Here is a 71,442-nt window from a genome sequence, read left to right on the forward strand (position 1 = left end):
TAAATACCATCCCAACCCACCATCCCAACACAACCCAACCCAACCCATCCCAAACACCACAACCCAACCCCCCAACCCCAACCTCACCCAACCCAGACCCTACCCAACCCCAACCACCCCACCCCCCCCCCCCCCCCCACCCCACCCCACCCCCCCCCCCCCCCCCCCCCCCCCCCCCACCCCCCCCCACCCCCCCACCCCCACCCCACCACCCCCCCACCCACCCCCCCCACCCACCCCCCACCCCCCCCCCACCCCCCCCCACCCCACCCCCCCCCACCCCACCCCCCCCCCACCCCACCCCCCCCCACCCCAACCCAACCCAACCCAACCCACCCCAACCCAACCCAACCCAACCCAACCCAACCCAACCCAACCCCCCACCCCACCCAACCCAACCCAACCCACCCAACCCAACCCACCCCAACCCAACCCACCCAACCCAACCCACCCACCCAACCCAACCCAACCCACACCCAACCCAACCCACCCAACCCAACCCAACCCAACCCAACCCAACCCCAACCCAACCCAACCCAACCCAACCCAACCCAACCCAACCCAACCCAACCACCCAACCCACCCCACCCAACCCACCACCCAACCCACCCCAACCTACCCACCCCAACCCAACCCAACCAACCCAACCCAACCCCAACCCAACCCAACCCAACCCAACCCAACCCAACCCAACCCACCCCAACCCAACCCAAACCCCAACCCAACCCAACCCACCCAACCCAACCCAACCCAACCCAACCCCCAACCCAACCCAACCCAACCCAACCCAACCCAACCCAACCACCCAACCCAACCCAACCCCAACCCAACCCAACCCAACCCAACCCAACCCAACCCAACCACCCAACCAACCCAACCCAACCCAACCCAACCCAACCCAACCCAACCCAACCCAACCCAACCAACCCAACCCAACCCAACCCAACCCAACCCAACCCAACCCAACCCAACCCAACCCAACCCAACCCAACCCTTTTTTTTTTTTTTTTTTTTTTTTTTTTTTTTTTTTTTTTTATGGGGTGTAAAATACCTTTACGTAGACTTGTTATCAAGTACTGTGGGACTCAGAGTCTTTGATGGTTAAGATCTCCACTACCCACTAACATCACCCCGTCCTGCACCTCCTCGCTCCGGCACTGTTTCCTAGGAAATATTCCTCAGAGTGAGGGTGCTTTTGTCTTTTTTCTCTCTGTTTAACCTATTTCTTCCCGTTCTTCCTTCTCTTTTATTTCTACCATTTTTTCCATCATCTTCTTTATATAATTCCAGTTTTCTCTATTTTTTAACATCGTCTCTATTAAGTTATCCTTTCTTAGGATTGTGTCTGTTTCTATTTCCGTACTCGTTCTTAGCCTTGAAAATCTTTCGCAATGAAACAGCATATGTTCAGCGTCATCCATTTGTGCGTCTCCATACATGCAAGTTGGTGTTTGTCTTTTTTTGTATTTGAATAAATAGCTCCCAAAACAGCCGTGCCCCGTCAGGAACTGTGTCATACCATAAACCACCTGTCCGTGTTTCCTATTCGCCCACACCCTGATATCCGGCATCAATTGTCTTGTCCATTTGCTTTTTTCATTCGGTTGTTCCGTTGCCGCTGACCAGTTTCTTTGCCATCTCTCTAGCGTTAGTAATCTTTCCTCTGAAGCTATTCTGGATTTTTCTACTTCTGTTGGATTCTCTGCCTTATTTCTTGCATAGATATTAGCTCGCTCTTCTGCTAAGAGGGTAATTGGTACTAAGCCTGCAATAGCTAGAGCTGCGTCTACGCTGACTGTGTGGTATGCGCTTATGCACCTCAATGCAAATTTTCTTTGACACGACAGGAGTTTATTTTTATTTCTAGCAATTTTCGTGGCTTCGTGCCATGCGGGGGCCGCGTATAGAGCAATGGACTGCATGGACATAGCCATGACTTTCCTTTTGAAGCTGGATGGGCCTCCTATGTTTGGAAGGAGCGCGTTTAATGCCTTTGTTGTTTTCTCAACCTTTTCAGTGACTGTATTAATATGTGAGCTGAAGGTCAGGCAGTAATCCAGTGTGACTCCTAGATATTTTACGGTCTTCTGGGGAATTATGTCATGGTCGTCCATCTTAAATCTGATATCTCTTCGGTGTACGTAGCTCCAAGAGAATACGACAGCCGATGTTTTTTCAGGTGCTACGCTTAGTCCGTTTTTTGTCATCCAGCGGCTAATTTTTTGTAGTGCCCTGTTCCCTGCCTCAATGGTTTGTTTAACCGTTGCCGCTCTAATCAGCACCGCTAAATCGTCTGCGTAGCATACGGTTTCTACAGGGATATCGACACATTCCTGCATGACGCTGTCGTACATTATATTCCAAAGGGTGGGTCCTAGTACGGATCCCTGAGGAACTCCGGCCCCTACGTCACTGATGCTTTCCCTGGTTATTTGAATTTTGCGATTTTCAAAGTAGGATATAATCATGTTTACTAAATAATTGTCGATACCTCGTCTTTTTAATTTTGTAACAATAATGTCCCATTTAGCCGTATTGAACGCGTTCTTAACGTCAATACAAATTAAGCTCACAATCTCTCTGGGGACCCTCTTGACCTGCTCTATAATTTTTTTTATAGGATCTACTGTGGATTTTCCTTTTGTGAATCCAAATTGGTTCGGGTTTAGTCCGCCGTTTCTCTCGATTTGAGTCTTTAGTCTCTCATTGAGGATGGTTTCGAATGTTTTTCCCATAATGTCCAGGAGGCAAATGGGTCGATAAGTTTTTTCGTTTTGTTCTTCTTTTTTTGGTTTTTCCAATAGAATTAGTTTTGCTTTTTTCCATTTGTTCGGGAAATAGCTCGCCTTTATACATTTTGTGTATAGGGAACAGAAAAAATCTTTATTTTCATTAATTAGGGTCCTGACGTGCTCTGGTAGCATCGTGTCCGGCCCTGGGGCTTTTCTTATTCTTATTCTTCCTGCAGCGTACGTCAGTTCTTCTGCTGTAACTGCAGGTGGAGTGATAGACGTTTCGCAATTTAATTTTGCGATTTCCTCCGGGGGACTGGTGACGAATAAATTATCAAATATCTGTTTTTTGTTTTCTTCAGTTAATGCTATTTTTGGTGGTTGTCGCTTCATTTGCCCTTTTATTATTTGATAAGCTTGTCCAAATATGTCGTTTTCTAATTTGTTGCAGAGTTCTTTCCATTTGTTTTTTTTTGCCTTTTTTATTTTTTTTGTTAATTCGCGCCTGGCTTCTTTGTATATAGTTCTGAGAAGTTCTCTATTTTCGTCATCTCTTGTTTCTCTCAGGAGACTTCTTCTCGCTTCTCTGGTTTCTTGGATACTGCGACTAATTTCTTCGTTCCACCAATATGGGAGTTGATAATTTTCATTTGTTCTTAAACGTTTTCCTGCTTTTCCGTATATTTTGTGTATTTTTTCTATTTGTTGGTCTATGTCCATTCCAGAGTTGTTCCTTTTTAGTTCTTCGAAGCCTTTTTTTAGCATGTCTGTGTCTGTGTAGTTTATGTATGTGTGCTTTCTTTCTTTATTTCCGATTTGAATGAATATATAGCGATGGTCACTAAGGCTTTCTTCGTCCAGTACTTTCCAAGTAACCCCTGCTTTGAATATGTTTTCTGAGACAAGGGTTAGGTCTATATACGAGGATCCGTTTTTGCGGGACAGAGTTGGGAGTTTTCCGTCATTTAGGATAATTAGACCTTGGGACATTATTGTTGTATGTAGTAACTCTCCCCTCGCGTCGGTTTTGTTGCCTCCCCATGCCGTATTTTTTGAATTGAAGTCTCCACACACAATGACTCCCTTTGATCTTTGGGACAGCTTTTGCCTTACATCAAGAAAGAGTGTGTTAAGGAATTCTTCGAAGGTCTGGATGGAACTGGCTGGTGATATGTATACAGAGTAGACAAAATTGTTGCCTGTCTGGATGCAGGTAAAGTTGTCAAAACTCTCCATCCTTGAAATAAGCGTTTGGTTTCTGCTTGTTTTTGTGATTCTTATCAGCGTATTTATATCGGGTTCATTTGATTTGTAGGTATAAGGTCCACTTATTTTTGATTTCTTCTTGTTCGGTTCCTGTATACATAAAATGTCGCAGTCCAATCTTTGAGCTATCGCTTCTGCCAGATTCTCTGCAACAACTTTTCTTTGCGTATTTGCTTGTAGTATTTTGATTTGTAGTGGGGACATTTCTTAGTATTGGCAGAAATTTTCACAGGTATGTTTTCTAGCACCAAACAGAAGTTATATCGCACAGGTAAGTTTTCTACTAGGAAGTAGGTATACGTTTTCACAGGAAAGTTTTAGAGATTTATCGCAGGTAAGTTTCTTTAAATATTACAGGTAGGTTCAAATAAGTAAAAGTTTTATACAGGTAAGTTCTAAAGTTTTAAAGTTTTTTAGGTTCTAGAGTTTATATCACAGGTAGGTCCGAAAGACTAGTATCACAGTCGCTAGTCCCCGGGTTATTGCAGGTTCTATCACAGTCGGTTGTTCTATCACAGGTGTTTTTAACAGTATTATCGGTTTGATTACTGTCATGTATCGTGGAATTATCATAGTCGTTTATCCGAGTCTTTTCATTCTCACTGCTGTATATTCTTTGGTTCTTAGCGTATGATGATCTTCTTATGGTAGCGAGGGCCCTTTTGAAGGCTGTACATTTCCCTGTTCCATACTTGTGTCCCTTTGTATCGCACAGGGGACAAAATTCATCCTTAACGCATGCTCCTGACTGATGACCTTCTTCTCCACACCTGTAACACAAGTTACTCCTGTTTGGCCCATCGCAGTCCCTCACGTGATGTTCGTAGGACCAGCACTTCGAGCATTTTGTAACTTGCAGCCTTTTTTCTATATTGCAGTTCGCCATGCTTATTCTTATGTATCGATGCTGTGCTAGTATTGACGCCTTCTCCTTACTTATGTTAATAGTTGCTGCAAGGGTGTTATCACGATTTGGCCTGAAATCGCTTATTTTTATTTCGTCTTCATTTAGATCCCCAACTTTTCCCTCTATTGCTGTCCTAATCTCGTTTTTTGTTGTGGTAATCTCCATGCCTCTTACGTGAAAGGTCTCATTTAAGTTTGTCTCCCTCACTCCACTAACACGAATTTTAGCATTTGTAAACTTTTTATTTACGGCTTCTTTGATGTATTTCACTGCCTCCTTATTTTGTTCAGTAACGATTATTAGTTTCCCTTCCTTTGTAGTTCGTAGGGATTTTATTGATTTGCTTGCAGCTGTATTTATTAAATTTGTTTTAATACCCGTCACCAATGTCTTTATGTCTTCTTTATCTTCAATTATTAGCGCGCACGTTGAGCGCTCTTTATTTTTAGTTATTTCAGCCTCTTTTACATTTGCGCTTGTCGTGTATATCGTCAGATTTGTATCCGTATCGTAGAAAATCATTTCACACATTTTTCTGAGAGTCTCCAGGTTACATTTCTTGATATGATGTAGAGCTACGTGTTCATCGTCTGCGGTATCCTCTTTAAGCCTGATAAGTTTTTCGAAAAGGTCCTCTTCAGTGCCCTTTAGTGATATTTTTACAATTTTCTGGCATGATGTGTCCACCCGGTTTGTGTACTTCACCTTCGTGATTCGCTTTACCACTTCATATTCTTCCCCGATTTCACGTAGTTCGGGGAATCGGTTTCTGTATAGTCTCTGTATATATTTGTCCATAGGAATATCATCATTTTCCACAAGCACTACTTTTACCGTGGTGTCTTTTGTGTCTAGCGGGTTTCCTATCTTAGTTTCTGTTCTGTTGTAGCATTTATTTGACCATTTTAAATTTTTATATTGCCTCCATGAGTTTAAGTTCCTTTCTTCCGGCATTTGGGTAAGTATATTCTCCTTTCCCGTCATCCACGCTCCTGTTTGTGTGCCTATGTTTCTTGTTTGTGTTCCTCCCCCTAGGTCTTGTGTATTTGTTTGTGTGTCTGCGTCTAATATCAAAACTTCTGGTTTGCTGTACCTATGTGCCTGTAGCCATTTCTGGACTGCGGCTCCTTGTAGTACAGCTACCTGACGTTTTAGTTTGATCGTTAATTCTTTTATTTCTTTTTTTGTGTTTTGTTCAATGTAGTTTTCCATTTTCTTGGAGATTTGTGTAATTGCTTCTAGTGCATCATTCACTACAAATGCCTCCGGGCTTTCCCTTTGTTTGTATGGGCTTTTTTCTTCTTCCATTGAGAGCTCTAGCCTCTTTCTTTTTGCCTGCTCACAGCCTTCACTAATTGAGTTTCTTCTTTGCAAGAATACAGCTGTCAGAAATTTATTTTTCATTTCTGCTGTCTGTCCTTTGTCTGTGTTTATTCCAGTATCTTTGCTAAGTATCCGAGCCTGGTCTCCTACCCCTGATACTTGACGGTTATTGGCTGACGGTCGGGGAGGGCCCGCCCTAGCACCCCCATCACCGACCGGAACTGGGGATCCGACCCCCTGCTCCGTAACTTGGATTCCTTTGTTTGTATCTGTCATATTTTTGTTTTTTTTTTTTTTTCCATTTCCAGCCGGGTCAATATAGGATAGGTCCATTTTTTTTTTTTTTTTTTTTTTTTTTTTTTTTTTTTTTTTTTTTTTTTTTTCTCTTTTTAGGTGTGGAAGGATGGGGAAGAAGAAGGAACCTCCTAGCCCTCGTTTCCTAATAGCGTCGGAGGGGAGAAGTGGTTGCTGCCAGGCAGCGGACCGTGGGAGAAGGATTACCTTAGAGGGTAAGTAGGGAGAATTTAGGGAAGCATGTTTTGGAGACGCCTCAGTGAAGCGCCCGAGCCGTCCTTAGCAGACAGACGTCCATCCTTGCGCTTTTGTGCTCAAGGCTGGACGGCCGTCTGAGCCCCCTCCACCAGCGTCAAGGTCCAGCGGCTCCTCAAGGGGGAACCCAACCCAACCCAACCCAACCCAACCCAACCCAACCCAACCCAACCCAACCCAACCCAACCCAACCCAACCCAACCCAACCCAACCCAACCCAACCCAACCCAACCCAACCCAACCCAACCCAACCCAACCCAACCCAACCCAACCCAACCCAACCCAACCCAACCCAACCCAACCCAACCCAACCCAACCCAACCCAACCCAACCCAACCCAACCCAACCCAACCCAACCCAACCCAACCCAACCCAACCCAACCCAACCCAACCCAACCCAACCCAACCCAACCCAACCCAACCCAACCCAACCCAACCCAACCCAACCCAACCCAACCCAACCCAACCCAACCCAACCCAACCCAACCCAACCCAACCCAACCCAACCCAACCCAACCCAACCCAACCCAACCCAACCCAACCCAACCCAACCCAACCCAACCCAACCCAACCCAACCCAACCCAACCCAACCCAACCCAACCCAACCCTTTTTTTTTTTTTTTTTTTTTTTTTTTTTATAGAGGTTAAGGAAAATCTGCGAGCAGACCCCCCAGGCATTGTTGTTCGGGCGCCTGAGGGAGTGTGGGGATGGGGGGCCTGTCTTGGCATGTACCCGACCCACTAAAAACCCTTTCCTCTCTTCGCATTTTGCGTTTTTCTTCTGGGACCGCCCTGAGGCATTACTTCAGAAGAGATGCGGTATGTCATAATCTGTAGTCCGTTGTTTTACATTTTGTTAAAATTTTTGTCTTATTTTGTTTTGAAAATGTTCCTATACTTCCGAATTTTCATTCATTTTTTCGATTTTTTCCTTTTGCTTCATTATTTTCTCTAGCATTTCTGTTACAGCCGTCCAATCATTTTCACTTTTTAAAAGTAGGTTTGCTATTGTCTCCATAGTAATATCACTGTTACATTTCCTCCTTGCCTCCTCTCTTATCTCTTCAAACGCATTGCAAGAAAAGAGCGTGTGTTCAGGATTGTCCTGCATTTTGCAGATCCAGCAGAGGTCATCTTCCTGTTTTTTTATTTTGTTTAAATAGGTTTTAAATACACCGTGTCCTGTAATTGCCTGAGTCAGGAAAAAATTAATGTTTCCCGTCCACTCAGTTTCTGTCCACCTTTTTACATCCTTGATAAAAACCTTTGCCCATCCCCTATATTCCATCCATCTGTTTTGCCACTTTCTTAGTAAAATTTGATAAGCTTCCGTTTTGTATGTAGGTCCGTTTTCATAGACGTTCACCCTTTCCTCTACCCTTAAATCCATGGGTGGCAGTTTTGAAAGAACCTCGGCGGCCTCTGTTGACACCGTTCTATAGGCCGAAGTTATCATAATTGCCAGATTTCTGTTTATTCTTGTTAAAATGTTGTTGTAATGCTTGTATTTTAAAACTCTATGCCATGTTGGGGCCGCATACAGAATAGCCGAGGTTACTGTGCTAGCGATTGTCCTTCTAATGCAAGCTTTGGGTCCCTTTGTTTTCGGCATTAGCCTGTACAGTAGATTTATCATTTTAAAAGCTTTTTCCGAGATTTGTTTAATATGTGCCTTTGATTTTATATCCCGGTCTAGAGTGACCCCAAGATACTTTACTGTGTTAGTCGTTTCAATTTTGTTTCCCTGTATGTATAAGTCAATATTTCTTATGTTTCTTTTGCCGTTTATTATAATTGTTTCTGTCTTTTGTGTGGCCGTCCTAATTCCCATGCTTTCAAGAGTCTCTATTATTCTATGTATTGAATAATAGGCTTTATCTTCTACTATTTCAGTACTTTTACCCCTGACAATAATTGCCAGGTCGTCTGCGTAAGCGATCAACTCAACACCCTGTTCCTGCGTAAGATTGACAACCTTATTGTAAAAAATGTTCCATAGGGTCGGTCCAAGTACCGACCCCTGTGGAACTCCACATGTCATATCTATTATATCTCCATAGGGGGTGATAATTTTGCGCTCAGACAAATAGGATTTAACAATTTTCGTCAGATACGACGCAACTTTTCCTGTTTCCATGGCCTCAATTATCTTGTCCCAGGGTGCTGAGTTAAAAGCATTTTCTATGTCAAGGAGAATCATAAGGCAGATTTCCCTATTTTTGTGTGCTTTTGTTCTATTTTTTTCAGATATTTCTTTAATTTTTTGTATTGCATTTATGGTAGATCTGCCTTTCGTAAAACCATATTGATTTTGACTTACTAAATTTTTTTCCTCAATTTCTTGGCATAAACGGTTTTTAATAACACGTTCAAATAATTTTCCCGCCATGTCATTTAGGCAGAGTGGCCTATACGCAGTATTACCTAGACTATCTTTTTTGGGCTTTTCTATTAAAACAAGCTTAGCAGTTTTCCATATATTTGGAAAAACGCCCTTCTTGAGGCATTGGTTAAATGTTTTTGTAACTGGTCCAATGTTGTGCGAGACCCACGTTACTAGGATTTCCGGGGTTATAAGGTCAGGCCCTGGTGCCTTTTTTAACTTTGTCTCTTTTATCGCCCTCAGAATTTCCGACGAGTCAATAGGTGGAAAATCTTCCTCTATATCTTGAGTCGCATGCTGCCATTTAATTTTGTTTTTTTGTGGAAATAGTTTTTTTATTTGTTCGTTTACTGTTTTTTCATCTGGTGTTTGTTTTTGTCTTAAATTTAATTTGCACGTAACAATTTTATAAGCTTTTCCCCAAGGATCCTCGTCAAGTTCTCTACACAGGTTATTCCATTTTTCAACTTTACTTTGCCTTATTTCTCGTTTAAGATTATTTTTAGCGATTTTTTGTTGGTCTTGGATATTCTGGATTTCTTCGGTGGAAATAGTTCTGGCTCTAGCTCGTATGAGTTTTCTTCTCCACTTGATGCACTCTTTTCTACTTTCGGCAATTTTATCATTCCACCAGTAAACTGGTTGGTGTTTATTGAAGTTTGACTTTTTTTTAAAGTAAGTATTGCAATCCCTTCTTAAGATTTCCATCATTTTTTCTGGAGTTAGATCAGAAGTAAAGTTATGTTTGCATCCCTGGCTAAATTTTTGTAGGTTTTCTGTAGTTACCTTCCATCTGTATGTTTTGGGGAGATTCCATTTTGTTTTTGTTTCAGAATTTACTTTTATTTCGAACTGTATGTTGTTGTGATCGCTATAGTTCTCTGTAGTTTCGTCCACTCTCCAGTTGTCTATATCGTTAATAATATGCATCGAGGCAGCGGTAAAATCTATGATCGAAGTGCCAGAGGTGTTTGAGAAGGTAGGAGTGTTTCCGTGGTTGAGAATTACTAATCCATTGGCTGTCATTAATTCCTCTAGTATCCTTCCTCTCTCGTTAGAGTCTCTTGAACCAATCAATGGCGTTTTTGCGTTTAGGTCACCACAAATTATCAGCTTATTTTTGTATTTTCTTACTTTTGTTTCGATATTTTGTATAAGTGTCAGGTAATCTTCCAGGGTCCCGTTTGGCGAAAAATAACATGACATTATTGCAAAGAATGATATGTCAATACATACATATCCCTTTCCTTTTTCAAAGCAGTTTATTTTTATCCCATTTTTAACGTAAATAAAACAATCGCTATCATTATCACAATAGAATGCTTGTGACCTCATTTTATTGGGTTCCTGTCCAATGACAAAATCTAAGTCTTCATCCGCGATTTCCTTCATCAGTAAATCATGTGCGTTTTTGCATCTATTTAAATTTATTTGTAGGACTTTAAATGTATTTAGTGGATTGAATTTTGTGGATTTACACTAGCTGATTTACTAATTGTGCTTGCCTGGACTCTTCTTGCCGGGCTTTTGCCAGATGTTTCCTAAACACACCGCACTTTATGGTTCCCGCTCTGTGCCCTTTCATTTCGCATAATGGGCAAAAGGATTCATTTTCGCACTGGTTAGCAGAGTGCCCTTTTTTCCCACAATTAAAGCAAAGTCCCGTCTTATCACTTCCTGTGCAGTTTTGGGAGATATGGTTATACTCCCAGCATTTATTACATCTGATGATCCTCACTCTTCGTTCGATTCTGCATCTGACAAGGCCTATTTTTATAAACCCCGTTTTGATAAGATTGTCAGCCTCGTCTCTATTTAGTGTTACTGTTACTACCTGTGTGTTTCCGCTGGCAGGCCTAAGTTCACTAATTTTGTAGTCCATGTCATCAATATTGGGTATTTTTTCTTTCAGTGCAGATAAGACTTCTTCCAAGCCAGTTACAGCATCAATGTCTCTAATGTGAATACATTCTTTTTTCTTTTTTTCTTCGAGTCTCCAAATTTTATTTCCTTCGTTTTTGTCTTCCAGTGTTTTTTGTATATTTCTTAGTACCTTTTGGTCTTTGTCTACGGTTATAATAAGTTTTCCATCTCTAGTACTTCTCATTGTCTGAATGTTCTCCCTATTTTGACTCTCCAAGAGTGCATTTTTAACATTTTTTATTGTGTCTTGAAAGTTTGTGTTTTTTCCCTCAACGATAAGTGCATATGTTTTCCTTTCTTTTATTTTTATTTCGTTGTTTTGTTCTTTAGTTAAGATGAGTATTTTTGTATTTGACCCATGAAAAACAGCTTCTGCCATTTTCCTAAGTTTAAGATGTTCAATTTTGTCTAATGCGTGCATCAGAATCGTTTCGTCGTCCCTGCACTCCTCCCTCAGTTTTAATAAGTGTAGGAAGATATTTTCCTCACTTTCGTTATGTGTTATTTTAATGATTTTTGTAATTGTCTGTCCACAATTGTTTGTGTTATTTGTTTTAGTTCGGATCCGACTTCTTTGTTCCAATACACCAAAGTCTTCAGTTATCTCTTGGAGCTGCGGATATTTTTCAATAAAGATTCTTTGAATCCCCTTTTCCATGTTTTGATCAGTGTTACTAACCCACACCGTTTTGACATGAATATCACTGTTTGTTATAGGACTTCCTATTTCGATGGCTGTATTGGTAAATATTTCTTCGTGCCATATTTCCTTCGCTATCTTTGTATACTCTTCGTAGCTATTGCATATTTCAATATGTTTTATTTTGGTTGGTTCTTCCTTCTGTTCCGTCTGTACATCTGCATCTTTCGTTACTTTTTTGATATTTTCGAATTTATTGTCTGCAATCCAGTTTTTAATTTGATCTCCTTCCAATTTGTTTATTTGTCTTCTTAGTTTAATGATATGTTCTTTTATTTGTTTTTTTGTGTTTTGTTCCACATTTTTTTCTAATTCTGTAGTGATTTTGGCAAGGTTTTGAATCACTTCATTTAAAAGAGAAGCGCCCTCGCATTCTTTTTTCTTATTTACCTTTGTTAATTCTTCTTGGTCTGGTGACGTATTTATTCTTTTTCTTTTTTTGTGTTCTTCTTCGGTTATTTGGGTCTTGTTTTCTTGTTCAGTTAATTTCTTTTCATAAGAGAGCTCCTCATATCTTGGCGGTGACCTTGCCAAGCTTTTTCTTCTTCCAAAGTTGTTCAGGAGCTCTTTTTCATAGGCGATTCTATCGGCATCAAATGGGTGATTGTCCCCCCCAGAATCCTCGGGACGGTCCTTTTGATAAAAGGAGTGGGATTCCCCGGCATCGCCGGAACCCACCTGGGGTACTATATCCTTTGTTTTGTCTCCCATTTTAGTGCAGTGTATACCTCCTGCCAGGTACGTCCGTTTTCTTTGCCAGGTCATCATAGTTTAAATCCATTTTTTTTTTTTTTTTTTTTTTTTTTTTTTTTTTTTTTCTAGGTAGGATGGTGGACAGAAAGGGAGCCTCCTAGCCCTCGTTACCTAATAGCTTCGGAGGGGAGAAGTGGTTGCTGCCAGGCAGCGAAAAAACCGTGGGAGAAAGGATGGCGTTTAAAGGGTAAGTAGGGTGAGAGTTTTGGAAAACATTTTTTTTTGGAGGCGCTTCGATGAGGCGCCTGAGCCGTCCTTTGCAGACAGACGTCCAACCCTGCGCGTTTGTTGTTCAGGGCGGGACGGCTGTCTGAGCCCCCTAACTAACTATAACATCGTCTTGCTCTTATCACCCACATCACGAAAACACCGGGTTATAATGGTATTAGAGCAGATGAATTTTTCCGACACTGCCCATAGAAGCCGAGAAATAATTTAAAATGTAACTTGAGGTAAATTTAGTATCTAAAATAACGCGTAAAGACATACAATTTTAATAACTGGAAATAAGTCTCATAAATGTCTGTTTATTTGAAATTCGATATTTGTTATTCCGTATCGGAAAGTAAAATTCCCCACACTCAATAATAATGAAAACAAAAAAAAAGCCTGACCAGACAAAGACAGGAAAATTTCTTGACGCATGAACCAATTATAAAATCGCGTTCGTTCGTTCTTCGCCAAATACTTGTTTCGTTAGTCAATACATAAAACCAAATTAACTGCAAGTTGGTGTACTCAATCGAGTTTTAATGCTTGACCACAAACGACACAGTTGGCATTGATATATTTGGTATACATTTTTAATGCGTGTAAGTCGGTAATTTAAATTCTTTGCGTTAACCAGAAATCAGCAACATGCATCAGTTTTTTAAGATTATCGTGGTAAGTACTTATTTTTTATGGTATACATTTAAATATTATATACTTTATTTAGCTTAACAATTTAAATTAGGCTAGGATATCATACTGATAATATTTATCATGTAACTATAATTAGGTATTATTGTATCCTTGGGCAACGTTCTGTCTGAATGATTTTCACTATATTAATCGTTCAATTGTATAAATAAGAAACTATATAGACAAAATAATACCAGAAATATAAGATGCGGTAATTCAATTTATCTATGTTTCATATTCATTTGGACTTATTGGTTTTAATTTCAGAAGTTGGGTTACTTCCGCGAGTACTTGTTGAGCCTAGATCAATAATTATTTAATAATATTTTATTAATTGTTGTTTTTAATCCTAATTATATTGTTTTTCTTTTAGATCTGCATCGTAAGCGTTTTTTCTCTGTTTGTTCTTTCATCTGCTCAACGGCCGACATATGCCGGTATATCACCGAAAGGTTACCCAGAAGTGGCTTCGAGGTTTCGTGACCCTGCAGAAGAAAACAATGTAAATTCTACCGATATGACAATAATTAATAACAGATTCGGTGAAAGCAGTGATGATGCTGCACAAAATATTCCAACAGATGCCAGAGGAGACGTTCAGCTAGTGAACAGGTTAAATACGTGGCCGAGAGAAAACAGACCGTTTTGGTTACTTAATGCTCAACAGTTGGAAAAACATCGAAACCCTGAAAGGAAAAGGATTGTTGAGCAACAGAATTCAACGCAAAATTTAATTACTTCAAAATAGGGAGATCCCCTAAGAATTTTTATATTAAAAGATACAGTTGAATGTGACTTATGAATAACATTTGTAATACATATAAGTTCTCTTAAATTAAATGTTCTGTTTTATTCATCTTTTAGCATGAAACTCACTGCTGTCAAAAAAATTCTAATACACAACAATTATATTTTCTTGAATGATTAAGCAAGTTTGCTTTAAAGCGTGAATAAATTTGAAAAAAATAGATTATAACAATAGCCTTGAGTGGTCTTAAGGTAAGAACATCAGGCCACAAGAAAAGAAGACCGCAAATTTTATTATAGATATTCCACTTCACTAATCATAACGTCATCTACAATTGAGTTATGAAGTATTTTATATTACTCGTTTGAATAAAATTAAGTATAAACACTATCCGACCGATTATTAGTCAGTCCCACCAAATGCCACAACATAGTCAAACATAACCTCACTTCTTTGTTGATTTTTTCGACTGTGACGTGTTTTTTTTCTATGATGTTTTCAAAGGTGCAAATTTTTCATACTCTGAATTAGGAACTTTGATAAAAATCTTATTAGACCTAATCTATGAGTTTTATACAGTTTATTAATCTAGTAATTATTAATATAATAAAGGACACGAAATGGATTTACACAAACCAGTTGATCTAGGAAATAGGGTAGGTATTAAAAATTTTTTAATTTCTTCTTCTAAACTGATAAGATAATATCTTTAGTCCATAGAACAGCTCACTTCAGAGGAAAAAGCTAGGTAAGTTAAGTAATTGTTATATAAAATTGCACCATTTCACCAAATTGATTTTATTAGCACCATTATAAAAGCATTGGTCAAGGGACAAATAGTGGTTATAGTATTTATTGATTTAAAAAAGGCTTTTGATTTGATTAGTTGGGATTTGTTATTGAAAAAATTAGGATTGTCATAATATTAATTAGTCTCTACTGTTTTCTACATAATCTTTTAACTTACAGATATGAACACCAGCGTATGCATGAAAAACATAAAGGACATGAAGCGATGCATATGGAAATGATCCTCATTCTCATAGGATCTCTTGTAGTGGCCCAATTTTTACTAATAGAATGGAAAAGGCGACATTATAGAAGTTATTCAGTAGGTTCATTGTCACATTTAATAACTTCATAATATTTTTACAAATATCTCTTTATGTAGATTGTCACCCTTTTGGGCATGTGGCTAGTTCCTATTGCAATTTGCTTAAAAAGTCAGTGGTGGAGATTTATATTTATATGGTTGCTTTTTTCCTGTATAACCGGTCTTATCTTTAGACAAGCAGTTCGAAAACCTTTGAACGGTACCACTCCAAGGTAAATTCGAAGCTGAGACAAAAAAAAATGAAAAATGATTGAAATATTTCAGGTTGGTCTATAAATGGTTCCTACTTTTGTACAAACTGAGTTACATCCTTGGAATCATTGGTTATGTAATCATGATGGCCACATTTTTTGGACTTAATTTACTTTTTAATGCTAAAGCGGATAAGTGGATGGACACAGCGATTTTATTTATTTTTTATGGGCTTTACTATGGCGTTTTAGGGAGGGATATATCTGAGATATGTGCTGACAAAATGGCATCACATATTGGGGTAAGTTAGTATTTATTTCTACCAGTTAATATATATGGTAAAATTATATTTTTCTTATAGTATTATACACCTCAAGGTATGCCAACTAAGAACCTAGATCCTAATGTTTGTGCGATATGTGGAAATCGATTGCTTGTCGCTGCAGATGAGGAGGGAGTAATAGAAAACACATATCAGCTAAGTTGTGAACATGTGTAGGTGCTTCCCTATTTCTCTGCATTGTTGCTAATTCTATAAAATTTATTGTTTTTCTTTATAGGTTCCACGAATTTTGCATACGAGGCTGGTGCATTGTGGGCAAAAAACAAACTTGCCCCTATTGTAAAGAAAAAGTAGACCTAAAAAAAATATTCTCCAACCCTTGGGAGAAGCCTCACATGCTCTTTGGGCAATTGTTGGACTGGATCAGGTGGTTGGTGGCGTGGCAACCTTTAGTATTATTCTTAGTACAAGGAATTAATTATTTACTGGGTCTTGAATGAGACTGATACTTTATACGTATATAAAATTCGTTCCGAGGATCGTTTTTTTTCTTTGTTACATTTTTTATCAAGGTTTTTGTGATACGTATTAATTAAGAAGTTGAAAGAGAAAACCAAAAAATGTAGTTATTATTATTCTTGTTGTCAGCTAATATAAATCACGTAATTTTACGTGTTTAGTGTAAATTAATATAGTATAAACAAAATAAAAAGGGACGTGAAAAGAAACTTTATTCCATATTTATTGCAGCACTTCACAGTTTGTTTCGGTTTTTATAAACAATTGAGTGTGACAAATATTAATAATTTTCCTTTTGAATTCAATTTTTTCTTTTTTATCTGAATTAATGTAGTACATAATTATATTTGCCACGTAGTCATTTCAAGGAGGCATTACACGTCAAGGTATTACTGTGGAACGGTTATAATCGAGTCGCACTCCTATTTGCCTCCTTTATTGAATTAAATTATGTTGAATATTATAATTTTTTTGGCAAATACATGTGTTTTCTTTCTTCTTTTCAAAATAAAACAAAAGACAATTTATTTGCAAATGCTACACACTCTATTGTTTCTTTCAAAACAAAACATGTGGAACTTATGCGAACATGTTTTGAGACTTTTGCACTCATAAAAAAAGTCATTTTTTAGTGGTAAATTGCAGGCGGAACATACTCCTTCGGTCTCGATGGTATAATGAAAACTGAAGTTTCTATTCTCCGAGTGTTTCCTTTTAAAATATTTGATCATGAGGTCATTTAGCTAAAAAAAAAGTACCTACATAAAGACAATACTTAATAGAATTATAATTATAAATTAAACAGATATTTCTTATTCTCAAATTAGTATATGTATGTAAACCTAAAAAATCCTTACCTTCCTACATCCAGACTCGGTCTCATTATTACTGTTCAAAAATTTAAACATTGCCTCAGCATCGACTTTGGTCTCATGCTGCCTGTTCATAAAACTATGAGCAAATATACAACTATAATAAAAATCAACATTTAAGGCTCCCTTTGGTATAACACTGTCATATTTTTGAAGAATCCTTATGGCATTCTTCGCTCCCAATGACCATACAATGACTTTTGCCAGGTCTGACCAATTAATAAGCCCTTGTAGGTCTATTCGTTCGCCGCAGTTTAAACATAATCCCTCGTTCAGCTTTATGAAGTATCCTAGATATTTGAAAATAAAAACATTTGATTTTATTTATTTTAATTTTATTAAGCTTCATTTAAAGTGGCGAATTTTGAAGTAGGTCAAACAACTGCAAATTTAGGATAAACAACTGCCAAGATTTACAAGAGAAATTTTCAAAAGTTTTATTGATTTATTCAGGCAATTTCAGCAGTTTTTAAAAAATGTTCTAAACGGTTTATTTAAGTTTTTTTATTTCTTCTAGACAGTAAAATATAAAATCCTTACACACCTTATGTATAATAGAAGAACTAAAAGAATAATTATATTTTTTCTGAAATATCCTTGGCCTACTGAAATACAAACTAATCCAAGTGAGAGTATATAAATATATTTTTATTAAATTCTTGGAAAAGAATAATAAATAAGAAACAAAAACAAGTATTTTCTTTAAATTTATATCCTTCTTTATAGCATTGGAATAGCTTCAAACATATGCGTTACTCTTTATAAAATAAAGCAAGACCTGCTACTGCTAATTAAATGTATATTAATATACCTACCTATAATATCATGCCAACTATCATAGGACAACTCTAAAGTATGTTCCTTTAAAAGTTCCAAATCACTAAATTGAATTAAACCTGGAATATTTAAAGTAGGTTCAGTTTTGATTTTATGTTTCCATAAATAAGGAATAAATTTCTGCAGCTGAAACAAAAATATGGTATGCAAAACTAGTTTTATTTTTGTGTTTATTCTTACCTTGTCCTTATGACCACAATAATTATTGAAAATATCTATAATAATATTATAATAATTTGGTAAATGTTTGTGACATTTCGGCAAAGGATAGCCACACCGGCAAGAAAGATTATTCTGAGATTCATTACTTTTTATCACAGCTTCAGTTAACATATTTACACTTTCCAAATTTAAATCTTTAACCGTAATATTCCTGTCAAATATTTGTTTTAAAAACTGATTTTGGCACCACTCTTTAGAATCTTCTTTTAATTCGGTAGTTACATAATCAAGAAATCCGTTCAAAATTAAATAGATTTCGTTAGGAGTAACGGATTTGAGTAAATCTGCAACTTCTGGAATATCAATTTGACTAAAAAGTTCCGGATATTTAGTGTGTCTTGTGTTCTAAAAAAATACTTACCTGTGAGTTTTATTTAGCTGATATTGTTTCATTAAGAGTTTCAGATATTTATTAGTATCTTTATTAGTTTTTCTATGTGTTTCTTCATAGCCATTTGTATATAAATTGTCTACTGTCACGATCTGTTTCCTCGTAAACACTATTGCATTCATACTATTAACTTTATCCAATACAGGTTGAATTTTTTTCACAACCTCTTGATTAAGTATTTTATTCTTAAGTACGGAAAGAAGGTACAACTTTTTTGAGTCTTCCAACATCAATAATAATTCTTTGGTAAATGCTATACAAAGGTCAGCACAAAGCAAATATTGCTTGTTGTATAGGGTAGTTAATAGCAAATTTTCCAAGTCCATAACTAAAAAAATATTACCTTCTTGTGGAATGACTTAATTTAAAGTGATGTGCTCACCTGAAAATACGCCGATCTCCAAATCGTTCTTCCAAACGTAAAAGGTGTTATTTATGACGGCAACGTTTCTAATGCTACTTAAAAAATTTGTCCAGAATATCAGTTTGCTAGATATGGGATCAAAAATGTACACTCTTTCAGAATCATAGGTTAAAATAAACTTATCACAGAGCGGGTATATTTTTTGAAAATTAAAATTGTCATGCACCTAAAATACTTTATTATTACTACCTTTTTGCAGCTTTAGTTCTCAATGTACCTTTTCAGTTTTGGAATATTGTTTTTTTTGCATTGTAGATTCCTCCTTAGAGTCTATTATGAGATAATTGGTTGGTGCTACATCTAAAGAACTTTTAAACTGGTAAGTTACAAGTACTTTAGCATCATAACCTGCTTCCCAAATTCTAGCACCTGGCCTGGCACAGTATATTTTTGTATTTAGGCTCTTACAAGATTCATTTTCTATTACTGATTGACACGGATTGTGAGAAGTTTCTTTAATAATACTTTCTTCTGAAAAATGTATCTTTAACACAGCATACTGTTATTAAAATGATTAAAGATGAAGAAATTACCCAAAGAATCACCATTATGATGACAAAAACAGGCACCAAAACTACCATCTCTTAACTTTTTCCCAACTTGCATATAAGTTTCCTTTTCTGTATCACACAAAAATGTTTTTGTCTTAGTTGAAATGAGCACATAAGATTCAAAAGTGTCAATCTGAATTATTTCTGAGTCTAATGTCATTAGAGATGCGGCTGGTATTTGTAACATGGCCTTTGTTTGAAACTAAAATTATCAAGTTTAGAATATGATGCACATAGACAATCAGAATTGAATTAACCCCAGATGAATATGTAGCTGTGACCACAGAGACTTTTCCTGCTTCATCTCCTACATAAAGTTCATTCCTGCGCCACTTAATGTATGTAACATTATTCCCTTCATGTTCACTAAATACTTGGTATTGATTGCTGGAATCTTCAAGAAATTGGTCAAGAATAAAAATTAGACCTTTAGAAGTTGCTACACCAATATACTGCCCACCCTCGCTTATGGCAACTAGCATTGCAGATCCTTCCTAAAAATTTCAAAGGTTCTTGTTGATTGTAAAGTATTAAGGTTATAAATTTACCTTGCTAGGAATTAATTTTAAGAAAACACATGGGTCTTTCTTAAAAATATAAATGCCTCCACTTGTTGCACCAAATACCAGTAAATGTGGAGATGAATCGAAACAAGTCAGCTGAAAACCAAACAATTTCTTTTATAATACTAGGAATCCAAAAAAAAATTTAAAATTTAGAGTCACTGATTAAGTATTTTTCTTTTTAATAAATATCAAATTCAAACCTATTATAATTTTTCATGACAAGAGTATCTAAGAATTATTTAGTTGGTTATTTGTTTCTTTTTCAAAAGTAAATTTAATGGATGGCAAAGAGTGATTGAGTTGTTTGACAAAATGATCAATCAACCCTAGGTCCATTTTAGTTATAATTTTTTATTTTCTTTTCAAGAATATTATAATAATTGAATGCAGGTTATTTTTAAAATATTAATACTAATAGTTACTACTGTATAAAATGTTTTTTATAAATATATAAATACAAATAACAAAATAATAACTTTACTTTGCATTTAGTATTTACCTTTATCCTTTGCATAGGTTGAAAAGTATTTTTAATGACATTATTAATATCGCTCAAATGCTCTACTAAAAGCAATTTTTCATTCATATTCTCTCGATTATAAAATTCACGAATAGATAAAAAAATAGGACTAAAAATCAAAAGAAAAAAAACGAATCAACTAGAAGAGTAAAAGTTAGGTTATGTTATTAAATTATTCGTCATCTGACAGGTTTGTCGCCAACCTAACCAAAAAAAAACTTGTGTGGCAGCCCTGACGTTTGACTTTGACGTTTCGTTCAATTTGTTTCCTCTCGTGTTTTCGGCCTTTGCCCCAATCGCCTTATACTCCTCATTGAATGACATTTTAATATTCTTTTATCGTCCCACAGTAACATTTTTGAATATTTCCATAAATAAACGGTGTCATATTTGAATAAACAGTATAGTCATCACTCGATTAAAACAAGAACAGCAGAAAAATGGCCGAGGACGCCGAGAAAATGGTCGAATCCACCGGATTTTTCAAAAGTATTTTTAGTGAAATCTTGGAGAGTCCTCTGAATATCGGTCTGGTTGCCGCTTGTATATTTTTAATTTATCGAATAATTAAGAGCCGCCAGGAAGAACAACGGAGCGAACCGGAAGAAAAACCGATACCGAAAATGAAGAAGAGAGACTTTACAATTTTGGAATTGAAACAGTACACAGGACAACAGGAAGACGGAAGAGTCCTTATTGCCGTTAATGGAAAAGTTTATGATGTCACCAAAGGAAAAAGATTCTACGGACCAGGTAATTAGTTAATTATGTCATCCTTATCAATGATTGCATTATCATGTCAATACTATAACCTTACACAATAATTAAAACACTTGTGCCTTACAACTATCCTTTTACAATGGGATTCTTGCTTGTATTTTATAATTCTTATGATGCTATTTTATTAGCTAATAATATTCTTTGCAAATAAATGAATTAATTATAATTACATAATTCAACTATAAAATTGAAACAGGCGGACCATATGCGGCATTTGCTGGAACTGATGCTTCCAGAGGTTTGGCCACATTCAATGTGGCTCCTGGTGGTGATCAGTATGATGATCTAAGTGATTTATCCCCTATGGAAATGGAGTCAGTTAAAGAGTGGGAGTTACAGTTCAATGGTAAGATTTGTAATTGTTATTAAATTAACTGAATTAAATATTAATGTCCAAGGTATTGTTTCTCAATGTTCAGTTTGGCCTGGAGCTTTGACTCAACTTTTAATTTGGAAGTAAAAATGGGCTGTTTGTTTAGTATAATATTGTCTTTTTCCTAGAAAAATACGAGTATGTGGGTCGCTTACTAAAACCGGGTGAGCAACCAAACAATTATTCAGATGAGGAAGATGAGTCGAATACAGAAAAGTCCAAGGATGAGTAATCCCACTTTCTTTTACTTTTTTTTTTACACAAAGGCTGATCAGATATGTTATGTGCAGCGTTGGATTAATATTTTCTTTTATATTAAAGCCAAAAACCCTTTTTAAACATGTTATGACTGATAAAACATAAGCATTGCTAACCATACAAAGGCAAACATTGCACATAACAGATAGGTATAAACACAGTTTAATTATTATGTATGTATAATGATAATAAAAGAATGATATATTATATATATAAAGTTTGAAAAAAAATTACTATAATTTTATAAGTATATCTTGTTGGTTGTTGTATTTTAATTTATATATATTGTGTAATTGGAGAGGGTTCAGTTATTGCTTTTGGTTTTGCTAGATGTTCTGCTTTGTAATACTGTTGTTTTTTAATTATTTAAATAAGTTTTATTGTTGCAGTTAACCAATCTTTTTTTTAAGATACTTTTCCAGTGAATGCAATATTTATTTATATACTTTTACTTTAAGAAGGTGTAAAGTTTAATGGATTTAAATATACAAACAAAAAAAAGTATTTGGCATGTTTTATTCAAACCAGTGTAGTTTATAATAGTAATAGGGCTCTATACAGGGTGTTTGTATACTTATCCATACTAGTGTCTCTATACTTATCCAATAATTGTGATAAGAGTTTAAGCACCAAACTTTTCCTTAAGAAATTTGTAACTGTTTTGTAATGGTCTAGTCCCTTGGCCAGCAAGATCACCTGATTTGACACCTTTTAGGGTTCTCTGTCATAAGAGTAGGGATTATTTACAATCATTCCTCTATAGATTAGACCAATATTAAGGAATATTATAGCCTTGATAAACTTCTTAATGATACCTTTTAACCTGTGTTAAAACTCTGTGTTTTGGCAGTAGTTTTACTTATTTTGAATTTTTATTCTTAAAATTTGTAACTTAATAGTTTTTAGTAATACCTATAACACATTTTCTTTCTTTCTGACATATAGTCGCCAAGTCTCCAGTTAGCAAAAGGGACAAATAAAACACTCACTTTTTCCCATATCCATCACTGGACATCTTATAAAATTAGAAAACTATGAACATTCACCAAATTTCACTTTTATTATCAACAATAACAAAGGGTTTACATAACATGGTCTTTAATAACTGACCAAAGCATTCGAAACCACACAATAAAAATGAATCCAAAGAACAACTTACATTTTTATTGATCCCTTGCACATGGATTTATTTAAAAAGACCACAAACTAACAATAAATATCTATAAATCACATGCCACCACTCTTCTGAAGCAACTGTGCAAATCTATTCGTAATAAGTAAGGAAACATCTATGAACCTGTCCACACAGTTGGTTAAACACGTCTCCGTTCTACTGTCCAGTTTGTTCGATGGTTTGTCCACACATTTTTCCCAACAGAAGTCGTTAAACTCGTGGATCTAGATATAAAAGGGGTTAGAAGGAATAGGTTTCTAGTATGTATTTATCGGGGAAATGATTTATGAGAAAAATTAAAGAAATGTGACTGAACCTAACCTGTGCATTGAATTGTGCCTTTTGCTTTTCTACCATTAAGAATTCTTGTAGCTCTTTATCTCCCGCCTTAGATGTGAGGTCTGAAAAAGCGGAATCTCCAAAATCTGAACTCATAATTGCTCTGGATTTTAATTATTTTTAAAATAAAGAAAAAATCAAATTGTGATCCCAACAGATTTAACCAAACAAAATGTTTTGACTTTGACAGAAATATTAGACACTAAGGTTTTTTTTACATACAGCTTTCTGAACTGATGTGTTGCTACAATTATCAAAAACGGAAACGGTTATAGTCTAAAGGCCGCTTCACAACTGCCCGGGAACGAGAACGCAAACGAAGAGAGGGTTAAAAGACATTCTTTTATTTATTTATTTATTTATTTATTAGTTGATTTTGAAAGTAATTGCTCGGAAAAAAATATAAAGAATTAATGGATTTTTGTATTTTTAATGATTTTGGCAACATTCTCTCTTAAATATCTATACAAAGGGTACCTGAACTTTCTAGTTAGTCTGGTTATGCGCATTCCACTTTTCCAGAAAAACTTAAAATAGAAGTTAATGTCCTTTATGTATTCAGAAATGGTTCTCACAAAGATATTGAAAATTATAGACCAATAAGCGTACTCAATTCTTCTTTTAAAAAATTTTCTTGCTGGAAAATATACACTTTCAAGTTTGTGCCAATTTGCCCCCCAACCTTTTGATGCGTTTCAGAACTTTTGGTCTGAACTTAGATAAAATGTTGTCATATAGTGCAGGATACATTCTTTTCTATTTGAAAAAAAAGACATTTCTTGATCATGCGTTTTCATGTGCTTCAAATATGTTTATAAATAGATATTTTTCACGCCTTTCCTTCGTCCATTACCTAGAAAATATTAAAAAATAAAGTATTAAATAATAATAAATTTCAAAGGTAAAAACGTGATCTTGAATTTACAAATATTAAAAGAAAAAGTAAAGTTGTTTTGGCCTAAAAGGAACGAAAAAATATTCCTAGATAACACGAAAATCCTATTATTGGCGATTCTCTTTACAAAATAATTCTTTTTTTATTGCTATGCTGTAATCAAATTTCCGGAAATTAATAAATAAATAAATTTTCCAAAACAATTCCATCAAATCGGAACCACTTGATCTTAGTTTTTCAATAATCTTACTCACCTATAGTCTGATTCATCTTGGCATTTCCATTGATAATATTGTTATCTTAGATTGCTGATAAAGCCATGGAGGTATATAATGGTACAACAATGGATTGAACTACAGTTTTCACCAAAAAAAATAACCAAAAGTTTTTAAAATGCTTAATGACTTAGTTTATATATTATTGATTTTTAATGTTTTTGTCTACGAAGTCTCTTCTCACGGGTACATGTTAACGCCCGTTAATAGAGCTTCCCGATGGAGACTAAATACGTCTGATACATCAATACTACGAAATTATGATGATAACGCTTATTATTGCGGAGGATATGGGGTAAGTTAATATATATCATAAAATAAATCAACAATGTTATGAACACATTGAAAAGATTTGTGGAGATGTATGGAAAGTACTACATTTTGCAATGATACAATATTGTATTTTCAGCAACAAATTAAATTTTAATCTGGTTAATAAGTAAATGAACTAAAAACAATTAGAAAACTTTAAATTGTAGGTTCAATACAATACAAATGGCGGTAAATGTGGCCCTTGCGGTGACAATTGGCTTGATCCTACCCCAAGAAGCAACGAAAATACCGGTACATATGGGAACGGTGTAGTAGTTGCTACTTATAAATCGGGAAGCATTATAAAGACCAATATTAGAATTACAACTAATCATTTAGGAAAGATATCTTATCAGTAAGTAGATGTATAAAATTATCTGGGTGGCTTTTTTATGCAAATTTTGATTTTCTCTTAGATTATGTAAATTAAATAATACCTTATTGCCGGAAACAGAAGAATGTTTTCAAACATTGACATTATTAAATGGCGAAACTCACCAGATAATTAACAAATACGACTATAATGTAACCAGTTACGTTCAGTTGCCTGACTATTTGATATGCGATAGATGTGTTCTCAGATGGCACTATTCTGCTGGTAAGTAATTGCAAACATTAACAAGTTCCTTTAAAATCCTGATACGAAGGTTATTCTCAAGTCCAGGAAAATATAAATATAATTTAGTTTTTACATTTATTTAATTGAGAACTTAATTCATTCAATTTTTTTTTCCAGGCAACAATTGGGGTTCTTGTGGAAACGGAACTTCTGCCGTTGGTTGTGGACCCCAAGAAACTTTTCGGTCGTGCGCGGATATTAGAATTCTTCCCAGTTTCTTTTGGTTTTTTAGACCTTTTAGAGTTTGATTTTTATAGAGGAATTAGTTAAGTCATTAAAATGTAAGATGCACTTTTGCGATTTTTTATTTTTATAAGAAAAATAAATAAAGTCCTCTTGGCTATATCCCTTATTTTATTTGCACAATAGACTTTATGGACCTTTACAGAATATCCATGTAAACCTTAACAATCTATAAGGATATAGGTTAAAGTTGGCATCTGCTTTGGCTCGTTTTAGTGCATAATATTGGCAACATTTAAATGTCCCGCCTTTATTAATAAGGTTGGTAACTAAGTGGAGATGACAAGCGACAGCCAGGTCTAAAGAAACTTTTCCAGACCTAGGGACTTATTTATTTCATTATAATATTCTGTCCGGAATAAATGATTACTTTTTTCCTGGAAATTAGTGTGGATATAGTACTCATGAAAATATTTTTTTAAGGCATCAAAAAAAAACCCTCCTAAAAGGTCTCAGACACTCGATGAACCACGTTGTCCTATGGGGCCAAACCCTTAATAATCATAACACTTAAACACGTCAACACTCACGTAATTAATAACGAACACCATGTCATATAGTGAACAAATATTAATTGATCCGAGACGTATTAACAATATGGACATCATCAATAACAACACTTTGTAAAACATATACTAATAAATGGATTATTCAAATGATATTTTCATTAAAAAGTAGACCGTATATAAAAGACGTTAATATTAAAGAGATGCGCGTTCAATAATATACCTACAAAAGAACCGAATTCATATAGGAGGCATCAATCATCCGGTACGACCCATTCGTTTAAAAAATTTCAACGAGAATTACATATTAATAAATTAAGATATTTAGTAAATAGTGTATGTGGATAATTAATCATATTGTGGGCCAATCGTTTTAATTCTTGACAGCTGGAAACGAAATATAAAATGTCTGTTTGAAATTGTATTAATAAGTTGTCTTTGTATTGTTCATTTATTCCTGTGTATTCGGTGTCATCCACTTAATTAATCAGTTTTATCAGAGTGACTAGATAAGAATCTATATAGGTATATATATTTTTTAACTTTAAACAACCGAAAACCAATCATACTGTGTGCAGATAACCGTATTGAAAAAAAAGGTATAAATCAAATAAAAAATAAGCAGAATAAAATTAAAATCCTATATATATATATATGAGAGAAACCAAATAGTTTGTTAGGCAGAAGGTTTAGGTATTAATGGCCGCTAAAGGAGATTTAAAGGATTATCTGGTGTGGTCCTGTAATCTTATATGGAAAGGTTTACATAAATAGACTTAAAGGTAAATACGAGAATGCATGAATAAATAGATCTTAGGTATATGGTTTACTGACATTTAAATGTACAATAAGTTGCTTGGTGCAGGTGCAATTCTCTGGGATGTATTTCAATTTTATATGCAGTTATCTTAAGAATTTCGAACTCTTAAAAATTTAAAACTCTTACTTAGAATTTAAATTAACGTTTCTTCTACCTTAAGAAAGAATAAGAATTTTTTAATTAAAAACAATTTTGTTCAATCAAAATCCTAGAGGATGAGTTCAAGGGTAAAAATGTAATCTAGCGTTAAAAACGTATATTATGTCCTATACAATCCATTGGCTACAAAATTAACATCCAGAAGACGTCCATGGACATTTTGATCTAGTTTGGACAAATGTAGGTAGTCACCAACCTGACTAATAAAAGGCGGGACGTTTAATGTTGGCTTATTACGTACAACGAACCACAATAATAACAGGTAAGCAGATGCCAACTTTATTCTATATCCTAGTTGATAATAATCCTTATTTATTAACTAAAAGGGACTGAAGCGATTATTACAAGGCAAAGAAAGGGAGAAATGAGAATTCGCCGACATTTATGACTCGAACACCTCCTCATTATACCGCGGTGTCGGCGGCGAATCGAATCAAAGGTGTGAACTATATAATTACAAAACAATAGATTAGAAAAGCGAACAATGGCGACCGCCATATTTACAATGGCGAGTTTCATTGTAACCGATGACGTAGCCGGTAAGAATGACGGTAAACACAATACACGCGTCCGGCCTGTCATTAAAAAACACTTTTTGAGTCCACCGGTGGTTAAGTTATTAAATACGATGACCCGCATTCACTTGTCTCGGTGTTATTCTTAAACTATGGTTTTTTTTCCTTCTTGAAACGAAATGCCCAATTAAACCTGCTATACTGTTAGGTCTTTAATTATGAGAGATATAACGCATTTGCCGACGAGAACATTCATGTTGAGTGAAAAAATGTATTTAATTTCCTATAAAAGTCCAGTGGACAAAATGTACGCCACTGACTTTTTTGTAACGTCCAGATTTTTTTTCTGTATCACACATTTATGTGGTTTTAAATTATTGTTGTTGAACCAACCGGTATGCGGAGGAGGATCGGTCAGTGTATGAGAAGTTCAAAGCTAAAGTGGACCAAGTACATCGAGATTCCATAGATGTTCTTTTATGAGAACAAAGCAACAGATCTGTTACAAATTTGAAGGTGTTTGATTACGAGCCCAAATTCTCAAAACTAAATATAACATTTTTCAAAATCAACTTGAAACTATTATTATTTTTTATTTATTAAAAAAAACTCTACTGCAATATTAAGCCACCAAACAGTCATTTATTACATGCAAACATACGCTCGTTTAAAGACCAACAATTACCGTTAATATTAATGCACAAATTGCAGAGCAGAAAAAATCCCCAGAAGACAAAATACGAAAAATATAATTAATTCAGCATAACAGTGGTGTTGTTCTAGGGTTGTTGCGGTCAAAGGCCACCAACCAAACCGTAATTTACTGTTATAGTTGTACTTCGCATTGCACACCTGTTCAATCCCACGATCCATATTGTAAGTGTAGACGCCCCCTGGACGGCAATATCAACAATTACGGTAATATTTAAGTTTTTTGGACACGAATGGTTTAATCGGCGTTTTAATTATAAATTATTAGGGATCCTTCGGAAATAATTTATTTTTTGTTAATATTTAATTGGTCGATTTTTAGCAAATATTTGCCTGAAATGATAATCTTCAGATTTCTTTGATCTAAGCGGCATAATCCGGGCGTAAGTGAGAAGTGTTTAAACAATATCCCAACAGAAATTAAAGTAAATAACTTAAAACGACTTCAAATGCTTGGAAGTCGTAAAAATTACCATCCATAGAATCTATAGATCAATCCACATTCTATCCGAACTGACAATCCTTTTTGACCCAACTAAAAACGTGTATTCTCACGAGCTATCAAAATATTTTTCGAATCGGAAACTTAATATAAAAATATTTAAGGCCAGGAGAAATGGCCGGTTTTACAACATGAACAGCGAGACACGATCATCGTCGGACGGCAGCGAGTCGGCATGGAGCGATACATCAAAAATAGTCAAACCGATTGACGTTTAACCACCATATCCGAGATAGTTATCGCTCATCGGATCTCTTATAACTATGCCTCTTCTTCGACGTTATACGAGGGCAATTTTATATTTACTTCAGTTCTTAATGTTTCCTGAATACTCCAGGACTCGTTTTGTGTATTTGTTCTTTTTTCACTGCTCTGTTCTTCCTTCAGGAAATGTCAAATATAGTGGAATGCCTGGAAGTATAGATCTATTCCACTGATTATAAATAGATCTACTGTATTAGAATATTTGATCTAATCTTCCAGGCATTCTATTCATTTTATAGATAGATGTTGGCATTACATAAAAAAATACCTATTTTATTGAGTATTGGTTGAGGTAAATCCATTTTTTAATAAATTGGAATCTAGTATATGTTAGCTTCTCATTATTTTACTTTTCCAGAAAAATTGAGCTAAGACTGTTTGATATATTTCAGAAGGGCCAAAAGTTACATGAAGTATTCGATACATTTGAAAAGCAAATTGACTTCGTAGAATGGTATATTAGTGCAATATCAATGATGCTCAATTTAATATTCGTAAGAATTCTAAACATTTTGATAGTACGATGTTACTACAAACATTGAAAGAATGAATCAAGTTTGTTCCATATGGAACAACTTTGATGAATAATAAGTTTTCTTTTTAGGTTGATGGTCTTAAGCAAGTTGTGTTTTTTATTAAAAATTTTGCCTCAGTATATTTATTAATGCTGAAATTTGATAGGGTTATATTCATGATTATATACTCGTTGTTCTGAATCCATGAAACCATCTAGAAAGTGACATCTCTTGTCATTTATTCTATTAGGTACTCATAATAAGTACATTTACAAAAACTTTTATATGGTGAATAATGGAATGACTGTATTGGTCAAATTAAGAGCCCCTGTATAAAATGAAGCGGCGATAAAATAGATATAAGCGGTAAAATTGATGCGTTTAAAAGATCTGCGGCGACCGAGGTATTTATATGGATCCTTTAACAATTGACTGACATTCAAAGGTACCGCCCGTTGTTCGCTAAGAGCACTCCTGACACTGACGCGACCGCTGACATTCTTCACTCGCTCTAATCCATATCGGACAACGGACGTTATATCTCTCTTCTTCTCTATCTTCGCCGATTAGATATGCATCATCGTGTATTTTGATCACGATTATGAAGGTTATTAAAAACTGACACACTATAGTTTAATGACAGTTACATTTAATGTGATCCATTGTGTCGTCTTCATTCAGGCTTAATATCAATTTGAACAAGTATCTATTTAATTAACGGTGACCTGTTACCAAAGTATATAGATTTCAACTGTTAGACTGTGCTGTTACCATCAGGCCCAGGTCAGAAAAGTTTTGCAAATTGCTTACTCTAAATTACAGCCATGAACATCATCTTGGTATATTGATGATTGCTCTTGTTGTGGCTGTGTCACTTGATCCAGCTGTTTTTGAAATCGGTTTAAATTAGAAAACTATTAGGTTACAGCTCTATTACTTTAAAAAAATGATTAATCATCGTAAGTCATCAATATAGGCATTAGTAGTAAATCTCCGCAAGCATAATCCGTGTTGGGCGACAAAAATGACGATAACGTATGTATCCCCGATATACGTTCTAATATTCTCTTCGAAACTGGTTCCTCGTCCGCGGTACCTTTTTATCAGCGGTACCACAAGAGATAATTGTAATTTATCGAAAATGGGCACTCGCGCCGCTAGTTAGTTTAATGCCGCCGTCAGAACCCCGTATACGACTTTATTTCGACCCGTATATTTGATTTATGAGCGCATATTTTGGTTACGGATTAATCTTTTTAATATGCGTTAATTGCTGTTGCGTATAATTTATTTAGTAATTTTTATATATGTATTTCTTCATGAGAAGAAATTCGTATTGGAGAGTCAAAGCAAATATTAATCGCTTATAGGTATCACGTCATAATAGGTACATAGTTTATATTCTCAGGGTTTTGACTGCAAGCAAAAAAAAACACAAATAAAAAAACAGTTTCATTTGTAACCCCTACATAGATTACATTAAAATCATATAACTCTTAAATTCTTTTTTGTACTGGTGGTGGTACTCTTTCGCAAATTGGGGGTCTAAACGTGGGACCTCTTCTTCAGTACACTATAACTAAAAGTGTATTTCTTCAAAAAAAATATATGTTTTTGTCACTGCTCAAGAAAACTTACATATCAACAGTTTAATATAGGGAATTAAGATCGCTGGGGGGTAGATCGGAGCAGCGGGTCGTCTCGTCCGCAGACACGTTAACACGGTATTAATATGGACTCGACACGAGAACGCGGGCATTCCTCGCTTAATTTCTTTGTGATCGTATACAATGACCAGTAATAAAAACAACACTATTCAGATAAAGAACTGCCATATTTTCACGTCTGGTATATATGCACGCGTTAATTTATTATGGTACGATATTTGGGTGCATCGATGAAAAAAAAGGACAATTTTTTTGACGCCATAAAAGGCTATATACAACAGAAAACTGCATTTTAGCATTTAACCACTTTATCCATTCATTTATTTATTAGAGGACAAATGAATCCAAGAATAATTGCTTGAAATTCAAATTTTTGAAATAAAATAAAAAATTACTTTCAGTCAAGAATTTGTATATAAACAATGACTATTAAAATTTCCGCCTTTAAATACCGGAGATACATTAAAGAAAATATTAGTGGGCCTAAGATCACACGACTGAAGTAATATAGAATAATTAATACATTGAATAACAAAAAAATGTATAACATTGTTCAAAAACGAAATGAAATAACGAAATAATCAAGAAATCACCGTTCGCGTAACGCTATCAAACTCACAAACGAACTACTGACTGAAATATATATATATATTTCATGCACTGGCTATGAGAAGAAGAGAGAAAGAAAATGTGGCTTTTCTTGCTCCTACAGTAAAATATCTAGAGATTTTGTATGTGAAAATTTGTATACGGGTTTTTCAATTAAATTCATTGGACACCTACTTCAAGGTTTTTAAAAAAATATACAAAGTGCAAAAAAAAAATTTTTAAAAAAGTAATTTTTTTTTCCTAATAAATTGAGAAAATGGCCATAACTCAAAAACCAGTGCACCTACAGACCTGAAGGTTTGTATAACATATTTCAAAATGTCCAAAAGATACATTAAAGTTTAATATGATTCAACAAGCTCCTACTAAGCTTGGAAATATTTAAATCAGTTGCACAGCAATTATTTTCTTACGAAGTGTGTTATATGGATATATAAAAGCCACGGGGGTTAACAGGAAGGGTTTAAGACATTCTTGCACTCATCCAGCTGAAGGGATGACACAAAAAGGGGAAGTACACGCAGCACGAAAGTTCCTTACACACAAAAACGCTTTCTACGTTCTACTTCAGCAAACTTCCCTTTTTTCACCGGTACTTTAAATTTTTCATTCGGTTTGTTCTGCATAATGGCAAAAATACGGCATTGTGGCCTCTGGAGTGACTGACACTCACAAGCTCAACCGTTCGGAATAAATGTTTCAATTACGTTTTAATGTGACCGTTTCGGGTCTTTTAATCCGATTAGAGAGAAAACGCATTCGGATACGTACATACATAGGAAAAAAAATATTAAAAAATATATTTAACACTCTGCGTTCGGAATCAAAGGTGAGACCAGATAATGCATTTATATAAAGGAGGGGGTTTAAAAATAACCACATGGAGACTATAACAAAAGAAACGTTGGTTGACATGACGTCTCTTTAAAGCTGACATGTTGACTAGGTGTGAATGAAAAGGGGCAATCATTAATAATGAGATGTATGGTCTTGTAATGTTGACTAAATAAAGTTTACGTTTTTTTTACGCCAAAAACCTTGGAATCAATAAAAACTTAGAACGTAAAAGTTCTTTATTAGTAGATCCACTTTTTTATTGAAAATTATTAAAATCTTTTATTGTCATTGTTAAAATTCTAACTTTGGCAATAGAATTTGAAATTCATTGATGAGTTTGAGTTTCTTCACCATCTATTCTAATCTTAGTCATATTCAATATATGTATACCAATATATGCCGATCTTTGTTTACCATATTATAAATTGGATGAGCTGTAAAGTTGATTTTGAAAGTATGACATAGTAAACTGCAACCCATATTTTATACATAGAATATATTAGTTGTCATTTAAATGTCTAAAAACGCGCTACTGACAGGTGATGAATCCATATAGCGAAAATTTTAATTTTTTATTATTAGCTCTTCTGAAAACAAAATATACATTTCTAATGTTGTTTTTCATCCTGAATTGTGTATTATTATTACGGTATATTATTTTCCGGTATTCTCACATTACTAAAACGTTACATGCAAACAGTTTGGTCGAACGACGTGGGAAAGATCACCTGGACTATTCAATATTTATAAAACAATTGACCACAATTGAAATCCAAGTGTTTTTCGATCAAATTATGAAATAATACACAAAACCCTGACAGTAGTAATTTGAATGTTAAAGTACGGGGGAAAGTTTACTAAACATTTATAAAGAAAATGCTTATGTTTTTCGAAGTGAATGCAGAAGTCGTTTTACTAAAAACTTATCCATTTTTTTATTAAAAGCTTTCTGTTGGTTGTTCTTCTCATTGCTACTGGTAGAATGTTTTAGATATTAACATCATATTTATTAGGAAAAAACAAATTCAAAAATTAATATCTCCGCCTTTATCCTGTACCTATCTATCTAGTTATCAATCATATTCTAAATGAGACCTGGAAAGTTTCAAAGTGTTTAATTGCAAAAAACGCACGTTTAAAAACGCAGTAGGTACATTTAAACAGCTTACATACTTATTATTATAGTTATTGTATTTTATGTTAAAGCTTTCACGCAACGTCGTATATTATCTTACAAGATCCACGCATCAATGCTTCGTTAATCTTGTCCAGCAACTCGCTATGGAAAAACAGGTAGCGCGTATTGTGGTTTGCATAGCTCACCAAAACATCTCCGACATACCGTCGTATATTTTAACTAAACTTAATTATTAATCACGTATACAATCTGGAATGCCTGAATACGAAATTAGCACCGAAAAAAAAACGACGCAGCGAAAGACCGAACCGTATAATTTATTCACATTCATTCATCAACAACCTTGTCATAGCTGCCATTGTAACGGGCGAACTATTCCATTACTTTAATCGTGCAAATATTTGAAGTTGCACCCCGAAATACCACGGAGTCGACTAACTGGCCCTTCTTCATTTTTTACGACACGCTAACATGTCATATTCAAGTCTATTTTATTGGGTAGTTTACATTAAAAATAAATTTGAAAAATAGTAGCAATTATTAAAAAGAAAATTGACATATTTAAGGGAATTCATAAAATCATACATTCTGACACAGGTACAAATATGATTTATTATCTGCTAGGATCCCGGTGTCATCCGCTTATCTTATATTAGTGATGCGAACTCCATTCACCTTAAATCCACCCATATCTTTCTTTAGAGGTTTTTTGCTTTTCACTTTGGTCAGTTCTTGTGTAGAAGGAATTATATTTTTGCTGCAGTAACTTAATTCTTCGGATAGATACACCTCTTTGTTTTTCTATACTTCCTCTTTGTCTGTATTTTCGTATCGTATTGAGGTAAAAATTAACTATTCAACTACCTGGAAGAAATAAAAAATGCATAGCCTTTGGCCACATATCACCAACAAATTAGAACTTCTTCCTAGCCTTAATAGCAAACTGTTAAAAAAAATACATATGTATAATAAGGAATACCCTATGATGTCACCTTATCCGGGGATTTTTATTCCCTATATGCCGGTGAATAGGTGTGGGTGTAACCAGCCACTTTATCGGCACATCGGTACCTCTTTTCATCGATTTAATTGAATACAATCCGTATCGCTTTTGTCCCATTATCACAGATTTTCTTCATGTGGTTCTAAAATGCCGCCAATAAAATATTTACGGGTATACATCGCGCTCACCCCGTCCCTTTACATTGGCCTAAGGGGGGGATCTTAAATTACACCACTTAAGGATCTAATTACGCCTTATTCTCAATTCTAAAGCAAAGGAAGCAGTATTTATATTATAAGCCGGTTTTTTTTCTTCTCCAGTTAAAATAGCGTATATACTCCTTTCAGTCTTTTCAGAGGGTGATGGAAGGAAGGCCCACTTTTTTTCCCTTTTTTCGAGGCGAAGTTTACCAACAATGGGACAGCACATATCAAACTGCAGCACTACTTCTCCCTCTTTTGGCATTCATATAATATGTATAATAAGTAAGAGAAAAAAGTATGAAATATTCAGGAGATTAAGATCCGAAGACTGTGAGAGCCAATCAAATGTGTTCGTTAAACCAATTTTTAATAAATTGGAGACAGTAGTCAAAAGGTTTAGTATAAGAAAATGAGATGATCGCTTAATGTGTCAAAAAGGTGTAAAATTTTAATAATTTTGCTTTTCGACCAAGTACACTAAAAAGAATGTTTTTCCATGGATAGAACTTATAAATTATCTCAACAGTGGTTTTAAATTTAAAGCTGTTGTATGGAAGTTTTACAAATCAGTTTTTCTTTTTCGTATTCTTCCTCTGTTTTTCTCCTACTACTAATTTTATTTAGAAGCTCAATCAACCCAAGCGTCACCGTATTTATACAAACGCTATAGACATTGATATTTCCCATACAATTATTATTAAACAACAATAATACAGCACATTTATCACAAATGAATTGTCAGAACGATAATTGTGATACGGCCATTGTAATCATAAAAATCGAACAAAATGAGAGAAAAAAAAACCATTAGGCAATACATAATATTACATGCAAGGAATGTCTCTATTGTTATATTATTACTATACAGTACTTAATAATGGTTATAACAAATTACATTCAGCGTTGAAAAATCGGAAATACAATTTAACACGGCGAGTATGATAAAAACCGTTTCGTTTAATGGGAGTATTTAATGTAAAATGACGTTGCTGGGGCAAGTTAGAAAGTTGATTATTTAATGATTAATTAATAAAGGCCAATAAATAATATTGTTTTGTATGCATGTCTATTAAATGGAGTTTAAATTATTGCATTAGTAATAATGCAGGTATTGATTTAGGCGGGAAATGTCAAATTTAAATACCCGTTTTGGTTATACGACATTAAGAAATGATGAAAAAAAATATATTCCGGCTGATTTACTTCGTTAAAATATCAAATTTGTTATATCTTCGGCTACATCGTAATTTAATTAAAGAGGGTTAACATTTAAAAAAAAATGCAAATAATGACATAATAAAAATTTATTGCTCTACAATATTTACTAATATACACTATATACATCACAGAAAGGCTACAAATATTGTGTTTAACTATTTATATAAACATAATACGAAAGTGCATTTATTATGAATGTAAATTAATAAAGGACATAATAAGCAATTTTAAAGCATGTTTACTGATTAAATTCAAATTTGAAAATATCGGTATGAATACAAGAAAAGCCCGTTTAAGCCCTTAACCCTCTTCTTAATCTTTCCGTTATCCAACAACAATTATTTACATATTTTTAAAATATTTACATTAATCATTATATTTACACCTAAATACAAAATATTAAATTAAAATATTTACATGTTAAATAAATAATTTGCATATTAAACGAGCCGGATACAAAATAACGCATGAATTATCTGTCGTATAACGCGAAAAATCGTTATGGAAAATGGGATTAACGTCCGGGTTGTGCAAATAATCCGTTTATATTTGCAAGAATTAATTAATTATTGTAAATTAGATCGACAATTTAAAAGTATAAAATGTCAATAAATACGTTGAAGAGTTAACATTGTTCACTTGATTAAAACAATATTTAGTTATTAAAAACGCTTAATAATTGTATATGTATAAAATTTTAAGTGCCATTTACGGTTGTACTTTAAATATATATTTGAATTAAGTGGCAATTAATTTATCTAACTGATAATTCTAAATATTTACTAAACTTTTTGCAAATATCAGTTAGAACTTAAAATATACAGTTAAGTGACAAATATAAGAACATGTAGTATTATGTCTTAATTAAAAATTATTAACATCCAGGTTTTATTGTATAAATGATAATTAAATATAATATATTAACGATAATTATACTTCGTTAAAAAAAGAAATTATTTGTAAGTCTGTTTCTGCCAATTTGACAAGCAAACTCCAAGCTTGAGGTTAATGTTCTAGGTGACAGCAATGCATTAAGTTATTTAACATAATCGACATTTAAGTTAAAATTGTTTTACAATTTTAGGCCACCCACGTTTGAATTGCTGTGTTTTACATAGATTAGAAGCTCTATTGTCTCTTCTACCGATTTCTTCAACATGGCTGCTGATTTTAATAATTTTTTTCTGACTGCAATTAAACCGATTAATATAATTAAACGTTTTAATTTACAAATGCACTCCTGTGTTACTGTTCTCTTCCCCATTAATTTACTGTTTGTTCTATTGTCTGGCCTAATCGTATCAATTGTTTACTTATAGATGCTGCTCACCTAGAGACATTTTTGTATTTTGTTCTCTATAAATAAAAATACACAAAGTACAGCAAACACCATAACTTAATTTTATGGAAGAATTACCCTAAACTGATCTTTGAGCTTCGGTGGACTGAGAACATTTTATTTCATATTTTCTTTTAAATAGTAGAATGGTAAATTGAAATTTGTAAAAGAGTAAACGTTTTGTATTGTATTGTAATTTAAAGTTTTAAGTTTAAACTAAAGATAATTGTAAGCTCTGACAATGTTAAATACCTTACTCTAATGTGGCTTTAAGTTTAATATCCCATAGTTCTACCCTAATTATTCCTAGTTATCACTGTAACGGGTTTCAACAACCCTTCAGGGGCAGCAGGAGGTCCCGCTTCCGGAGGTGAAACTCCAGCTCCTGACGGTAAACTTACCCCCGGTAAGCCCTGACTGCCGAAATTCATTAAAGGCAGTTGCAGAGGGTACTGCAAAGGGTTGGCCAATCTCAAATTACTGTACATTTGTAACAGTGAGGCCGGTGGTCGTAAGAAGGGAGATATGTTGGCCAAACCCGGTAAATTTGATAAATCTGGTGCTGATGCGGTCATCATCTTTTCCAAAGGAAAGGAGGGATTACCTGGCATGGTGAGACGAGGAATCGCCGGATGCAGATAAGGGTTGTAACGGGAGTAAGCGGCCAATAAAGCCGGAGAGGGTGGGTAAAAGGGGGAATAGCAGTTTTGTAAGGGTGAGTACAGGGATAAGGTGCGTTTGAAGGCGGCGAGGCGGCTTCGGGAGGCGGCTGTTGATCTCCTTCGGAGTTTTCCGGTCGTACCGCCGATGAAAACGTCTTCGGCTGATGGGTCCAGCATCCAGTAGTTCCCTTTGCCCGGATCGTCATAGTGCCGAGGTACCTGAAAATTCTTTAAAAATTACTACTGGTCAGAAGTATCGCTTTTTAAAAAGTTAAGCTAGTAAAAAAAAAACAATTTATTTCATTTGTAACAAAGCTAAAAAAAGACTTTTATTTCTCTTATGGAAATCACATAATAATTATTTCTAATGTCACAAGGGTAATTACTTCGCAATTCCTTAAGATCAAAGGATTTAATATCGATATTCGACTAAAACACTATCAATAAATCATGTTATTGGACATTAAATTAAAAAGAAATCTTATTAAGATAATTGCACTGACCTTAACAAAACACTTGTTGAGACTGAGGTTATGGCGGATGGAGTTCTGCCAGCCCTGCTTATTTTCTCGATAATAAGGAAAATTCCTCATGATGTACTCGTAAATTCCGTTAAGGGTGAGCCGCTTTTCTGGACTGTTGCGGATTGCCATCATTATTAACGCGTTGTAACTGTAAGGGGGCTTGTCGTTCGCCTTCTTCTCTTTATCTGAAGGAAATAATTAAATCAATTAAAATTTCTTTCTTTCTCATTTTTTTGTCCACTTATAAATAACACACCGACACTTCAAATGCCTTTGAGTCATTTTTAAATTAATTAAGTTGGTGCATAACGATGTCTACACAGAAATATTGTTAGCTTGAAATAAATATAATGGTCCAGTGACTTTTATCGAGGCTTTTCTAATGGTAGTGGGCCATCAGTGAATTATATATGAAACTCAACTTAATTAAAATTAAATCAACCTTAAATCAACCGAAAATTAGTAGGAGAGTGGTTGATGATTTTCACAAGAAATTAAATAATTTTTCGTTTTATTTAAGTTTTTTGAATTAACTTTTTTTCTTTTCCAGGAATTTAAAATGTATTTTTGAAAATTTTATTTTAGACTTTTGGAGTCGTTTTTTCATATTATTCATCCTACTTCTAATTCTGAGAGGATCCTTTAGGGGAGCATTTATTTATCTTCATTTCTGCTAAAGGCACTGTTATAGTTGTAATTGAGTTTTTAGCCTAAAAATAAGTTTTGCGAAAAAATATTCATTTACATTTAAGAAGAAATAACATTCATATTCCGTGGCATACAACACAGTTATTTAAACCATCATTTTCTGACAATTTGCCGAACATATAAACTCTTTAAGTTTAGACCTAAATGAACCATCAATTTGTTGCAATACTTTTCGTAAAAAGACAATTTTACGTCTAGATCAGAAGGGTAGAAATTGGGTCCTTAATAATTCTTGAATTGTTCATCACAGTTTTTTTTTGTATGTTTGCTGAAGTCTTTAGTGTAGGGATTAAACAGTATTAGTCGACTTTAGGTATATCCATTCTTTTATAGCATGCTAGCGATTTTATGTGTGTGTTCATCTATTCCAGGCAGTATTTTTCTTTAAAATTTTTCTGCAACTGCCTCGAAGAAAACATGACTTTTTCTATTCTAGGTGAAATTCAAATAGCTGTAACTCTTAAATGGTTGAATATTTTGGAAAATTTTAAAAATACTTTTAAGACTTAAATATATAGCCTTCAAGTTTGTTCATATAGATTATGATGGTAAGTCAAGTACTAAAGAGCTGATCTGCTGCAATTACTCTACTTGTATTAAATTGACAGTGTTAATTGATGGAATCAACTTTGTTCAGCAAATCATTTATAGCCAAATTATTATATAAAATATGCTAAACTGAAATTTAAAAAAAAAAAGTCTTAATTGATAAGGTTTATGGAAAAATGTACATTTTTAGTAAATATGTGCTTAAATATGGCGCAAAAGATATAAACCTCATTTTTTAACTGAATTAAGCAAAAAATTAAACTTAAAGACCAAAAGGCTGTATTTAATGGACAAACAAAATTAAACGTTTTAAGCATAAAAATTTACTTCATATTTCGAAACCATTAAAAAAGTATAACGCTTGGAAAATGTACAAGATTCAAATGCCTGAAAGATATAAAACTTTATTCAGAATGCCTAGAATATTATGAAAAATTACTCCAGGAGGCTTTGGATGAAAACAGGAAAAAGCTTCAAATATTTTCGAATGCATGGAAAATATAAAAAACTATTTCTAATACTTGGCAAGCATTAAAAAAGTTTTGTAAATGTCTGTAAAAAATTAAAAAAATAACGCCTGGAATAGATAGTGAAAATTAATTCTATAGACACGGAAAACGTAACAGATTATATGACCTAAATATGGAAAATCATTTCAAAAGTCTGGAGATGTCCAAAAATTACTCCCCAAGCAACACACCATACAGGGTGTCATTGAAATGGTGTAAAAAAATTCGGGGGGTGATAGTACTCCTAAAAATTTTAAAAAAAGTTCCTATAACTATAGGGCGGAAAATGCATATTAAGGGAGTTAGGGGCACTGAAAGGGTAAATTTAAAAAACGGTTTTTTGAAATTGTAGGCTTAAAAAACGAGATAAAATTTCGAAAAAAAATCCTCTGCCATAAATTTTGACCCAAAATCAAATGGTGATACTGAAAAATAATTTGGAAAATCGGAAAGGGTAGTTTTTGCAAGGGTAGGGGGTTAATTCGTGAATAACTTTTTTTAGGTTATTTTTTTCGCAACGTGGGTTCATTTTTTAAAAACTACATACTTTTTCCTACAAAAAAGGTACTCTTGTTGCACATCGCCCAGAACGATGGTTTTCGAGAAAATTGAAGGCAAAAAGTTTGCTCTGATGGGTTGCTAACTGGTTAAACAACATAAACCTATGAAAGTTATGGGGTTTCAAAAGTAAACACGTAGTTATTAAATAATTAATTGAAAAATCTAAATTTTATGATTTTTAAAACATCTTATTGCTTTAAAAAACGAAATAAACCAATTACCAAAATTCCTTATTAAAATAATGCATTTCTTAATTCATTCATAGTAAATGTTCAAAGTGACCACCATTCATTTCAATGCAGACATCTGCTCTTCTTCTCCATGATCTGCGTACCCTGTGGAATATCCCTGGGGTTGTACGAATTTGATTGGAACAGTCGATAATGCGTTGACGTAGTTGCTCTTCAGTATTAATCGGCACTGAGTAAACCAAAGTTTTCAAGTTGTCCCAGAAGTAGAAATCTAATGGATTAAGATCTGGTGATCTTGCTGGCCAAGCTTGTGGACCACCACGTCCTATCCAACGCCTCTCAAAAACTTGGTTTAAATGATTCCTCACCGCTAGCGGAAAATGAGCTGGTGCACCATCATGCATAAAATACGTGATCTGCCTCTGTGCTATGGGAACTTTCTCCAAAAGTGCTGGTAGATCATGTATTAGAAAATTAAGGTAACTTTGACCATTTAGCCTAAAATGTTTATTATTATAAATAACATGGTTTATTTCGTTTTTTTAAAGCAATACGATGTTTTAAAAATCATGAAATTTAGATTTTTCAACTAATTATTTAATAACTACTTGTTTACTTTTGAAACCCCATAACTTTCATAAGTTTATGTTGTTTAACCAGTTAGCAGCCCATCAGAGCAAACTTTTTGCCTTCAATTTTCTCGAAAACCATCGTTCTGGGCGATGTGCAACAAGAGTACCTTTTTTGTAGGAAAAAGTATGTAGTTTTTAAAAAATGAACCCACGTTGCGAAGAAAATAACCTAAAAAAAGTTATTCACGAATTAACCCCCTACCCTTGCAAAAACTACCCTTTCCGATTTTCCAAATTATTTTTCAGTATCACCATTTGATTTTGGGTCAAAATTTATGGCAGAGGATTTTTTTTCGAAATTTTATCTCGTTTTTTAAGCCTACAATTTCAAAAAACCGTTTTTTAAATTTACCCTTTCAGTGCCCCTAACTCCCTTAATATGCATTTTCCGCCCTATAGTTATAGGAACTTTTTTTAAAATTTTTAGGAGTACTATCACCCCCCGAATTTTTTTACACCATTTCACTGACACCCTGTATATTATTATCGTTAAATATATATTTAATCAACGATTTTTTAGTAAATAGAAAAAGTTAAACAGTATTTCTTTACTATCGATTAAAAACACGTTGTTTTCTTCAGAAACTAAGCACGAAATTCCACTTTTAATACAAAGTCTTATACATAACTTAAATGGACACGACTGGAAAAATGTGTGCAATAAAACGTTTTACAATTTCTTTAAAAAGATCAAACATCAGTACCTTCTCCTTCAGTTTCTTTCTCTCCAACCTCCGCGTTTCCTTTACTAGAGCAATCCAGAGGTGGCGTACCAGTACCGGTAACGTCCAGATCCGACTCGGAATCACTCGCGTCGGTAACACCACCACCACCACCCACCCCGTTTCTCTCTTCCTCCCCATCATCCTCAATCTCTGGCGTAACACTTCGTCGATCCACAACCGTTTCAGGCAATAGCGCGTTTATCGAGAACGACTTTAACGGGGTATTCGTGGCCATTATCACGCGGCACTTTTTAGTACACCACCACGATCTCGCCACCACCATATTTACATCATCACCGCATAAAACTACCTTGCGACGTATCATGCATGTGGAGGAACAGAACTAAAACCGTTCAATCCATGTCTTTTCCCCATTAAGTTTATACAAGTTAAGGGGGCTTATATAACGTGCGAGATACGCCTTGTTGCGAGTTGTTGGCCAATGAGAGTCGGCCCCTTGTTTGTTTGCTGACAGTCGAAGGGTGTGGTCTCACTGTGACTCAAAATATACGTGTGTACGCGAACCTACTACAATGTGTGTGCGAGTAATTACGAAGAGGAAAAGGCGGATTATTCTGTAAAAGAAACAAAAAAAAAAAAACGAAAAGAGATCCCAGCTTTTTTACCGTTCGAGAGTAGTTTACGATGTCGTAGTAAATAAGGCGTTTAAATCGATACTTTAGTTTTATTGGAGAGCATCAGGGTTTATTAAGAAAAATCGTTTTATCGGCAATCCAATCTGAGCAGAAGATTCGCTTTTTATGTTTCCTTTTTAAAAGTAACAAGAATCAGAGCCAAATTCGTTTTTTAATGCATAATATATATGCCCACGACTTACACGCATTTAACACAAAAATACGTAAACAATGAAAACAATTTAAATGAGGGTCAATAAAAGCTTTATTTCAAATCAAATTTCTTTTTTTATGCATAACTTAAATGGATCCGATTCCTCGTTTGCTTATATTTATGTAATTCGATTATTATATCATATGTAAATATCATCAAGGAATACTTTTCAAATCGATGTGTTCCAAGAATTCAAGAGTAAAAAAAAGTGTTCGATTAAAGAAGCTTGAAATGCCCGCATAAAGTTTGAATTATTGTAAGAGTGTTGAATTAAAAATAAATTCACATTTTTGATATAAAATATTAAAAATTATCTAGGAGAGGGAGAAAGCCTTATTATAGGTCCATATAGGATTATAGGTCTATAATCTACAAATGAAGATTAATCATAAGGAAACTTCTGTATAAAAAACAAAGTGTGTGAGTCCTTGGATAGAAGAAAATAATTCAGATCAATGAATTTTCAATATGTTTATTTAAAGATATTCATTTCGTTTTTATACGTACAAATATAATTTTTCAACGTTGTTTACTCTCAATTTTCCTTTTATTACTAATTTCAAAAAACCTCGAGGATATTTGAAATAATAGGATCTTTAATAATTATGATTGATAAAGTAATGATCGTATATTTTTTACTCGATATTGCTTATTTATTAAAACCCTTTTAAAACTGTAAATTTATTTTCATACTTAATCACATTATTCCCAACCGTATCGGAGCCTTTTTAACCCATGCACAAAATATTTATCCTCCATTTCTAACATCCATTAAACGCGTATGAATAATTTAAATATTACAACACAAAGATACATATCAAATCTTTTGTAGCAACGGCCCACCATAATGGCGGGTATACGGCTCATGGTCTTTGAATTAAAGGATTTATTCCTTTTTTTTTAGTTAGTCCCGACCCCTTTTAGGGTTTTACCAAAAAACCCGTCTGCTGTTTATTCAGTCGACTGGGGGAATAAAAGTTGAGGTGTAGTTACGGGTTAGATTTATTTCACCACCCTTAAAGGGGAGATGATAATTGGGAATAGTAGTCGAATACATGCTGATTAAAAATATTTTTTAAATTTACTTGCTACCACTTTAACCCTAGAAGCTTTTAATTTGATTATAATTGAAATAATTAATAATAATTTTAGTGAAAATGGCATCATACGCATTTAAGTTATGCATCGAAATTTCATGTATTTTGTGTATTTTTATAATAGTACAAAATTTAAAAATCAGTAATTTGATACTGTAAATTCTATCTTTTGTCAAAATAAAAGAAAATTAAATCTCAATATAAAAACATATTTTTTATTGATTCTACATAAAGCACCTTCTACAATTTACTATAATAATTTTTTATAGAGTTTGTAATTAAAATATTGTTTAAATCGCCCTAATAAAGCCTGAATGTATAACTCTCTTATAATAAATAATATGGGTGTTTATTAATCAATTTGTCAAATTTGTATTAATCAAATTGTACCAGAATAGTACTTCTGATCAACAATTCAAATTGGCATTAAACAAAAAACACAATGAAAGCAGTGTGGACCATACGAGTACCGTGCGAAACTTTAAAATCCCCACACTAATTTAAAACATTTCAACGAACTTCTATTATTAACCAGCCGCCCCTTAACATTCGCATACAAATAAATACAATCAAATCACGCAAGCAATTTAAGAAATTCCTAAAAAAATAATGTGCTCAACAACGTACCTTAATATGCTTGCTCAAAAACCGAAAATAATATTTATCTTGCAGATTCGGAAGCAAATCGACGTATAGGACGTGTACACGGGGTGGAAATAGTTTTATTGTGAAAGTCAAGTATCGCATGTGCCCCCCATAGGGATTTACCGTAGGGAGGACCATTGTCACAGCCATTATACATGGACCCCCTATTGACTAAATCATAACAACCTCGTGTATCTAACGCAGCGTGATAATATACGTCCGAATTTTAAATTTTTCTCACGTCTCTTATAGCAGAATAGCGTATTCTATAAAAAATATGGATAGAATTCCGCATATAATAATAATAATAATAATTGTCTTTTTATTTATCACAGTCATGGCAAGGTTCATATATCTTAGAGTTACTCTATCTAACCAGGCTAATGAAGATTGAAAGCTAAATAGAATGAACAACAACCAAATATTAAGCATACATTTTGAATTTTTTTTTAATCGCTAATAAAATACTATATTGATGAGTCGTAAAAGATTATATTAAAAGTGACGATGAAAAAAAATATCGGTGACCTTGGGAAAATCAGAAAAAACTAATAATAAACTTATAGGGCTGATTTTCAAGATCATTTAAAGATGAAGGGTTCCAAAAGATCGAAAATTTGAACGGTCAAAATGTTATTTAAATATTTTTTTGTGATTTTGAGAAGGGCCAAAACATCGTGTTAATAAATACCAAGTTGCAGGGTTAATTTTCAAGGTCATTTAAGATCGAGGGCCGTGCAAAAAATGCGAAAAATTAAATGGTATTTAATTTTTTAAGACATTTTTTGATGATCTTGCCAGTTTGACAGTTTAATAGTTTGAACTGTAGAGGTTCATTTTCAAGGTCATTAAAATACGACGCCCACAATTCATGCCAAACTCACGACCAAAAAAAAAATATGCTACAAACTTTCTGGCTGAGTAAGAGAGCACTATTTAATTGTTTTGCAGCTACTCTCAAACTCCAAAGATTTCCCTTGCAAAACTAAAATATTTAAAAAGAAAAGTTTATGCTGAATAACGAGAGGCCGTTCAATATTTCCTGTATTCGATGACTCGAGGGCTTTCGAAAAAATCGCGATAGAAGGAACAAAAAAAAGGAGAAAACCGTTGACTATGCTCGCCACCTTTTTCCTGTCTGCTCGAAAACGCCACTTTACGTGTTTTCGAAACAATGGCCCGCTACTAAAATACGGTTCGTGCTCAAAGAATCTCATTGGCAGGCAGTTTTATAGACAACCTACAGGAAAATCACCGAGTCCTCGACGAGGCGACACAAAGAACTTAAGACAATGAAAATTATTGAGGATTTTAGGGCTGCTCAAGTGGTTTAATTTTTTTTTTGGCAAAGATGACGAAAATTAGCAAAGTCAGAAATTTAAAGATTATTAAGTCAAATAACAAATTTCAACCTCCAAAGTATCCGTCTATCAGCGAAGTAGATAATTGAAGTAACAGTGATCCTACATTTATTCTAAACGTCCCTTAGATAGATTAACATTGCAAACTTCAATGGTACATAAAAGAACACTCAAGTTTCAGCGATCGTTAGCTACTGCTTCCTCGACTATTCTTTTCAATTTCTTCCCCAAGGAGCAACAAAATCATTAGCTGTGTTTGTATTCTACCCACGGTGGTACCACAAACCACTCGATAATTATCCCGAACACCTTTTCGTCCAGTCATTTACTGGGATCGTTGACAAGTCGCCGCCAATATTTCTCCCATTTCTGTCGTAAGATTTCCATAGAAATTTTAAGAATTGAAACGTTAGCTGTGTGGCATTGAAAGACTGCCGCCAAATATCGATTTCTTATGTTGTTTTGTGCGTGCCCCACCCACCGAATCCCAAAAGGTTCTTTTGGCTAAAGCCGCCTCTTTTTTTGATTAATAGATATCCGAATATAAATGTTTTAAAACATTGGTGGTCGTAGAACAGCTAAAATAATAAATTTTTGCTTAGAATTTTCAGAGTTTGGGAATAAAAATATTTTTCTGTTTTTCGCTTCGGTCGTCGGTGCCTTTTGTAGTTGCCTTGAAACGATTCTAGGGAAAAAGAAAAACATCTTTGTTTGGTTTTATGATGACGGTAATAAAAGATGTAGATTTTAACGTTTTCTTATAATCAGAAGCTTTGTTATTTTTTTTTAACAGAATTTAGTGTGTTTATTTATTAGATTTTTCATAGTGCAACAAACGTTCTTCTATAACCATTAGTTTATTATGGGTTTTAGGGACGTTTGTTGCACCACGTCTTTTAATAAGTCTTTTAATTACTATTTCATTCAAAATTCATAGTGCAACAAAAGTTTTTTTAAGAATATATTGTTATTGATATAACATTTGTTGCACTACAGATACTGAAAAGTGCCTAAAATAATTTTTTTTTAACGTTCAGGATTAGCTGCTCTTAGATAGAGAGATTTATGTAAAAATTAGTTTATTCTTCTATACTCAGTTGGGCTCTTAAGAGAATTGTGAATTAGTTAAGGGCTCAATATCACATACTTATGAAATAATAACTTTTCTGTCATTAGACTAGGTCACACTCCCCATTTATTTGCTCCTTCATCCACCCAAGTCGACATCTCCTAGAACTAGCAAATTCTCAATCCGAGAACGCTGTTGTAAACTACCCCCACAGTTTTACAGCTTTCCGGTATAATTTCACTTTGGCTCTGGCTACTGGTGTCCAAGGGTGTGGCCATAAAAGGAACCCCAGATCGTTAGTACGTGGACTGTAATGGCCAAAGTGCTTTTCCTTTTTTTTTACAACGTAAACAGCTGTAAAATCTAACATTATCGTTTTGTTACAAGTTCGAGGTTGAAACGGATTCATGTCGGGGTTTAATTTTAATGGGGCGTGCCCAATTGCATGAATTCACTTAACAAAAATGGTCTATATTTCCTATTTATTTTTTTTTTAATAATTTATATCACAGTTGCTGTTGATCAAACTTAAAGATAATTAAACTTCCTTTACAAAATTCTTATAGAACTTCTCTCAGTATATCTGGATTAAAATGTTCAATGCGAAAAAAATCAAATTAACGAAAGATTAGAGGGGCCATAAGCAGCGAGTTTATTTGCGTTTCAATCATACGCAATCAGTGGGTATTTATTTTAATGCTCGGGAGTTTTATCGTGTAACGGGTGGCGGTGTCTTTTGAAAGTGTATACCAGGTTGTCTGACTAACATCTACATGTAAACGAATCTACTTGGAACATTTTATGGTGTTTGTTTGTGTTTTATGTTTAATCACACATAAAGCGTCGGTTTCCTTTGATAAATCCCCCTTTAAGATCGGGAATAAATTTCCCGTGTATTATTTTTAAGACGGCGGAGGTCTGGTTCGCTCTCCTCTTCCTTGTGAACGTGTTATACGCGGAAAAGCGCGGTTGTTCATCATTCTTCTGTCAGAACAACCGAAATAAATCGAGAGGTTGATTGGCAATTTTATGTTCGCAGTTGGAAAATTAATAATTTAATAAACTGGAATATCCTCAACAATTAAAATTGTGTTTTTTTCAGTCTGACTTGGCGGCAAGTGGTCAAAGTAAAAAAAGATTCTTAGCAAATATTATGGTGTTAGGGATAATGGCTATTTGTGGACCCTTAAAGGGCATCTATTAATCACTGGGACAGCGAACAGCTTTCATGGGCGTAGTGGAACAAAAGACATAGTGGAACTCAAAGTGAACCGATCATTGCCCAGGAGCCCGGCACGATAATCTGTCCACTTTGATGTCTTTGTGACCTAAAAACTGACACAATACCCTCAGATTGACTTTGTGACACGACTACCGACCGGAATTGAGAAGCCAAAATATGTCGTTTAAAATCTATCGACCTCTCTTGCTTACATAAATATTTCTGGGAAAAGACGTGTTTTGTGCAAAAGAGGTTTGTGAGCAACTTGCCGCCCTGCTCCCAATTGCTTTGTTACGGTTTTTAATGCGTTTTTGGTCCAAATATGCACGTGAGAGGAAGAATTCAACAGTGCACCACACTAGAAATCACAGAAAAAGATCTGAATAAATAAATAATTTATAAACTATGACTGAAAGGATTAAATACATTAGAACTTAAAGAAGAAAAATGTGATTAAAATGTAATACATTTATTATGCATTGTCGTAATGTACACATCTTGCCATAACAATAATTGCATGCTACGAAACATTATTAAGAAACGCGACGCTAAAAATACACATAAACATAAAATATGTTAATGCGACTGTCGGATTTATATTTTATACGCTGCATAACATAAACATAAACAGATCGAGTATAACATGCAAAAAACTTTATTAAAATATTTATCATAATGGTATCGTGTGACTTAAATTATCATTTTAAATTTCTTCGTCAAATTTGGTCTTTATACCCTAAAATCCGTTCCAGAGACGCGTTTCTGATGTCTCCTAATTGAAATGTTTTGGCGGCATTCTCAAAGGTGTTTGCTAACAAATAAAGTCATTTATTCCCGTTTCCAGTGACATTTTCGATTCGACACGCGGATAATCGTTATGTGTTCGAACGCTAGCATCGGAGAACCCTCGTCTTGGTGGGTTCCCAACTTTTTGACGGTTCCACTCTCGCTTATAACTCACTTCTTTAGAAATTCCGTTGCACGCATAATTTCGATAATTCGCCCAGAAATGTACCTTTAAACTTCGGTTTCTTTTGACATCTTTATGTCATTAAAGAAAAAGATTGACAACTATTAGTTATAGAGTTGATAGGTATCTTGTTTTATTTTGTTTTTTTTCTTCCTTTCACTAGACAATTTTGTTTGTTTCAGATTAGTTATAAAAATAATTTTTTCTTTCATTAAATTATATACAATCAAAAATTTTAAAAATAATTGAATATATATCTCAGCAGTGCTTTTAAAACATGTGTATGTTTTATTTCAGAGTCCAAATTTTTTTCTGTATTAATTTAAACATAAATTATACTCTATTTCAGAAGTGTATAGAGCAATAAACTGGGGAATTCCGTTCTGTTTGGCTACATTTCATGGTAGTTCATAGGCGCAGGTACTTATAATATTTATGAATTTAATTTTCACGGATTAAATGCCTTTATTTTGAAAGAGATTAAATACTAAATAAATACTTTTAATCCTTTTGTATAGGTACCTATCTTTTAACGCTTTGTAACATGCAAAAATGGGGTCAGGTAATATATAAAGACTATAAATACTTTTAAATCATATTTTAAACGTTAGTAGTCACTGCTACGCTGTAGTGTAATCACAATATTATTATCCCAATATTTAAAAAATGGAGGTATTCAGTCCAACGAAAAGATGTACTAAAAATTCTCCACTATTGCTGAGTGAAAAAGTTATTATTTTAAATGTACATGATTGCATAAAACACGATTACCCTAGTTTTACTGTGCAAGAAATTGTTGAAAAATGTTCTCGAATGAGTGGAATTGGAAAGTCCACCATTTTCAAATTGTTGCGGGAAAGAAAAGTAGCAGGTCAAGTGGAATCTCCCAAGCAAAAGCCAGGACGACCTACAAAAGTCCTTGATGAAAATGCTAAATGTATAATTCGAAGAAAAGTTGACTCTTTTTATTTTAAAAAGGAAATACCCACCCTAGACAAAATTTTAATGGAGCTTGGCCGAGATGACAGTATTCCGTTGATAAGTAGAAAACTTTTATGGAAAACTTTAAAAAATATGGATTTTGCCTGGGAAAAGCATAACCGCAAAGCACTTTTACTGGAGAGCGACGAAATTGTTTGTTGGAGACGACAATACTTGAGAAGTATCAAGCAGTACCGCAGGGAGCAAAAGAAAGTTTTTTATCTTGATGAGACGTGGATTAACGAAGGTTATATAGTCCAAAAAATGTGGCAAGACAAAAATATAACCAGTGCTCGCCAAGCTTTTATAGAAGGCCTGTCTACGGGTATTAAAGTACCTTCGGGAAAAGGAAAAAGACTTATAATCACACATATTGGAAGCAAAGAGGGATTTTTAAAAGAAGGTCTGCTAACCTTTGAGTCGACTCGCACAGGAGATTACCATGAAGACATGAACTCAGACGTTTTCGAGGACTATTTTGGTGAAATGATAAAATTTCTTCCGGCTAATTCGGTGGTGGTTATGGATAACGCAAGCTATCATTCACGGCGAATAGAGAAGACGCCAACTTCAAGTTGGAGAAAGCAAGAAATTATCGATTGGCTGACTGCAAAAGGTATTGCGTTTGAAGCAAATTTGATAAAAAAAGAACTGCTGGCAATAGCAAACTTACACAAAACTCGTTTCATGAAATACGCCGTGGAAGATAAAGCCGAAAAATATAATATAACTGTACTGCGCTTACCGCCATATCATTGCGAACTAAATCCTATAGAACTGATATGGGCGCAAGTAAAAGGATTTGTAGCAAGACAAAACACGACTTTTAAAATGAAAGATGTTAAGCTACTGTTTGATCAAGCCATTACGGAAGCGACACCAGAGAATTGGCGAAAAGCAGTCCAGCATGTAATTAAGCAAGAGGACAAAATGTGGGATCTTGACAACTTTCTAAAATAAAATAGCATTTAAGTACATTAATTATAAGGTAAAAAACAAGTCCCAGTTGCACGCCTTTGGCGAACCGTTTTCAATGTTTATCAGTGGGTAACAATGGGCAAAACTCATAAATTGACCCAAAACCGGGTGGCACTACCTGCAATCAACGAAAAGAAAGAATTTTACATTGAAACTAATACCCAACTAAGGTAGTGGCATAAAATATTGGTGGATCACCAGGTACCACTTTTGCATACCTAATGAGGTTTTATTGCTCTACACACTTCTGAAATAGAGTATAGTAGTTTTCAAAGGCTATTTTATAAGCCCTCTAGCATCTGTCTCTAGAACAATAATTATCAAATAAAATTCTATAAAATACCATCAGATCTAATAAACATCTTTTATTACTGTCATCATAAAACCAAACAAAGGCGTTTTCCTTTTTCCCTAAAATCATTTTTAAGGCAACTACAAAAGGCTTCGACGACCGTAGCGAAAAACGAAAACGTTTGTTGCACTATAAACCTTGAACGAATATATCAAAAAAAGTTAATAATAAATAATTTAAAATTATTCGCAAAGTTCGTAGTGCAACAAACGTGCCTAAAACCCATAATAAACATATGTTTATGAAAGAATATTTGTTGCACTATGAAAAACCTTATTAATAAATAAATTATTTGGTAAAAAAAAAATTAACAGACTGCAACATTCATAGTGCAAAAAACGTTTCTAAGCTCCACAATAAACTTCTGACTATAAGAAAACGTTCAATGCACTATGAATTTAGGAAATTTGAGCATACTTATAGCTCGAAAGTCACGCTGAAATTGACTTAAATAAATTAAACTTATAATAATAGTGTAACAATGACATTGGCTTCTGTTCGCCATCTTGGCAGCACAATATATCATCTAACTATTGCAGCACGCATTATTTAAAGCGAGAGTAACTATATTATATTTTTCAGGATGTAAGTGAGGAGTGATATTAGCTCTCTTAGTGATATACCTCTCTATGAATCCCTAACCAAAAATCAAAAATGTATTATTACTTAATACTAAGCAGTATTCCACAGAAAGGTATTAAAAAAAGAACTCGTACGATCGAATATAGTTGATAATATCGTTGTTCTTGCTAAAGGCAACTGAACTGCATACTTATGCTAATTTATACCCACGACCGCAACCAAAGAAACCAAAATGTCTTCGTCAAAGGCAAAACTCTCCTCGCCTCGTGGTCATTACCGTCCGTGTCATAATCGAGTCGTATTTACAATAACATCAAACTTTAAGTTGACACCTGGACACACTAAAATTATTATTTATGTTTTCGGCTTTTTTGTCGGTCACTTTTGTTGCTCGCCTCGGACTTATTTATCTCGATATCTTCTTGGCTCTATCTTGGACTGTCATAAATTAAAGAGGAGAAAAAAAAAAACGGTTTTTCTTTATTACTACGAAAATATTATTGAGATTATTCATTGACCATTAAACGTGAGTGGAAGAGTTTGATGGTTAGCGATTAGATTTTACCTCATTATCTCCCTTGATATAACATGCTTAATTTAAATTATTAGTAAATTCGTTAGATGTGCTCACCGAAACGACGTCTTCAAAAGAAACCAAAATCTTGGAAATCTCTCTATACGTGAAATTGCGATTTTATACAGATAATGTTCTAATGAACGTCCCAGTGTCACATTCCTTTAACAGTTGATAGATTTATTGCCAGCCATAATCCATTTAAGGACAAAAATATTTAGGGACATTATGCATTTATGGCCAAGCAATTTATTTGACCTACGCTGTCATTATCGGCATCACAATTGGGATGTTACGCCTAAAATTACTGTAAGTACTTCTTTACTCGGTAATGTGAAAATATGGGCAGTTTTAGGGTCGTTGGGAGTGATAGGGTTCGTTACGCATTGAAGGAATCATGCATTGATTTCTAAGTAGTTAAAGTCAACTTTTCCAGGCATTTAATACAATTTTGACGTGATTGTATGCTTTTATTGCTTCGTCCAGGCAGTTGAATGCATACAGGGACTTTCCTGGAATATTTGTTTAATTCCTAGAAGTTGAAGTCATTTTCCATATAGTTAATGCTATTGAGAGTAATTTTTTTCAATTTTGCAGGTTTCCAGAGCAATTCTCTTTATCTTCCAGACATTTGATGTCTCAATTTCTGTGAATACTTTCGGACACGGTCGAGGTCTTGGTCGTCTATTGCATGCTAAGTCACGTAGTTTATTTCCATGATTTAATCTAAATTAGATTTTAAAGTCAAGAAGAGTTTAATTGCTATTCTGCTATGGAATTTGGAACTAATCACCCTAAGGGTAGACTAGGTAGTTACCTTACCGAACCTATGAATCTTTAAAATCTTTTGAAATTAATTTCTAAGTTTATCCCGGTCATTGAAAACGGAGGATAAAGGTTAATTTTTAAAAGTTTTAGGCGAATTGAATTTCTTTTTTTAGTTTCTTCTTCCAAATGGAAAAAACAAATTTAAATGCCTGAAATGTTCCTTTTTAATTATCAAAAGAAAGATTTACTTTAACAAATACTTATTAACCTCTCTGACCCTTTTTACAGGAAGACTCAACCATTGTAAAACCTCACAATAAAAGCGGCTTTTTTAACGAAAAAAAACACATCCTATCTAATCCCCCTTAATAGCTATAAACACAGAACTATATTAACATGTCGGTAGTAAATTGGAACGTTTAATAGCATCCAAGAACATTAACGTCCGTAATATGTTGGTTGTTTAATATACACGTAGCGTTAAGATATTCAGGTCCCCGGTTCTTATTGGTTTATTAAAAAATATTAATTTTTTTTATTTTGGAGGCGGCTCAGTAAAGTAATTAGTAGTTTGCATGCATAAATAATAACCGTGACGCTATTTTAGCAGTAAATTAAATGATAATGTGACCGCTCTTTCTCCGCTCATGTCTTAATTAGTTTTGTACGGAACTTAATCAAAACATCTGGTCCGTAAATTTTAGACTTTAGAGGTTGTCGGCGGTGTAAGAATTTTTTTTCTTAAATTTAATTAAAAAGGATTTTATAGGACTAAAATAATATTAATGTTTATTTAGCAGCTTGTGTCATAACTTCTACATTTTCCCCATTCCTTTATTTACTACTTTAAAAGTACTGAAGAACTCCAAAATTACGTCAAATGCCTAGGATAAACTTGGAAATGAGATTTCTTGCTATATTAAAGAACATTTTGTTTTGATTGCATTATAAATAGTAAAGAGATTTTAAAGATTGCTTGATTGGGTTAGGTTAAAGTGGCTTAAATGTCTGGAAAACATTTAAGCCACTAGACTAGTCTAGTCTTTTTAAATTTTTTAATATACAGGGCGTCAAAATTTTTCTATAGATTTATTTGAGGGAAGTTACCTACCGATTAATATTAAAAATGTTCAGTTAAAATTACATTAAAATTTATAGTATGAAACAAACATACTGTATAACAAAAAACAAGAACTTCTCTGGTTCATGCATATCATATTGAAAAACATGGATTTTGCAGAAAAATTTCTTACTGGTAAGTTGTTTGGGGTGGGTGGGGGGTGTAAGAATAGTGTTGATAAAAAAACGTTTGTATTTTATAAAATAATTGCCTTAAAAGAAAAAAAAATATTTATTAAATAATTTGCTCTCTCAGGATACAGAAAATTAACTATAATTTATATTATTCTATAGTATTCTTTATTTCTAATTATTTATACACAGCATGGCAAACTTTGTATATTTTTTATCAAATCAATCTTTTCGAATGGTATTTTTTTAATTACCTTAGTGAATTACAAAGTTTCTCCTCTAAAGCAGTTATTTTCTGTAAAAAAAAAATCTGTTTTTAATTAACCCTACTCTTATCCCCAACACCCACACCACACAACTTACCAGTAAGAATTTGTTTTCTAATCTAATAACACAGTTTGTTTATTTAAATTTGATATAGTTATCTATACATATGTATATTAATAAATATTTAATCCAGAAACAGTGCTATTAGATTGGCTATTATCCACGAAAAGCACTGATTTTTCAGAAAAATGTCATCAAATATTTGAGGTGTAGTTATGATGTGAAAACTACTACTACTAAATTCAGTGTCAATTTTTTTAAATGCCAAAATTTTCTTAGCGCTCTTTGTTATAAAATATTGTACCGAGTCGAAAAACACCGAGAGATCAGCTGATTATCCGTCATTTCGGAATGACACAAGTGGCATACCGCACGACGTCTCGAAGGTTGGAGACCATCTTCCAGAACAGCGTTCTGCCAAGTATATAAGGAGCCGCATTGCCGAAGGTATCAGTTATCAGCTCAATGAAGTAAAGTTTGGAATATTGGCGCGAGATTTAAATAGTTGTAAATAAATACAGTAAAAAATACATAGTTGGGTGTTTTCGTAGTGAAGTGTGTAAATAAATTAGTTTGTCCATTTCCGATTGTTTTAATTCACACCTAACGAACTAAAAAAACGCTATAATATAATATATATATTTTTTAAATTACATCGTGTAGGTATTCTACTTGATTCATTTTACCCGAAGAGAACGAATAGCTGATGGACTTTATTTTTTCTCTTATTCTAACTTGTGGGCCTTTATTCAACAATTAACAACGTTTTTCAGGAATTCTTAACAAGGTGTCATTCTCTTCCATTTGAAAAGCCTCGACATTATCTCTATAAAATTCGAATTATTCACGGACTTCTGGTGACCCCGTCACAGTTTAAAACGACCATCGAATTGACAATTCTTGGGCCCCCCTAAGCGGTTAATGAGCGATGAGCTGGCGGGTTGCCCAGCATCCTCGTAGCTTTCTAACGTTTCTGTTTCACTCTATTGACAGATTTCCTAGTAGCCGAGGGTCAAAAAAACGTGTACAGTGTCACTTTTTCTTTTGTTCTTCGTGTAATTTGTCTTCTTTTACTTATCTTGTCTGTCCAAATACTCTGGCTACTGACAGAAACTAGGAAGATGGATTCGTTCGTCACTGAACAATCGAATTGTCTGATGTTTATTTTGAAGGGCGTTCAAGCTTCTACATCAGATGCAATAAAAAAATACTTTTAAGTTCTATAGTTTTTCAGAAAATTGGGAAAAACCTCTTAAAAGTTTTAAAAGAACCCTTAAAAGAACAAATAATATAGAATAACATTTAGCCGTAAATCGAAAAATAAAAGAGTTATGGAAGATTTTTGACTTGATCCAATTTTCCAAATGTTCTTCTAATAACCATTCCAGTCCCAAGCATTTACTCCTTAGCCAACGAATGTGCCGAAACCGTCAACAATTGATTCAGCTAAATTACAGAAATCCGTGTAAAATTGCAATTTTTTACAGGTAGCGTAGTAAAAGCGTTTGGTGTGTGTCCTCAGTGATAGATTTACAGCTTTCAATAATATATTTATTGCACGTCTCTTAGTATTTGCCTTTATGTTCTTCTGTATTTTAGTATGAAAAATTGATGTCACAGTTTATAATCTTTAAACTTATATAGCTGTCCTTTACCAATGAACACTGCTAATTTTAATTTTAAGAAGAGAGCTTAAATAAATCAAAAATACATTTTAACAGATTTATCTTTACTTAGAATATTATTAACCTTAACAACTTGCAAATAACTTTTCATAAGTGTAACATAGTAGTTCCCTTTACCCTATAATATTCTAACACATTGCTTATTGATTTATTCAATCATAGTAAAATATAAATTAAAATTACTCTAATAAGCATTATTTCCATAGATGCAAAAATGCAAAACCTGTTGAAACTACACAAAATCCACCGTTTCCAAAAAAAAACTGAAACAATTTTCTCACTTAATAACGTTTAAGTAATTTAAAAGAAAAATTAAGGAAATTATCAAATTAAAGTGCTCCTCACGCAACTGTTCTCAAGGATCATTTGTTGATACACTCGCCGAGTAATTGTAACCAGCATTGTCCAGAACAATTTAATAATAGTTGACAACATAATGGGGCGAAGAGATACAAGATGTTTTGTATATTTAAATTGTCGAGCCATTTAAATGTGAAATAATGCCCACAATCAGTTGCGGTTAATCGTATAATACCATGTTTGTTTGCTTATTCTCTATGTTTCCGGTGTGATCATTGTCTATTAGCGAGTAATGTTCTTCATAGAGAACTTAACTTTTTAAAAAAGTTTTAGTTTATTAACGTGTACTAAAATTAGGGTGAACAAATAATGTGAACAGCAGCAGCAGCTTTGACACTTTGACATAAATGTACTTAAATATTAATACATAAACCAATAAGTTAGCAGATTTAGGATAATGAGTGGTTTGGGATAGTTTGAGATTTTTCAACGTCTTTGTTAATTACTTTTTGTAGTAAGTGAAATTTTTGCCAAAAATATGTCACAAATGGTAGTATACATAATAATATAATAATAATAAAACTTGAAATAATAGTCTTGTAATTGAAGTGGTTCCATTAGATCTTCTTGGATGCTGTAAATGTCTTATTTGCAGATTTATTGATAAATTTGTTGTAAATGTTTCATGATTTGTTTGAAGGATTGTGGTCCGAATAAGCGTCGACAATATAATTCGTCGATTTTCCGTTTGGTTTTCTTTAAAAGATTCGGCAGGATACCTTGTTGAATATTATTCTTCGTGTTTGATTCGTTGTGAAATATTGCTTTATTAATGAATTAAAAAAATATATTTGAATGGAATATGTATGGGTTTAAGAAAAAAATCTTTACAGGAGCACCTGTACTAAATAAATTATTTTTCTCTTATATACTAATTATATGAAAGTGAGGATTTTTGATCATCTTACATTCTTGGTTTGTCGTTAGATTTTATATGGTTTGTTCGAAAAAATCATTAAAATCCATACACTAGAAGATGAGATCTTACAGGAGTACCTGGACCAAACAAATTAATTTATATTTTCTTTTAAATAATTATAATATTAAAAAATAATAAACATAAGTTTAATCAAACTTTTGATCGTCACTGGAATTCACTATGTTCTGTCTCTTTTTAGCTCGTAGTAAACTGATCGTCAAATCCAAACCAGTGCATGTCAAACACTACCAGTTAGTGGTAAAACTGTCTCGTAATTTAAAAAAAGTTTTATTTTATCAAAATGCATTAAAATTAGGGCGAACAAATAATACGAACAGCAGAAGCTTTGACGCTATATTAAATGTTATCGAAATATAAGAAACATTTGCTTAAGTACTAATACACATACCTAGTCAGCAAATTCAAGGTAATAAGTGACTTGGGGCGGACATGACCTTTGTAAAAAAACTATGTAATAATAGGAAAAACTTGAAGAAAAAGGATGCATGAGGCTCAGATGGGTTTAAATGTCAAAAAGTAGTTCAAAAGTGCATTTTTTCGGATTCTACCGCATCTCATGGTTCATGCACCCCTTGGATCATCTTGAAATTTTACTTTTCTTAAGTAGTTGAACCTTCTAGAGACGTAAAGCATTATTTTATAGCGATCGTCAATGATTCATGAGGGTCAGATTGCTTTAAAGGTCAAAAAGTGCATTTTTCAGTTTCTACCGCATCTCATGGTCCAGGCACTCCTTGGATCATTTTGAAATTTCACTTTTCTTAAGTAGTTAAACCCTCTAGAGACATAAAGCATCATTTCATAATGATCGTTAAGGATGCATGAGACTCAGATGAGTTTAAATGTCAAAAAGTGTATTTTTTCGGTTTCTACCGCATCTCATGGTCCATGCACTCCTTGAATCATCTTGAAATTTCACTTTTCTTAAGTAGTTGAACCCTCTAGAGACGTAAAGCATCATTTCATAATGATCATAACACGATTGCATAAAATTAGGGTTTTTGTTGACTTGTATTTAACATAATTAGCTTAAAATCAACTTCTTTAGCTTTAACTCCATTCACCTATTCAAAATGACATTCGACTGACTGCACATTAATAAAATTTCTCAGATAAACAGTCACGTCCAAGACATGAAATATTCAGTAAAAATTTACTTTTCCTTTTAGGTTGGCATGGTCCAGACTGTGGCTATCCAGAAGTTTACTTCCGAGCCATGCTAGCAAAAAAGCAACCGTTAAAACTGACTGGACCCAACACGTTTCAAAGAAGACTTATTTGCATATTCAGTTGTGACCATTGGTAGATATAAGACTGACAGAGCTGGGAGATGTTGTCGATCTATTTATTTTATACGAAAGAAGCAATTATTTTGACGGTCAATTAAAAAATGGGATTTTTAGCGAGAAATTGTTAAAAAAAATCCTTTATATTCCGAATGTTAGGGAAGATAATGTTACTAGTATTTGGAGGTCGACTAAGGCCCAGCTGAGGAACCTGAAATATAATGATTTCGTCCTAGTGAGTCCTACTAATGAGATTTTCGATGCAACTTCACTGAAATTCTTGAAATTCCACAACAGTGTACCCGAAATCGTTAAGATTATGATACATTTATTTTTATAGTAAAAGAAAGCTTGAAATAAGGAGAATCTTTATCATAAAGATAACATCCTTTTAAATTGACTTAATTCCTACTGGTGGCGCATCATCTTCATGGGGTATTATAATCGACATAATTCCGAGATGATGATTGCGATAACGTTCGGTGATTCGGCGTGTCGTCGGGGGTGGTTTCCGATCTGAAAAGGGGTGATACGTCGTTTCCCGCTGCGATTGTCTTTGTTCGGTCACGTCCGAATGTCTCCTCTTTCAACTCGAGGAGGAGCACATGCACGTGCCCCTCTTTAAATAAATATTTTAATATGCTTACTTCAGTTTATCAACTGCGAGTATCTCTCTCAGTCAAAGGGACAATTTTTTCCTCGTTTGATTAAGGGCACGTACCGCATTATCTTCTCTATATTAAAAGGTTTAATTTGGGAAATCTCCATTCAATCATCAATAAAATTTGAAAAAAAAAATGTTGTTTACCGTCGATCAAACGGATGGATGCAAAAGCGAGAAACTTTTCTCGCTTCTGGCTTTTAGCCGATAGAGCGGCGACAGGAAACGCGGAACATTTGCTTATCTATTTGCGTTTTCAAAGGAATTAAAATATTTATTGATAGTAGCTGTATCTTTGATGGTTTCTAGTTCTCGTAAGTGTTTACGTCTCATCAAAATAATCCGACTTTGCTTTTGGGCCTCTTTATGTTTATTTACCGAAGATAAAAGACTTAATCGGTGCTTTTAAGTAATCAAACATATCATCCTTCATCGGGAAAAAAGTTATTTACCAGTTTTAATAGGGTCTGTTTATGACTCTAACCTAAATACAGACTTCGCATTTTTTTATTAAAACACTTTGCATTTATTTATAATAACTTGAAAAATAGCAGCACAGAAACTATAGTGGAGAAAGGATCAGACGCTCGAGTTCCTCCATAAGACAAACGACATTCGGCAAGTAGAATATTCAATTTTGGATCTCCTAATAGTAGTGAAACTCAGTGATTTTTCTTCCATTCTTTGTAATCTAGTTATCCTATGCTGTTTTGTTAACAATAGTATAATATAGTTCAATATTTATTATATATTGAACGTTTGTGTTGAATTATTCCTTATTTATAACAACGGCTGCATTTTTTTGAATCAGTTATCTTTTAAATTGCTTGGTTCATTTTTGCCGAAGTTTTTCCTCTTTAAATCCAGATTCTACAGTTTAGAAATGTTAATTTATTTCATATTTACCATAAATATTTAGGAAATTTTTAGCTCAAACACTATAAAGTTATCTGCTTTCGTTGCTGAGTTTTAATGTGTAAATCCGATTCGAAAGACCAAATTTTTTTCGTAAATATCTTCGAACTTATTAAAGATATTTGAAATCTGCAAGACACAAAAACTAATCATTATCTAACAACATAGATGTCCTTTAGATTTGAGTGTAGTATTTTCTCATATCATACTATTCAATTCCATTATTAACGTCTCGATTCGATTTTGTTAACAATAGAATATAAAAAAAATAAATAACTAAAAGATTTGGACCGACATAAATTGAAACTCTGGTGTGTATTGAAACTTTGTAAGTGCGACTTATATTGATTTTAAAATCTTTTCTGTATCAAAATGATATTTTTACTTTTTAAGCAATTGGCACCGTGTTAAATCAGCTTAAGTCCGTAAATCTGTTTGAATTAATAAAATATTTATTTCAGCGTAATTATTTAAAGGCTTCTGGACTTAGAAGCAGGAAAAATTGCAGCAGTGACTCGTGATTATTTATGAATCGATAATAAGTTATTCATTTTACTTTTAACATCTAAACTCTCAACTCTGTTGCCACTAATCTGCTTATTGTTCATTGTACTTGGTATGATCCTAAATCGATTTTCAACTAAGTCCGTTATTAAACAGTATTTTGACGGAAAGGGCTTAAACAAAGCGAAATGATGAAAAGGACGCCGCTTAAAACTCTTTCGTTCAAGCAAACTTAAGCACTTAAATTCTTTATGCCCACCACGACGGATTTCAATATTTATTTTGTGTTATGTATATTGAAAAAGTTGCCTTTCAATAAGTGTTCATTAGATTTAGGAAACAGTAAGCTGATCAGCCTTAGAGCTTAAAATTTCTGATCATTTCCTCAGTCCTTAGAAGTTCACACAAGACATCTTAATACCAAAATCATTCAAGTTCATCTCTAGACTGGTGCCAAATTGGGCAAAATAAGATTAAAACATCTCAACAACGGCTGCAATATAAAGAAATATGAAAAAATCGGATTATGGTTGAGTGACCATTCAGGGCATTACGCTGGTTTTGTGCAAAATTGTATAGAAGAAATAATGCTATTAGTAGATAAGTTTTGAAGGGCCATATGCATTGTTTGACTTAAGGTTCTTAGGATATTTGAAGATCGTGTTTCCTGTTGTAGTTTTTTAAAAAAGTTCCTTAATAGTATAATTTTTCTATGTTAATTGCGAAGGTTAGACTTGTACCGTAGGGTAAGTATTTATCTGATCGTTTTCAAATTAATTTTTCATTCCTTATCAGCTTGAAAACTATGAAATATTTATCACAATAATAATTTTAATAAATGATGAGTTGTTCTGAAATGAGTCCGCACTAATTTAGGGTTAAAACAAAGGCCTTTACTATATTTTGTTAAGGTTCTATCTAGTCTCAGGGTTAAATTTTTTATCCAGTTAACGTACAAAAAGTGCAACTGTTGATGCTTTTAGCCTGAATGGTCTGCTGTAACTAAATATCTTTAATATACGGTTGTGGATAATAGGCCCGATACAAAAATAAGCGAACAATGCAGCACAAGATACAAAAGTATTAGGTTGCTTATTTTGTAATTTCACGATCAACTAAATAAGATAACATTTTCTGTTGGGAGGTACGCTTTCAGCGGCCTCCACCCTTATTTTTACAAACAAATAATAAACTTGTTGCCCCATGTTCCCATTTCCAATATAAGAAACGTATCGGGGCGAATATCTTTCATTCGTTTTGCATCTGATAAAGGTGTCGTGGGGTGCGTGTCCCGTCAATGTTGATGCTTTTAACGTTCGGCATAATGTTTCGTTTACAATAATTCAATTCAGTGTGTTTAATCAAGGGATTGGCATTTTGTGGTAATTTAAGGACTCGCATTTGGTAAAAAAATTGATTTGTATTAAATTACGCCAAAAGAAGTGCTGTGAACTGTAAATTAATCTTCTATTTTACTTTTAATTATTAATAATTTTTTTATGAGTTTCCAGGATTCTGAGCACTTTCAAGTTTTTTTTGCCCCACATCTCTTTCTGTGCTATATTTTAATTTTGATAGATTGAAGTATTGATCTCTGTCTTTCTGGTGATGGGTGCTTAACCATTTCTGATATACTAGTTTCTTTCTCTGCAACCCTTTGTATACTGTTCACTTCAAAACCATCATTTCGATAATTAGGTTAAGTACCTCTTGTGTTATTTCTTCCATTTATCTTTTGATTCCAAAATTCATAATCCTTTTTTGTCGTTTTCCATGTATTCCGTCCGTTCCGAGGCTATTTAGTAAATTAAAGTTTTACAAGTGACATGGAACTGACCTGACTATTTGCAAAAATTAATTCTTGGCTTCTATGGATACTATTCATAATTTTCGATGAAAAATTCATATCACTTGCAGGTTTGTGTATCAACTCATTATTATAATAGTCGTTAGAAAAAAAACTGAAAACTCATTAAAATTAATAATCCAGAGCGAGAATATTACAGGTCTTTGGAACTAGATGAATAAAGTATTTTAAGTGTATGTTTTTTATATTAATTGGAACGTTTAAATTACCTCTAGTTCTAGTTTTTGAAATATGATCATGATTTACACAGTTCTTAATAGTCATAAGAATGGATGTATGAACAAGTTTTGATAATGTATACCGCTCTTATATTCTGTAAATAGATGATTAGTAGGACAGATTTTTTAAATATTATTATGACCCTATTTTAACTTTTCCTAAGTAAATTTTATTAACGAGTTTGATCAACATAACAACAAAACGTAACATGCTGCTACTCGGCCTCCGTGATCCCACGTGTATAATTAGAAAATATTTACATGTATTACGGTTAGCGTAGATGACCAGCTTTAAAGATAACATCTGCGACAGTTAGGATCATGTCAATTAACCATGGTACCCATCAGATGGAATTAAGTTAAGCCATCCTCGTCTCTCGCGGTGGACTTTCTTATGTTCTTTTCCCTGCGCTCAGGTAAATATCGAAACGTATTATTCCGCCAATCATTTAAAAATCGTTTCTTTCGTATCTCGTTCGTATGGCAAATTGTACATGCCGTAAAACCAAGAAGCCATTTTTGTCGCGAACGATTAACTCTGATTCTTTAACTATATATACAGGGTTTGAACCACTCACCGACAACATTCTTGTTTTATGTTTGAAGGGCAGATGTTGCTTTAAGATCGAGACGAGTGATTATTGTCGTTTTTCTTTTATTAATTCATTCACAGGTTAAATTATCTGAGAAGTGACGTTTAGCTCAAAAATAATACAATAAAATTTTATCTGTTGTGATTAATGGATATTCGGCCTAAAATTAGCATTCAATTATTTATCTGATTTATATCATATTCGTGAATGATTAAAGATTTATCACTGTCATATATAGTTAAATGCTAGAAACTACAGAAAATGCTACAAAAAAGTATGAAATGCGGTTTATATTCCCAACATTGAGCACTAAAAATGCCAGATCTGGTCTAATATCAGAACTACGACCAGAACGAAACTAATAAACTATTTATTTATTACAATCAAGATATTTACTTTATAATATATGATTAATAAACCTGGTAGTATTAACATGTGATAATACTATCAAAACTCATTTCTTGTGTCTTGTCAACGAAAAACTTTAGGATAACAAACATTTTCAACCGATAACAGCATGCAACAACCGTCAAAAATCGTCGGGGTTGAGTGACACACAAACAGAGCGAAACTCCGCGACAAACTTGGTGTAATTATTGATACAGTAACGGAAAGTTGGGAAATCCGACCACAGTTCATACGAAACCCGCTTACGTGGCAATACGGGGCTCGGAACTCCATCCCGATCGCACCCGTTTTACTCGCAATTGAACCAATTAGGAAGTTGAAGCGTTGAGTTTATGCTGATTCCTATAAACAGACTTGTCGGATTTCGGGAGCGTTTATTAACAGTTCACCATCGAATTGAATTTATTCCACTTGTTTTTGTTGTCTTAACAGTTGATCAATTAATAAGCAATAGCAATTAGTCTGTACAACCTAAACTATTTAATCAAGCAATGAAAATTTCTTGGCCCTTTTTGAAAAAAAAAACACAAGACATAATAATCTAAAAATATCAAATTTAACACTCCCAACATAAAAAAAGCACCGACAAACCCCTTGTGCTAAGAGCCTATGGATAAACATGATTAGGGAAGCAACAAAGTCAGCGATTTCGTTTGGGTGGCCCGATTACCAGCCTGATTTATGCCGCATATACGATAGTTCAAGTGCCTCAATATCTTTTTTACTAAGGGCGGGTTCTTAACGAGGTTTGACTTATTAAAGTGGATGAAATAAATAAGATAGTGGTTTAAGTTTATTAAACGATATAGAAAAAACAATTATTCGTATTACTAACGCCCACCTTTTCGAAAATCGCTTTGAACCAGATTTAAACGTCTCTCAACTGAAAACACGTTTAATTGGAGCATTTTAAGTGACCACTTAAACTTTTATTGAGCGTAGGTAGAGTAATACGGGGCCGTCCATAACACAATATGAGAATGTGTGTATCAGTCAGAGGTCAATATTTATACACAATTATTCTCCGTGGGATTCTACGTTGATTGGTTTTAATAGGACCTGAGACAATATTGTCGTGCCTACGCATATTATTCGGTGAATATAAGCAAAATAAGTAGCCATTCCTTATAAGTATTAAACTGGTTATTTTTACTAAAAAGAATTGAAGAAAGACATGATTCTGACACTCAAATTAAAAAAAAAAGGCTTTAATGGTGAAATTACATTTTAGCCGAAATCTATCTCAAGAAAAATCTTAGAAGAGGCTGCTTTAATTAGAATACATCTTCATCAAATCTCAACGAAAATCCTTGAAGTTATCAAGTTTTAAGTAGAATTAACTACAATATCTTCTAACTCAATTTAATTATAACAGAGTGAAAATGTTGTGGACAACTGTCTGTCTTCATATTTCCGATAAATACACCACCATGTACTCATTGACCTTTTTGATAAAAATAACACCCGTTTGGAAAAACTCGGGCAAAGTATTTAAATTCATATAAAAAAATATGCAAAACTGTTTTAAAATTGTAGATAAATGCTTTAAGATAAGCAGTAATAATAGCCATAGGCAAAAATATTAAAATTTGTTTGAAAAACTCCGACGGCCATCTTAAATTTTTATTTTTTTTTAAATGACGCAATATATTAATGTGGGGTATCGTTTAAGGATAATTTGAGGTCGCTGATTTTAATGGTAAGATTTAAAAGTAAAAATTCTTAAATCTTAACAGCATTAATTTAATTTGGAGTAAGGCAGCTTAAACAAAACTATTCAGATTCTTCATCGTCGCTATTGCCATCATATCGCGTGCTGTAATAAAAAAAGTAAATACAACAATAATTTATTAATAAATGTACAAGGCGTATATACCTTTTGTTCCAACATTTTCCTTTACATTTGCTACAGTTGAGAGTGTAAGGAAGATCATTTTTTCTGTATAAGCAACGCATAGTGTTACAATCACTTGAGCAACCGCATTTTTCTAATTCTCTACAACCTTGCCAAATTCCTGGTAAATCTGACCAGATGGGCTTCCATCCATTATCGCAAATTTTTCATCCCCATTCACTTGGCTCTGGTGGACTTTCCGAAACATCAGCTCTTCCCCAAATTTGACCTGCTTGATAGGCTGCTCTAAGAGTGTGTGGTTTCAAAGCAGCGGCTGTCGGTGGAATTAAAAGTAGTGAGCGATTTTCTGTACCAAAAAGATGTTTGCGTGCTGCATTAACACGCTGATATTCCTGATCCCGAATACCATAGAGATGTGTTGTATATTTTTCTAAGAAGACATATATCTGCTCATTGAGAAGTTGACCTGGGCTAGCAATATACTCAAATGCTTGTATCACATCACCACCCTCGAATTCCTTAAATGCCGTTTTTTTACCTTTTGACATAAAAACGAAACTGTATCACATCCAGTAAAAGCATGCATACCACGAAGAGCCTTGAATTTATTCTTTCCCAAAACCATAGCAATATCGTGAGCTACAATATATCTTTTATGTTTTCCACAGCCATAAAATATCTACTATTGTCTTAAGCCTAATGCATGTAGGCTATGAAAAAATTATACACAAATTACTACAACATCTGTATCTGCACAACGAACTACGACACTCTGAGCTCCATGCTTAACTGCGTCCATAACATGCAGTATTCAGAACACCTTTAAATTAGCTTTTTTAATTGGTGAATAGAAAGAGGCAGGTTTTGATATTAGTCGTTCATGTACAAAATTGTGGTACAAGTTCTTGCCAACTTTTTCAATATTATTTAATGCATCTAGCCCTTTTTGTCCAACTACTACTCTGGTATCTAAAACATAAAGCTCAGTTCCTTTATCTTCAAAGCCATATCTTTAAAGTCATGCACTTTTCAAGAAATGTGTTTTGGAAGCTCGAGTATTGCTCATGATGTTGAGGTGTTTTATTTTTTTTAGCACTGCTTTCGTGAAAGAATACGCGTTACCTCAGGTCCTGCAATAATGCGTCTTCTTAGCGCTGACGGATTTTGTGTCAAACCTAAAATGCCACCACTTGATTTAACTAACGCATTGTTTTGCTCGTGCGCGTGATCAATTCCAAAATGTTGATATGTTTCTCATATCCCAGAAACCTGGACGATCGTAATGAAATTATATGCACTGAAATAAACTACGTAAGAAAAATATAATTTTCAGAAAATCCTGGGCGTAATAATGAACTGAGAAGCGGAAGAGACGTGGAAAAATCAAAAAGTACTTTCCGAACATTACCGTGTCGTCAATATTCATGTTAAACTCAAGATTAGATTCTTCTGCTGCTCAAATCGTATTGTTGATTTTCAAATGAGCTGCTAGCGGTTGCCTCATCATGTTTCTTCTACAATAACCAAAGTCGCGTTCACACAATACCCTTTGTAACATAATTCGCCACCGTGAAACATAACCCCTTATAGAGAGCACCCTCGCCGATTTTCGGGAGCATTATATTAAAAACCCTTTAGGATTCTTTTTTTATTTATTCTTATGCCTCGTCTTTCTAGCACGTCAAGTGTTTTCTACATCAAAAATGAACAACTGACAGCCGCCTCCTTTGTTACATCACCGCTTTCTATAAACGTTTTAACCTCCGCCTTTAATATTGATTGAACCGCAGCGGTTCGGATCTATCGAAGATTAAGCTATACACACCATCTATAAACCCCGCGAGATTTTATATCTGATCTTTTTGCTGCTATCTAAGTATATGTATATGGCCAATGTGTTATTGTTGTGATGCCATCTTTTAAACACTTTATATTATCGAGTCTTGGGTACCTATCTATCTATAGGAATCACTTTTAGAGATCATCTTAAAAGCTTTTTTGTTTGCACGTATAAGTCCCATTGAAACTTGCGAGTGAAGTTTTTCTTTCTTAAATCTTTAATGGCCGTAATTTTTGTGGGAATAGGATCGTGATACCTTGAGATTTTATTAATCTTATATAAGAAAGTTGTTTTTAATAAGTGACAACATATTTAGTTTAGCAACTAAAGTTATTAATTTCTTTTCATCTACAACTGAATCATATATTGATTCTGAAAGAAGAAAAAAGTCATTGGTCAAACTGCCAACATCAGAGTAAAAAGTGAAGTGATCCAGAGATCTGGCAAAAGGCCAATGTTGTAAGAATCAGGAGGTACCTGGAGACTGGAGAGTTAATCTCAATATTAAGTACGCCTCTGTAAACCGAATGGAATAAACTGAGAGAGTTAGAATATGTGAGCGAACGTTCGTGTTTGGCGGGTATTAATTTGCTGTTAACGTGTTGATGCGGAGGCCCTCCTGCTGATTCTCCCGGACACCTGATGAATTCGTCAGGGCCGTGCAGCTGATTAAAAAAGAGAGAATAGTTGGACATAAACCAACACCGCAATATTTATGGTAATAAAGAAAACTGCAAGGGACCTCAATACGAAAACCCATGAATTATGAAAATTGGAATTGCCACTTGACGGAATTCATTTATCAACGATTACCCGTATGGTTTATACATTATAGAAATCGATGCGGTAAATTTCAACAGTTGAAACTGGATTTGTTAACGAACGATAATTGATCGCTTTCAGCATTATTATCATTTCGACTATAATTTTTGAAAAGGTTCTTATCGCTTAGCAAGAGCATTGGTCAGTACTGTGAGCTTACTTAAATGAGGTTAATTTATTAAATAATTAAAAAAACTCGTGGATATTCCCGAGGGTTTTAAGTGATGTAAACAAATAAAATCAGTACTTTTATCAGATAACTGTTGTCAGAAAATTAAAATACAAATAAGTATAACCATAAGTCATTTGATTTTCACTGGTCAAGTACCAAAAGCAATATCACAAATAAAATAAAAACCTAATGAAACTTATCAAATAAATATAAATTTAATAAAGAAACTCACACAATCAATAACGGTTTTGAACAGCACTATTTTCCTTTCAATTGGAAGTGTGGCTCTACGTCCTATGACAAATATTCTCTTTTTTTGCTAATACTTTAATTATAAATTCAAGACTTCTTCAACAAATTAAGCTTTTGTCCTAGTGACTCAAGTGACAGATGACATTTTCACAAAAAATTGGGATAAAGTTGCAGTGGCGCCGTTGGATGTTTTTTGAAGCATTTGACAGAATTTGCCACAAAATTTGGAACAATATTTCCAAGCCCTGGAAGATGAAAAATTACATTAAAATACCTGGAAGATATCGAAAATTACTCCAAAAACTTGGAAAACTTACAGTGGTGGCAACATGTATAAAAACTGGAAGAATAATTTCTAGGTCTCGATTTTTTCAAGTATTTTCCTGCATTTCTTCTTTAACTCTTTTCATTTTAAAGCCTACTAACCTGGATCCATCGATTTAATTATTTCACATGAAAGGACTTAATTGAGTGCAAAGAATTTTAAAATTAAAAGCTAACGTTTTAAACCCTAAAATGAAAAATTGACTTGAGTATGTGATGACCCCAAGACTTGAGAAAATGACCAAAATTTGATTTGGTACTTTAACACTTTGCATAAATCAAATATTAAAATATTTAAAATACTGATAATTTATTTTCTATTCGTTAAATGGCCAACATTATTATCTTATTCAAAAAAACTTAGTTGCCCGAACAAAGGTATGCATTTTCGATTTGATACATACCAATTAACACTACTGTACCTATCTTGAATTAATTAATATGAAAAACTGTTTGTAATAAATTTATTACACTATTGTTAACTACTTCTTCCTCTAACACACTCTACCTTTTATTTCTCTCTGATTTACACATAACAAAAGAAATTTTAGGAACTTACAATATACTTACATGAATCACCAATCATTCGTGATGTTCTTACAAAACGGACTTCGCAAACCTGAACCTGAAGGAAGTTCCCTTAAACAGCAACAAACCAAAGTCTCGAGGAGTCAAGAGGAGTGCACTTAGTGAGGAGGGC

At 33.9% G+C, this 71,442-nt stretch overlaps 7 protein-coding genes across 8 annotated transcripts; 4 read left to right on the forward strand and 3 right to left on the reverse strand.

The window, feature by feature from the left end:
• Positions 1-13,202: 13,202 nt before the first annotated feature.
• On the forward strand, positions 13,203-14,280 carry LOC126744493 (uncharacterized). The gene is made up of 2 exons (XM_050451929.1): positions 13,203-13,422; positions 13,814-14,280. Exons 1-2 carry the CDS (start codon positions 13,396-13,398, stop codon positions 14,186-14,188), a joined length of 402 nt encoding a protein of 133 aa, XP_050307886.1. The 5' UTR covers positions 13,203-13,395; the 3' UTR covers positions 14,189-14,280.
• A 363-nt stretch (positions 14,281-14,643) lies between these two features.
• Positions 14,644-16,314, forward strand: LOC126744534 (RING finger protein 121). Its single transcript, XM_050451976.1, has 7 exons — positions 14,644-14,844; positions 14,902-14,936; positions 15,158-15,299; positions 15,360-15,514; positions 15,567-15,795; positions 15,856-15,989; positions 16,055-16,314. Exons 1-7 carry the CDS (start codon positions 14,809-14,811, stop codon positions 16,275-16,277), a joined length of 954 nt encoding a protein of 317 aa, XP_050307933.1. The 5' UTR covers positions 14,644-14,808; the 3' UTR covers positions 16,278-16,314.
• A 187-nt stretch (positions 16,315-16,501) lies between these two features.
• On the reverse strand, positions 16,502-20,835 carry LOC126744533 (BLOC-2 complex member HPS5 homolog). Of its 2 annotated transcripts, none has more exons than XM_050451974.1 (11): positions 20,659-20,835; positions 20,142-20,252; positions 19,851-20,087; positions 19,576-19,795; positions 19,260-19,510; positions 19,001-19,208; positions 18,589-18,946; positions 18,186-18,537; positions 17,984-18,131; positions 17,154-17,458; positions 16,502-17,039 (listed from the first exon to the last, which is right to left on the reverse strand). In XM_050451974.1, exons 1-11 carry the CDS (start codon positions 20,743-20,745, stop codon positions 16,821-16,823), a joined length of 2,496 nt encoding a protein of 831 aa, XP_050307931.1. In that variant the 5' UTR covers positions 20,746-20,835; the 3' UTR covers positions 16,502-16,820. The 2 variants fall into 2 exon arrangements, with proteins under 2 accessions (XP_050307931.1, XP_050307930.1); XM_050451973.1 differs by having other exon boundaries at positions 19,260-19,513.
• A 98-nt stretch (positions 20,836-20,933) lies between these two features.
• On the forward strand, positions 20,934-22,594 carry LOC126744535 (membrane-associated progesterone receptor component 1-like). The gene is made up of 3 exons (XM_050451977.1): positions 20,934-21,432; positions 21,656-21,805; positions 21,961-22,594. Exons 1-3 carry the CDS (start codon positions 21,120-21,122, stop codon positions 22,062-22,064), a joined length of 567 nt encoding a protein of 188 aa, XP_050307934.1. The 5' UTR covers positions 20,934-21,119; the 3' UTR covers positions 22,065-22,594.
• Positions 22,595-23,239: 645 nt separating this feature from the next.
• LOC126744554 (mitochondrial import inner membrane translocase subunit Tim8) lies at positions 23,240-23,795 on the reverse strand. The gene is made up of 2 exons (XM_050452011.1): positions 23,586-23,795; positions 23,240-23,488 (listed from the first exon to the last, which is right to left on the reverse strand). Exons 1-2 carry the CDS (start codon positions 23,697-23,699, stop codon positions 23,318-23,320), a joined length of 285 nt encoding a protein of 94 aa, XP_050307968.1. The 5' UTR covers positions 23,700-23,795; the 3' UTR covers positions 23,240-23,317.
• A 1,063-nt stretch (positions 23,796-24,858) lies between these two features.
• On the forward strand, positions 24,859-26,047 carry LOC126744553 (uncharacterized). Its single transcript, XM_050452009.1, has 4 exons — positions 24,859-25,068; positions 25,253-25,440; positions 25,502-25,683; positions 25,822-26,047. The coding sequence occupies exons 1-4, from the start codon at positions 24,892-24,894 to the stop codon at positions 25,950-25,952; spliced, it is 678 nt and encodes a 225-aa protein (XP_050307966.1). The 5' UTR covers positions 24,859-24,891; the 3' UTR covers positions 25,953-26,047.
• Positions 26,048-36,685: 10,638 nt separating this feature from the next.
• LOC126744706 (fork head domain transcription factor slp2-like) lies at positions 36,686-43,362 on the reverse strand. The gene is made up of 3 exons (XM_050452230.1): positions 42,994-43,362; positions 39,119-39,324; positions 36,686-38,834 (listed from the first exon to the last, which is right to left on the reverse strand). The coding sequence occupies exons 1-3, from the start codon at positions 43,337-43,339 to the stop codon at positions 38,250-38,252; spliced, it is 1,137 nt and encodes a 378-aa protein (XP_050308187.1). The 5' UTR covers positions 43,340-43,362; the 3' UTR covers positions 36,686-38,249.
• Between the last annotated feature and the right edge of the window lie 28,080 nt (positions 43,363-71,442).

Source organism: Anthonomus grandis, chromosome 14 (assembly GCF_022605725.1).
Source record: "Anthonomus grandis grandis chromosome 14, icAntGran1.3, whole genome shotgun sequence".
NCBI lineage: Eukaryota > Metazoa > Arthropoda > Insecta > Coleoptera > Curculionidae > Anthonomus > Anthonomus grandis.

Bases quoted from the DNA above. Each gene is read 5' to 3' on its own strand.
- LOC126744535 (XM_050451977.1), top strand. From the start codon at position 21,120: ATGGCCGAGGACGCCGAGAAAATGGTCGAATCCACCGGATTTTTCAAA. The intron at 21,433-21,655 runs GTAATTAGTTAA...AAATTGAAACAG, and splicing joins AAAAAGATTCTACGGACCAG to GCGGACCATATGCGGCATTT. The intron at 21,806-21,960 runs GTAAGATTTGTA...TCTTTTTCCTAG, and splicing joins GTGGGAGTTACAGTTCAATG to AAAAATACGAGTATGTGGGT.
- LOC126744534 (XM_050451976.1), top strand. From the start codon at position 14,809: ATGGATTTACACAAACCAGTTGATCTAGGAAATAGG. The intron at 15,796-15,855 runs GTAAGTTAGTAT...TTTTTCTTATAG, and splicing joins AAATGGCATCACATATTGGG to TATTATACACCTCAAGGTAT. The intron at 15,990-16,054 runs GTAGGTGCTTCC...TTTTCTTTATAG, and splicing joins CAGCTAAGTTGTGAACATGT to GTTCCACGAATTTTGCATAC.
- LOC126744554 (XM_050452011.1), bottom strand. From the start codon at position 23,699: ATGAGTTCAGATTTTGGAGATTCCGCTTTTTCAGACCTCACATCTAAG. The intron at 23,489-23,585 runs GTTAGGTTCAGT...TTTTATATCTAG, and splicing joins AGGCACAATTCAATGCACAG to ATCCACGAGTTTAACGACTT.
- LOC126744493 (XM_050451929.1), top strand. From the start codon at position 13,396: ATGCATCAGTTTTTTAAGATTATCGTG. The intron at 13,423-13,813 runs GTAAGTACTTAT...TTTTTCTTTTAG, and splicing joins AGTTTTTTAAGATTATCGTG to ATCTGCATCGTAAGCGTTTT.
- LOC126744553 (XM_050452009.1), top strand. From the start codon at position 24,892: ATGCTTAATGACTTAGTTTATATATTATTGATTTTTAATGTTTTTGTC. The intron at 25,069-25,252 runs GTAAGTTAATAT...TTTAAATTGTAG, and splicing joins ATTATTGCGGAGGATATGGG to GTTCAATACAATACAAATGG. The intron at 25,441-25,501 runs GTAAGTAGATGT...ATTTTCTCTTAG, and splicing joins TTAGGAAAGATATCTTATCA to ATTATGTAAATTAAATAATA.
- LOC126744706 (XM_050452230.1), bottom strand. From the start codon at position 43,339: ATGATACGTCGCAAGGTAGTTTTATGCGGTGATGATGTAAATATGGTG. The intron at 39,325-42,993 runs GTACTGATGTTT...TATTTCCTTCAG, and splicing joins GAAAGAAACTGAAGGAGAAG to ATAAAGAGAAGAAGGCGAAC. The intron at 38,835-39,118 runs GTCAGTGCAATT...AAGAATTTTCAG, and splicing joins TCAACAAGTGTTTTGTTAAG to GTACCTCGGCACTATGACGA.
- LOC126744533 (XM_050451973.1), bottom strand. From the start codon at position 20,745: ATGAATGAAAAATTGCTTTTAGTAGAGCATTTGAGCGATATTAATAAT. The intron at 19,209-19,259 runs GTACATTGAGAA...AAAGTATTTTAG, and splicing joins AATATTCCAAAACTGAAAAG to GTGCATGACAATTTTAATTT. The intron at 18,538-18,588 runs GTAAGTATTTTT...GGAACTTTTTAG, and splicing joins CAGCTAAATAAAACTCACAG to TCAAATTGATATTCCAGAAG.